We start from the raw sequence: 70858 nt of genomic DNA on the forward strand, positions 1-70858 counted from the left end.
GGGCAAATAATATAAAGAAGTTTGCCAAGACGTACCCCAGGAAAAGAGATGTGAAGCAAGATGTTCTAAGGATGTGAAGAGAAGATATGGGGCAGAATGTTCTGCTGACACTTTTGCCAATCTATGTACCTGAGCAAAGATATGATTGCTCTTTGTCCTACACATAACACTTTGTAACCAGTTATATGTATTCACCCGGTGCTGAACCCTGCATTACCATATAAATGTACCCTGAGATTTGCAATGAACTAAGCACTGATCATTACCTCCATGAAGATTGATCTCTGCCTGCGGAGGGCTCCTTTCTCTATTACCCCTCTCCTTTTCCACGTCTCTCTCCCGTATACCTTATTTCTCTATCTGGCATCCATATACTTTCTTTCTTTACAGGAATGAACCTTCAAGACTTGGATAAACACCACTGGTGTCCGTCCCCCAGAGCATGAGCAGCTCCCCAGCAAGACTTCAAGACTAAGGGACAAAGCTTCCCCCCTCAGCTCTCCACAGCAGCTCTAGGGAGTCTCTCTCCATTGCAAGATCTCCTTTGTCAGTCCACAGTGACAAGAGTTGGCTGCAGGAGGCATTTGCATTGGAGCTGTCCCCAGATGGGAGGAAGAAAAAGAAGAGGTGATTCCTGAGGAAAGAAAAAGGCAACACCATTTGGGAAGACACCAGTGTGAGTTTGCTACAACTCTAAGCCAAAAATCCCATGAAGAAAGCAACATCCATCCATGGGGCAGCGCTTTGGCTTTGATATCAATGCTGACAAAATTGCTTCCCATTCCTGCTGCCGTAGCTCCAGTTCAGTAGAAATGTGCCACCTCTGCCAAAGACAGGCAGACATGGTGAGATAAAACCAGCTAGTCTGCTGAAAAGGAGTCCAAATGAATGTTTTCTAACTCCCCCTTTGCATCCTCTCTGCAGCCAAGACAGAGCAATGTCCTTCCTCTCTGTCCCCGATGGTGACCCAGGCATGGGATGCAGTGTGGGGACAGAGCCTGTCACTGCTCGCAGTGCCCTGCCCTGCCCTTCCCTGCCTGCCTTGCCCTTCCCTGTCCTGCTGGATCCTGCTGTGCTGTGCCAAGCCGAGCCGAGCCCGGCCAGCGGTCATGCATTTTGGGAATGACCCTCCCCTGTGCCGCACGTAATGAACATACCACCTTCTAACTTTGACTAGTTAGAGAGTCTTTGTCCCTGATTTTCAGTTTTAACAATTCAGGGAGCTTTTGTTTTCCCTGACAGTACAGTTGCTGCCGAGGGAAACACACCCAAAGACCAAAAGTGACACAGCGTTCCCTTTGCTTCCCTTTTCCTTCCCTCACTGCTACACAGCGCTCTCATACCAGGACCTCAGTGCTGCCTCACCTGAGGATTTAGAGCTGCCTCCAGGCCCTTCCAGGCTAAGTGCAGGTGCTCGGGACTCTGAGGTTTCCTAGCTTCTTGGGAGAAGGTGTTTGCTTCATCTGGACTTCTGGGGGTTTCCTCGGAGGAGCAAGGCACAGGCAAATTTCATCTCCACTGTGAGCTCTTCATTCTGCTTGTTCCCATGAAGCTCAAATGCCAACCTGAGCTCATCATTCCTCTGGTTCCCGTAGACCAACACAGCCCTTCCATGGCCTCTCCAGAGAGGAGCAGCTGCACATCTTCAGAGCAGCAGTTGCCAGCCCGCATCCCATCAGGGAGGGAAAGAGTTTCTACCCTTGCTTTCCAAGCAGGTCCTGGTTAATGATCTTCAAAATGTTTTCCTGCAGTGCTGTATCATGGGTAGATCTCAAGTCAGAATCAGGTAGAAAGGGTCAAGTCACCTAGGAAGGGGGACCTTGAAAACAGAAAGATTCTCTGCCTGATTTTCGTGTCCTTACTGCAGATTTGGATGGTGTTCTGGGCATTTTGCAGACAGCCTCTCTGTAGGGGTACAAGGGCAAGGTGGAAGATATTGCCTAACAAGTGGTCAGTGTTAGGTGCACTCTCCTCTTTCTTTGAATGAAGCCAAACTAGGACTCGGATAGGATATTGCAGATGTTTAAGACTGTCTGCCCTGCAAATCAAGCCGTGCCATTTGACGCTGGCAGGGGCTATGTAGAAATCACGAGCGGGCCGGGGCTGCTGAGGAACGCGCCTCGAGCTGTTTGTTTTCCAGCATCAGTCTCATTACGTGGTTATGACAATGGGAAGATGCCAGCAGCTCACATCCCAGGCAGCAGACAAAGAAATTAATGTTAAAACTTACTTTATAGGTTTCTTGACCAATCACACAAAGCAAAAGCATATTGACAGTAGTTCTATCCAATCACTATAAGCACAGGTACCTTTGGTTAAAACAGTGCTTGTTTATTTCGAATACAATACCTACTTGTAAGCCTTAAAACACAACGCACTGAGCTCCATTATTAAGCTTCAACCTTCCCAATATCTTGCTAGAAAAACTTTTCTGTAGCTTGGAGGTTTATTCTAGACCAGCGTTAATACACAGACCATTGTTCTATTTGTCCTTGCTTTTCTACAGTTTAAAAAATTTTTCTGCTGACCTATCTCACGGCTGCTGCTTGGCTCTAATCACAGTTCTGCTCTATCTGAGACCTGCCTTTTGCAGCTTTCCCAAAACTCTCTAATTTTGTGGATTCCCTCAGAGGACTCGATGTCAGAGCCTCTGGAGAAGCGTGGAGGGCAGGGCTCAGGCAGGCTGTGCCAGTGCAGGATTTGAACTCAAGGCACCAGGAAGCACCGAGGCTGCAGACAGGAACTCAACCCTTCTCATCTCCCTCCCTGCCAGAGGCAGGCTCAGAGCAGCCATCTCACCCCTCTCTAAACCAGTGGGGGCTCTGTCCTTACCAGGCTCCTCGGGCTCCTGGGGATTGTTCCCACAGCTCTCGGTGCCAGGCAAAGCTCCCTCTGCTGCAGCTCTGTCCACAGGCTCCCCTCCTGAGGACTCAGGGGCAACATTAATATTCCCCTTGAAAGAGAAACAGAAAGGAAGAAACCCTTCTCACCACTTAGACAAAACACCTGGTCCAACAACTCCATGGCTCACACACTTAATCCCTTGTTCCTAACAAGAACTCTGGGCCCCAAAGCCCTTCAACAGTCAGAAAAAATTGACTTCTCAAACACAGTCCAAAAGCTGTCAAAGCTGACAGTGACAGTGTTGAACATGGGGGTGACACTGAACACATGGAATGGCTGCTAAGGAAATCAATTGCTGCTCTGTTCTCTAAGGTTGCATGTCTGACAGCACTAACATCAGTCCTCATGTCACTAATTGCAATGGAAGTAGCACTGTCCTCTTTCTTCAGCCAACACCCCAATCGGTGTAATGGTTTCAATGCCTCACCCAAGGCAAGTTGATGTAGAAATAAATTCAATGTACCTCATTTTGCAGGGCCCTAGGGTCTGAAATTGCTATTACAGTTTTCTTTATAATGATGGGCAAATCTTTTTTCTCTGTGTTTTCTCTTGATGGCTTTTTGAACGATAGGTGCTATCACAGTGAGTTGTCTGATGCTACATGGGCCACCTCTAATTTTTGAGGGAATGTCCTGCCAGGCTCTATCTCCACAAATGAGCCAATATTCTGTTGCTAATTGATGTGGGGACTCATCTAGGTCATCTACTCATCAGCAGTTTCACCCTTAGGGGGCACTGGGGTAGTACAATTGCACCACAAACTGGAGTATCTGTCCTCAGGATGATGGGGAGTAACATTCAACTGTGGATCTCCCTGGTACTGAAACTCAGCACAAAATTCCATCACCAATGAACCAAGAATTCCAATTCTTGAGGTTCAGAAGGTGCTTTAAGAAGATCAGGGGCCCAGTGATGTCAGCTGGTTATGGGATTGGTCTCGTTGGCAGCCTCACACCAATATTTGTCACGATTGGGTATTGGCTGCTCCTTGGCTGGCACAGGCACACCAACCAGACGGGTTGCAAAGGATTTGTGTGGGCTGAAATGGGTCAAACACACGGTGTCTGAGCCTGCTGACTTGGCTAAAGCAAGGCAAACATTCATTTTTGGTTGATCTACAGGCACGTATGCATGCAAAAGCAAGCAAGCAAAACCAACAAGTGCCAGTATATCATTTGATCAAGCTCCATGTTCCTGTTCAGCTGTTTTTTGGCAAAAACAGCTTCTCCATCTATTTCAGTTCTCAAGCAAAACTTTTAGCACTTGTTCAGGGACTGGCCAACTATAGGGCACTAAACTGTCCCTCTAACCTTCAATTTTTACAAATTTGGATATCTTAGAATTCTTTGGAACACAATGGACACCACACTTTTGCTGAAAGAGCTCTATGATACAAACCATTTTCCCAGTCCAAAAATCAACATCAAACTCCAGAATTGTAGCTTTCATAGGTTGAATGGGGAACGTCTGGCATGCACCGTAGCTTCTCCGTGCGGCTCACGTCTGCGTGCTCATTTCCCTGCTGGTGGAATTGTCGGTGTGCTCTTGTGTATGAGACGGTTTCACATCCTTCACCAGGACCCTTCACTTACGTCCGGCACCTGTGCAAATACAAGCATACCCTTTGCCCCAAGTGATTAGTGAAAATGGTCCTTCAGCTTGTCCTAACTCAAGGTTTCTGATCAAAACTGAAGGATTTTCTTTCAATTTTTCCTGTGTGCTGTTTGAAAAGTGCCTAAAAATTGGAGGATTAGTTCCTGCAAATGAGCTTTTAAAAACATAAAGACATATAAAGCTTTGCTCAACCTCATCTGGGGTGTTGCTTGGGCCACTCCCCGTTTTCTTGTTGTAGAATGGTTTTAGAGTGTGGTGCGTCCTTTCAACAATTGCCTGACCTGTGTAGGAATAGGGAATTCCAAAATGTGGCGAACATTCCAGTCCATCAAAAATGTGGCAAATTTTTGAGCTGTGTATATGGGACCATTTGTCAGTTTTCATCTCGTGGGGGATCAGTTTGGCGAGCTCTGGGCCCAGTGACACTGACAAGGACAAAAGCAAAAGACGAGAGGCGCTCTCTCTTCCCAGGACCAAAGTCCCACAGCTTTAATGGAGAACAGCTCCAGGAGAGAAAGGGAGTGTCCAGGAAAGGAAAGAGGATGTCCAGGGGAGGAAAGAGAGTGTCCTCCTCGTGGCAGAAGACTGTAAATGCTCGGAGAGGGGGGCAGTAGAAAGGAACTGCCATAGTTCAGCATAATAAATCACCACACTGCAGTTTTCTGCATAAATTGCTGCACTTGTTGAAAACAAAATCCTGAAATCTCCCCAAACACAACCGTGCAGTCCCAAATGACCACAGTGTGGGAGAAAAACCACTCAACCCCCCTGTATACCCAAGCACCAGGTGTCACAGGGAGTACCAGTCCCTGAAACTAGAAAGTCCACACACACAGGCTCACTGGGAAGGGAATATCTCTTTATGAGGGGACAGAGAGCTCACTCTTCTCAACACAACACACACCATACACCACATCGGCATCCACCCACATCATCTTCCTCAAACATTCACACACTGAAAATACAACCACAATTACACCACACAGGAAAAACAGCAGCAATAAAACAGGATTTGCTCAATTCACCCCCAGAATTCCTAGCAGGTCCTTATTGACACAGCAAATCCCTTCTGCCATCAGCCAGACCCAAACCCAAACTGCACAGGCGTACGTTGTGCACAGGACATCTCTGTGTGCCTTGTGAACAGCCCTTCCCCTGCATACACCTTACGGGTCACTTTATACAGAGTTAAACGTTCCTTTCTCCACAGTGCCAGCAGTCTTGTCTGTCCCCCACGAGGAGCAGCCGAGAGCGGAGGTGCCTCCAGGAAAGGAATGTCTTGGCAGCGCCCAGAGACATCCAGAGCCCGGATGTTCTTGCTGGAGCAGGGAAGCGTTCCTGCCACGGTCAGCAAATGAGGTGTGGAATAGAACTCCCCACAGTTAAAGGTAGGAGGTGGTGTGTTTATTACAGCCAGGCACAGGAGGAGTTGTCTCCTAAAGACATGTGTGAGGAATCACTGCCACTCTACTTATCTAAAAAAGTCTTACATATTGATATAATTCCCAAAATGACTATTACATATTCATTAGGTAACCCAAAAACCCCCTTTGTATTAAAATGTGTTATAATTGAATCCAAAGTTCCTTTACATTTGTGGATTCTTTCACATCACATGGGTTGGTGGGTTTTAGAGTGGGGAATGGTCTCCTTCTGATGAAGGCCAAGACGTCTTCCTCAATTTGACCTCTTTCCTTATGATCTGTTGGCAGGCTTTCACACCCCTTGGCTGTAGTTGTAGTTTCGGGGCCCAGGTGCAGGCTACGGTCCTCTTCTTTGTCACAAAGAAATCCGCATCCCATCCCGCTTCTTTAAACATAGTAAAGACAGGCAAGTGATATATTACCCTAGCCTACCTTATCTGATAAAAATTAATTATCCCTTATTATTTCTACTCTTCTTGCTATACTCTTTCCCCCTAACTAAATCTTGCTAAAATTTTAACTCTTCCAGTTCTTTTAAATCCTGGATTCATGGCCTCATCTCACACACCAGCCATGGGTGAGCCGATGCTGTAACTGGGAAATTCCACTCCTGAGCAGGAGATCCCAGGCCTGGTTCTGAGCTGGAAGGGTGAGAAGGATGAGATGCACGTGGTTTTGCTCCAGGGGATGTCCTGAAAGTGCACTGCCCACCTGCCCCTGCTGCCGAGCACCACGCTCCACCTCCTTCTCCTGCTCAGCAGATTTTTAGGAATCCAGGGCTTGGTATGTATTATTTGCTACTGCAACAAATAGAATGAATTTGCTTTGCAAGCCCAGTTTTGTCCTGGCTTATTTTCTGCATGGGTCTCCTCCTGAACCTGGGGCAATGACCAGTAGGGACCTACAGGACACTCCTGTTCTCTTGTCAGTAACTTCGGAGAAGTGATTTAAGTATCAAGAAGTCAATAAGTATCAATCAGTAGATCAAATCATTTGGGGGAATATTGAGCCTGTGAGTTTCAGCAAAGTATTGAATATGTCTTAGATCCATGGATACAAACTAGTAAGTGAGATTGCTGGGTGTGCACGTGTTAGGGAAGTGATTCCCCACACACCCAGTGCTGAGATCAAGGATTGCCTCTCTTCTAACCCTGAGCTGGCAGCAGGAATTGGGCCCTGCTTGGTAACGTTCATTTTGAAGACTTCTGTTGAGCAGGTAAGAATGGTGAAAATGTAATCTTTTCCAGCTGTTTTCCTTTGGTTTACCAGTTTGAGGGTTAAAATTGTGTGCTGCGGGTGTGCTGGGTGTGTGCAGAGCAGTGCAGCCCCAGAAACCCCTTGGCTTGCGCACAGGTTGTCATGCCTTGTTGCCAGGTGTGCCCAGCTGTGGCAGGAGAAGGAGCCCGCAGCGCAGTGGGCACCGTGCCCTGCCCAGCCGGGGCTCTCTGGCTCAGAGCAGCAGCAGCGCCAGCACCGTTCAACCCGCTCCTGCCTTGGCTTCCCCTGGCACACAGAAGCCTCTGGAAATCAGCGCCGCCAGTGGCGTTCCCAGCTGGAAGCAGCTGCTGCTGGCGGGCAGATGCTGCCAGTTCGACTGCTGCCAAAGGGGAAGAGAGGCAGAGATGTACACGCACCGGAGCCCTGGGCATGTCCAATAAAGGTGCAAATAGGTGGGGAGATTTGTTAGGAAGCATTTCAGCTGTGATGCCAACAGTGGCTTCTCTCCTGGTTCTGTGTGTTCTGGAGCAGTAATGCAATGGTTGGGTCTGACAATTAAGAAGCAGATGTTATGTGGATGTTCAAATGAGTAGTGATTATATTGTAATATATCCTCCCATAGTCCTCTTTCCCGTCCCCCTTGTAACAGCCTGGGCAGTCAGGGCATTTGGGGAGGGCTGGCTTGTGACCAGCAGGCAGGGTGTAACAACACCTGACCTCCAGTCGGGATGAAGGAAAGCAATCTCCACCAATGGGCAGCAGAGAAAGAGTTGACTGACAAACTTTTGGAGGGGCTGAGGGTATAAAAGGCAGAGCATCCTTTTTGCAGATGAGCACATGGCTGCTAATCACAGAGACTCCCAACGATGCGACTTTTCCTTATTCAGTCCTTTTTTAAGGTTTACTAAACCTTTAAAATTTTAAAAGTGAGAGTCATTTCTCACACGTGCAAAGCTGTGCGCCATTATCTTGTTCTGGGTTCCTTTGCTTGTGTCCCATCTGAGTGCTCAGTTGGGGTACAGGCTGTAGGTGCTTGGGGCACTCCTGGAGTTCCTCTTGGATCCCCTGAACAACAGGGTTTGGCCCTTGAGGGGAATTTTTGCTGCTTTGTAACAGATGAGAATTTCCCAGGCTCTTTTGTGTTTTCTGTAGGGAAGGTTGGTTATTGCTTTGCATAAAGACCAACACAGAGCTGTCCTTTTGTGATGTCAGGGCATGGTTGCCACGTCGTCATAGTGGCATCAGAAGGTTGCCTTGGTGCACGGAAGGCCTGAGTGTCAGAGCAGCCCTAGGCCTTGCTCAGATCAGGAGAACCTTCCTGGTCAAAGCATCTGTCAGTAGGCAGCTGCCCACTGACACGAGGCTTGTTTGTTTAGCGTTTAGAAAAATTGCAGATATGCCAATAATTAACCATCTGGCCACTGCAGCTTTTGCTGCATATGGCATTACTTATTCCATTTATTATTTCACGAATTTTGCACGTAAGTAGAGGCTTCCCTTCTGCTTAGGTTAGGGTGTATCCTAACCTGGCTTTTGTATGTCTTCCTGCTCTTTCTTGGGGGCTGAGTTCCTGATTTTGAAACAGAAAGAGCATTAGGATGCCTCTGCTTTGGTAAAGCTCCTGTCAAGAGGTTCAGCTAAAAAGGGGGTGTCTGTAGCCACAGGGGCAGCATTTGCAGGGGAACCTGCAGGGCTTTCGGTTCCCTGCACGGGAGAATCTGTGGCAGCAGAGTCTGTCATTTCCTCAGGTTGCTGGGAGAAGCAAGACACCTTTGAAAATGTAGACTGGCAGACCTTCTTTAAGGCTTTCCAAAAACTCTGCAGTTGTTCCCAGAATTCAGAGAAAGCTTCTTTCTTTTTAAATTTTGTCATGAAAGGATTTGACTAACTTGACCTTTTACTAAATGCTAAAATAGTTGTTCCCTTTGAAAGGAAGGGCTGCTGTGCTTTTCCACAATAGAACGGCGCCACCTCTGGGGGATTTGGGGGAAGCTTTTCTGGGCAACGGTTTCCTGCAAGTTAATCAGAATTAGTGCATGACACTGAGTGAAAAAAAAAAAGAGTACCTGAAGGAGAAGATTTCAGAAGCTGTCTTATGTGTTTGGTAGAACAGGAGCATTGAGTGTTAAAAACACTTTGCATTTGCTTGATCATATTTGTATTCATTTCCTGGCTAAACTGGCTGCAGTGTAGGCACAACCAAGAATATTGTCCTGATCTCTTGCTGGCTGTGTGAATGAGATGTGTCTCCTGGAGGGATGTTGTGAAATGGGAAATCATCTCTGTTTGGGTTGACTTGTTCTGTGGGATTCAGCAGCCCAGGCAGTTTTCTGACAGCATCTGGTTCATTTTCCCTTCCCACTACAGGACACCTGAAGCATGTATTCAGCAGCGCTGAAGATCCTGAGGTGAGTGAGAAAGGAACATTTCATGTTCCTGGTGTTTAAGACTTGTAGAGCAAGCTGAGAGCTTGGCCAGTAGCAGTAGACTGTAGAGGGCCAGCTAGGAAGGCCGAAAGAAAAACCATATTCATGCCTGTAACAAAAATAATAAAGGCAGAGATAGCTATTTTTAAAGTTCCTTCTCAGAGTTTGAAGAACTAAGAAACTAGTTTTGAAAAGAGAACGATGCTTGCAGACAGCAGATAGGAAAAATGTAATTAAGAGCAATTTCCTGTACAGTTGAATTAGATCATTCTAATTTAAAGAGAGGGACTTAGAATCCTATTCCTATCAAACTTGATGATATCTACTTGGAACATGAGGTGGTAGAACAGGAAGGCCATCTTGCAATGGTGCGTGCTGTATCTGAAGTGCAGTGGGCACCTTTGTGGCTGGGGAGCTGCGTGGGCCCAAAGGACGCAGGGCTGGCGGCCGTGAGCAGCTGAAGAGGAGGCAGCGTGGGGCCAGGGGGCCCAGAAGGCCAAGGGCACGGTGGCTGTGCCAGCAGCAGTGGGGCAGCAGGAGCAGGGCAGGGAGCGTGGCCTGTGCTGGGCAGCGCTGCGGCCACAGCTGGAGTGCTGTGTGCAGCTGTGGGCCCTGGGAAGCAGAAAGTCATGGAGGGGCTGCAGCGTGGGCACAGAGGGACAGGGGAGCTGGGCAAGGGGTGCAGCACAAGGCCAGGGAGGAGGTGCTGAGGGAGCTTTAGCCTGGACAATGGGGGCTCATGAGGGACCTTCAGGCAGACTGCCATTGATCCCTGCCTTGGATCCATAGAGCCAATGCTCAGCGCGAGGGCTGTGTCCCTGCCAAACATCCCTTCACTGCATCCAAGTGCTTTAGACACTGGTGTGGGTAACACTTCCATATTTTGTTGATTTGTTTATTTGCTAGAAGGAGAAGCCTTGTGCAATTTCTCCTTCTCCAGGGAGCAAGGGAGCTTTTTTCTCAGTCTTTCCTACCCTTTTACAGCACTGGCAGAAATTCTGCTAGAATTTTAGTTTTCAAGGGGGCAGTTCTGGACAATGCAGTATTTTTGCACAAGAACACATCGTTTGGGGCAGGGATGTTGGTGCAGAACGAGCTGTTCTGGTGCCAGACCAGCCAGTAGGGCTATCCCATCCTTTTCAAGTTAACGGCTCCCATGTCTTTTGGCTGCCCAGGGAATCAGTGTGTGTTGTGTTTGGGAACTGAGTAGGAAATCAATGCCCTTGCATTCCAGCTGGTGCTCAGAGATTAGAGGAGCTGGGAGGGGCTGGGCTGCACTTCTGATTCCAGCCACTTCAGCACCATCAGTGTGGGCGAGTCCAAGCGAAGAACTTGCCCGAGCACAGATGCACAAAGAGAGCCGTTCCCAGTGCAATGCTCTGGGTCTGATTGCATTCCATAAGGACCGACATGCTCCAGATTCCCCAAGAGTGTGGGTTACTGAAGCAACAGGAGAGCAAGTTCAGGATGGCTGCTGGTTGGGGCACTGCTGCCGAGTGCTGATGTGTGTAGCGACAGAAAGGACAGGATTGATTCAGGGTGACCCCCACGTGGCAAAAAATGTGCTTTCACTCTATGATTCAGAAGTTTAAACAAATGCTTTATTAAGCTATGTTATATTACACTAGTACTATATTAAAACTATACTAAAGAGATATTATACTAAAAACATACGAAAGGAAAACTCGTGACTGTCTCCACACAGCCTTTTATCTAATTATCTAATCAGTCTAAACAACTATCTCTAAAATCCAATTAACAAATCACTTTCAGTAAACAATCACTATAACACATTCTTCATGTACTAAAAATCAAGAACAGCAAGTAGAGATAATAATTGTTTTCTCTCCTTCTATGAGTTTCTCACTACCTTCCCTTAAAAAAAACCTAGGAGAGAGAATTATATCTCTCTCCATTCAAAGAATGTAAATTCTACAGCACAGTAAAGAGAGATGATAAAAGTGAGATCTGTCTATCTATCCATTTTAATCTTCCTGGCTCTGCTCCAAAGCAGTGGAAGATGGAAAGCTCACCTAAATGCATCCCTTCAGGAGAGAATTAGAGACAAGTTCCATTGACTGATCCTGAGTAGGCAGAGATGTTTCCCCTCCAGAGATGGTTGTTTTTTCCCCTCATGTTTTCCTACCCCAGCCTTTTCTGACCTGAAGCCTTCATTTGTCCTTTAAATTTTTGCATGTCTTAAGGGAATGGAACTATCCCATGCTGTAGCTGGGGTCTGGTGACTCTGGTCATACATGCCATGCCATACATGACACATGGTTTCCTTCACTGGCATCCCCAGGGCTGTGTAAGTGCATTCGTTAATGGGGCCTTATGAGAAACTCTGTTACTGCTGGTCAGAATTCTCCGTTGACAAAAGAGGGAGAAGAAACACCTTGGTCCTCCTCCATATACTGGGGTGGCCATAGAGGTTCTCTGACTTCCATCAGAGATCTTTGCATGCATCCTTATCTCCTGAATGACCCGGTTTTCTAACAAGAGTGTGGATGTCAGGAAGGAGGAATGCTGGTGCAGGCCTGAAGAGAAGGTGAACTCCAGAAGTGTCTCTCACAAGGAGTGAGCTCACCCAGGAAGCCCCTGCAGAGCCAGGATGGAGCTGTGGGACAGGGCGGGGAGTCAGTCACTACTGAAAGACAAACAGGACACGGCGGAAGCAGAGGGAGGCCCTCACCAGACCCTTGAGAAATGCCACCCCTTCCCTGTCAGCTGCCTGAGAGGCTGCTGGAGCTTCAGTCTCAGATGGCCCCTGATTGTAGGGCCAGGGTCACTTTGGAATCTGTGCCTCCCCTCGGGCAGAGAACGACCCAGGAGAGCAGCAGCACAGTGCTTTGGGAACGTGTGAGCCCAGCAGCCTGTGAGTCTTGGCCCACAAAGGGCGTATGGGAAGTTGAAACCCATCTTCTCTTGCTTTCTGTGCAGGTGCTTCTAGAGAAAGAGCAGGAGCACACTGCCTCATCTGAGCTGCCATGCCAGACTCAGGGAGAGCTGTTCCCAGCCCGAGAGCAGGAAGAGCAGCTCAGGCAGCAGGTGGAAGAGCCACAGGAGAATGGCCAGGTAAGCCTGACTGGCCAGGGCACTGAGGGAAGGGCAGGGAGAGGGGCATAAACCAGAGCTCTTGGGACTGAGGAGGCCAGGAGTCCCACAGGCAATGGAAGCACAGAGCCTTGCAATCTGTAGAGATCAGCCCTGGGACAGGAGGTTTGCAATGGAGGCAGATGTGGGGAGGGAAGCAGAAAGAAGGGGCTGAATAAATGTGATTTTGAGGCTGCAAGAGGAAAAAAGCTGAGCCTGATGGCAGCTCTCAGTCCCTTGCCCTGCTTTTGTGTGTACAGAACATCAAGGCAGAGCCACAAGCAGAGCTGCCCGAAGCTCAGAGTGACATCATGGCAGTGAAGAGAAAGAACAAGGAAGACATGGGAAGAATTCAAGAGGAGAATCTCCATCAGCAGAGGGGCGATCATCAAAACCAGGTGAATGAAAGAGTGGCAGCCACTCCACTCATGAAATGTCCTCTCTTTTGTTTATTAGAGAACATGAAGGAACAGCTGGATGCAGAGCTTCAGACAGCTCACAGTATGATCAAGGCAAGGCATAAGCAGCTGGAGGAAGAAATGAAAATCATCCGAGAGAAACTTAATCGCTTCCGTCAGTCTCTGCAAAACCAAGTGAGTGAAAGAGGGATGCAGCCACTGCAGTCACCAATCTGGTGGTTTCTGCCCTTCTTGCCTTTCCAGTGCAGAGCAGCAGGGAGTGGGGCCATGCCTCTGAGTGCCATGCTGCTGTAGTGTGTGTATCACAGTCACTCTGAAGGACATTTCCCGGTGTGCTGAATCTCAGCATCTGCCCTGGACAGTGAAACTTGTCCTTTGGCCTTTTGGCCAGCAGTCATCCAAATTGATTCCTGCTGGCCTGTTCCTGCTCTCCTTTTTTCTTGAGGTGTTTTTACAGTGGAACTTGGTGACCCAGATGGAGGATTGAAACAAGCTGTTGTATCCCCTGTCAATCTGTTCTTTGCTTTCCTCACAGTCGATGACTCCTGGCTGACAGGGACAAGCTGTAGTGTCTGACTGCTTTGTTCTGTTTGACTTGAGGTGCAAGTGTTGACATCTCACCGGGCAGCCTGCGAAGACTTGCAGGGAATGTGTGGCAATGAAGAATCCCAAGTTAGGAGTGAGGCACAGGAACAGTGCCCACCAGAAATGCTCCAGGTCCAGCACATCATGGGCTCTGAACCTGCTGCTGCAGCAGCATCACCTCGAGGAAGCCCTTCTGTGAAACCTGGGAACTCAGGCTCGGGCACATCCCGGGAACAGGAGATTGAGGAGGAGTACCTGGAGCTGCTGGGTACGTCTGGGGTGTTTCTTATCTGAGGGACAGTGTGTTGTGTGCAGGTGTCAGCAGAGCTGTAACAAATGCTCCTCCTGAGCTCGGTGTCACAGGGCCATTTAGGACTCCCCAGAGGCAGTGCTGTGCTCCGAGGCAGCGAGAGAGCTCTGGGTGTTCCTACTGCCTCTGAGGGCACCTGGGACTGGCTTGGGTTTGCCTGAGCTTCCCTCTCTGCTAAAGGCTGAAGCAGGGATTGTTCTTGGATCAGCAGAAGGCTGTGACCTAGCAAATGATCTAGGCAAGTCCTGTCTGCTAGTGGCCAAACTGAACAGAATTTTTAACTTCCTAAATTCTCCTTAGACTCCTGACTTGCAACCAGTCATCACAGCAAAAAAACTTTACAGAAATGGACTGACTTTGGAGTTTTGTCTTTTGGGTTGGGGATTTTTTTTTGTGGGGGGTGGGGTGGGATTGCTTTTCTGTTGTTCATTTTTGGTGGGGGTTTTTTGTTGTGTTTTTCTCCATCCTGAAGGAGCCCTTCTACCCCACGTTTTACTGATGTCATTTTTATGACTGTTACTGTTACCACTACTACATCTGCAGTTTATTTTCATGAGAATGCTATATTTTTGTCAATAAGAGAATGCTATCTTTTTGTCAATAAGAACTACTTTGAAAGAACATCAGGTTACAGGACAAATAGAGAGGACAAGGTATTTTCCATGTGCTGCCAAAGGAAAAACAGAGACTTTGATAACAAATTTTATTTAATCTTCTAGTTTTATGCTTATCAAGATGTGTCCAGGAGACACATCCAAGTGGCGTGATCAGATAAAACTGTACTGCAGGCATTTCTCAGGAGAGAGCCTCCAGCCCAGCCATGGTATATCCCTCAGATCCATGGCACTTTTCCATACCTGATTCCCACTCTTTCCCATGACTGTTAGAATCCTACCCATTGGCCCAGGCCCTGCTCAGATCAGTCTCTAGGAAAACACATCAAGCCCTTTGTGATTCTGCAGCACAACCCAATGAATCTGCTTCTTGCCCGTAACAGCTGCCAGTGCTGTGCTCTCAGATAAGAGACCTGGTGGGGCTGAGACCAGAGCCCAGTGGATTCTGTGTCTGCCATCACCTGTTGGGACAAAAAGGGCACTGATCTGTGCCTCGGATCTCAAAGCCCATCCTGTTGTGTCCTGAATGGGGGCAACAGCTTGTCTGGGGCTCAGGCTCACTCTGGCTTCTTCCCATCAGTGCCTGTCAGTGCTCATGCTGGGGCTTTGCCAGCCTTGTTGTGGTTGCTGCCCTGTCCCTGAGGGCTGGAGGGACTGCAGAGGCTGGAGCCTTCCTTAGCTGGGAGAGGGGCATCTTTGAGCTCAGCCTGCTCACAAACAGGTCAGGGTCCTGATGCTGCAAGCCCCGTCAGGATCGGTTACAGCTGGAGCTGCTCTGGTTTACAAATGGGAAGGCATTCCTTTGGCAAACTGCTGAAAGGTGGGGAAGATGTCCTCCTCTCCTGGGATTGTATGTCCGTGTGCTTTGTTTCCTGTCAAGAGAACTCTTCAAAAGACTGTACAAATCAGTCTCTGTGCTGGCCACCTGTGCTGCAGGGCTGTCTGCCTGGTTGTGGTTGTTGTTACTCAGCCGACCACAAAGGGCTCAGAGCTCCAGGCGCTGGGGCTGCCTTTTGTATCTCCTGGAAGCTGGGATCTCTGCTTTAAAGTCAGCATCTTGCATTTTGTTTCCCTCAGGGAGAACGGTGAACACCACTGAAAATCCCCTGATGAAATACACGCATCTGAATTATATTGGCAGCGGGTGAGTCCAACAGCAGTTACTCCTGCACAACCGTGGGCCAGGTGTTTTTGGGGTGGAATGTCTATCCAGCGTGAAGTCAGGACAGCTGCAAAGATGATCACACACTGGGGATAGGTCGTCCCATCTCTCAATGCTGCTCAGAATTTGTGAGTGGGCTCAGAAGGCATTGTCAGAGATGCCTTGCTACCGAGGTCTTGCCTGCATCAAGGAACAGGACCTGGAAGGTCTCCTTGTCTCTCAAGTGTGGGACAGCTCTGTGTTAATTTCTTTAGCATTTTTTGTGTGTCTCAAAATCGTACTGGCACACTAATGAAAAAAGAAGAAACTTGTTTGCCTGAAAGAGCAACCTATGCCCTATCAAAGCTGTGAGATAACAGTTCCCAGGAACAATTCTTTCCCCTGCTTTAAAGAGGGAAACACTCTGTGGTCAGGATAGGAACCACACTGTTTAGACAGTGAAACCCAAGAGGAAAGACTAAACTCCCTTTAGAAATTGGAGCCCAGTGCTTCAGGAACAGGCCCAGTGCCCATGCACTTGAGAGGGAAATGCATCATCTCCCTTCTGGCAGAGCCCGCCTGCATCCTGCAGGTTTTGACACTTCCAGCAGAGATCTCCTGTGTGGGCTGCCTTTCACTGCAAGATCTAAACAGCTTCTCCTTTCTCTGCTTCTGGTTTTTTTCTAGGACTTTTGGAGATGTTTACCGAGCACTCGACAGTGCCACAGGAGGAGAGGTAAATGTCAACAGCCCCTGCAGGCTCTGCTGCACTCGAGGGCTTTCCCCTCTGGTGTGAGCTGTGGCTGGAGCTTTGGGCAGAGCTGTGCTGAAAAGGCACAAGAAGCACAGACTGGTGCCAGCCCACAGAACACATTTGGGACTTTGTCCTCCTCAGCTGCCGGAAGGAAGGCACGGAGGGCAGCGGTTCCTTTCAGAGAAGGACGCGCTCACTCGCTCTCCATTGCTAAAACAAAGGTGGTGCCTGCGAGCACCTCACTGCTCTTTGGGGCTACAGCTTCAGAGTCCTGAATTCTCATTTCTGGCTGCCAGCAAATCCATCTGAAAGTTACTGGTAGTTCCTTAGCCACCTGCAGGGCTGCACTTGGGAACTGCACGTAGGGAGAGATCTGCAAGGCGTCCTTGAAAGCCCTAAGCCCTGCCCATATCACAAGATGTATCCACAGAGTATTAAGGCATGGATTCCTTCTTCTGAGTCACATACAAAGCGGCAGAGAGTGCGGTCAGAGGTTTGTGGGTGATAACTGAGACACCGTTGATACCAAGTGGTCAAGGCAAAATGTCAGTGGCCCCACGTGTCCTATAACTGGCTCCCAAGGCTGTTGAAATGTCAGTTCCTGATTACTGCAGTGCCTAATCACAAGGCAGTTTGGCACGGCTCAGCTGTGTCATTGCAAAACCACTCGCTCCACATGCCTTGTGGTCTCGTGCCACCAACCCCTCAAGTTACTGATTTTCAATGTCATTTTAGGTGGCAATAAAAAAAATAAATCTTCAAGGAGTGAGGAGGAAGGAGCTAACCTTTAATGAAATAATGATTATGAAGACGTATAGGAGTCCCAATATTGTGAATTATTTAGACAGGTGAGAGGTCATGGTCTTATCCCATGGATGTGTGTTTACATAAAGCAAACATGAGAGGTTAAAAACCCACTTTGGTCAGTGGCAGCAAGTAAAGCTGGTAATTTTTATTTATTCATATTTCTCTACTCATCTCCAATGGATGAGAAGAGAGTGCATCTTGTCTGCATGAGTCTTCCCTGGCACACCTAGTTTGATAATTACTCCAAAATTATTCAAAACCTGGATCAGCTGTATCTTCCTAACTCAATAGCCTCAAGGTTCACTGCCTCCACATTTATTTGGGATTGATTTTTTAAAGTTTCTTAAGTGCAGATGAACCATCCTAAAGTGGATTTCCCTTGGATTGTTGCCTCTCTTTGCCATTGCTATGCATGCCAGGAAGACTAGGTGCTTATTTCCAGAAACACCATGCCTGGCATGTTTTATGTCTGGGCTGTTTCTAAACTGCACGTTTCATTTGCTGCCCATCTAAGACATCTCCTTTTTCACAGATGTGTCTTTCTCTATGAGACTGCACAGATTGCAAATAATGCACAGCCAAGAGGGAATGTCTATTCCTTTGATTCTGTCCTTGTCACAAAGGCATCTGGAAATAAGAAACCTGGAAGCAAAAAATCAACGTAGCCATGCATGTTCATCTCTACCCCCTTGTTTCCTTCTTTCAGCTACCTTCTGGGCGAGGAACTCTTGCTGGTTATAGAGTACATGGATGGAGGTGTCCTGAGCGACATCGTCAGCCAGACCTGCCTGTCTGAAGATGAGATGGCAGCCATCAGTCGGGAGGTCAGCAATCCCATCTGTGTTTCCAAGGGCTTGGGCAGGATTGTCTGGGAAAGAGGGGCTCAGAACAGGAGAGGTTTCCTGTGCCGAGCTTTGTTTCTGTGTTGCTGGTATGCTATGGGCAAGTAAAAGCATCTCAAGGGAAAGGCCTGCCAGTGCCCCTGCACTCCCTGTACTCAGTGCCAGTACTCTTATCCCCTGCTGTTGTATTCTCGCTCTGTCTCTTGTATTTGTAGTTGCTGTTCTCCACCTTGCCTCTCTAAATGTTTGCCTGGAGTCTGTCTTCACTGCATTCCTTGCCTGTAAAAGCAAAGGTGCTGGTGGCAGGATTTGAAACAAACAGCAAAGAAAGAAGAGAGAGACTCGTTTCTCTCAGTGCTCAGCTAAAAAGGATAGGAGTGCAGCCAGAATGCTCTTTGCTTCTGAGCACATGCGCTGCAGCAGGAGTCATCCTGGCTGGTTGGCAGGGGACAGCCTACAACAGCAGGTGCTGTTGCTCTTTCAAAAGCTGACGTGCCTTTCCTCAGAAAGGTCCTGCTCTGCAAGTGTTGGAGCAGCAAGCTCTTCCTCTCAGTGGCCATGACTGTTCTGCCATTACTCCCCATTCCCCTGGAGAGGGAATCTTTTAGATTCTTTGTTTCCTTTCTTGTGTGATGAAATCACACCACTCATTTTTGCCCTTCTGTTTCTGTTTTCTCGCTCAGTGCCTGCAAGGACTGGATTTTCTTCATGCAAACGATGTGATCCATCGAGACGTGAAGAGTGACAACATCCTTCTCAGAACGGACGGTTCTGTCAAACTGGGTCAGTATATTCTCGGTCAGGTGCAGCGTTCCAGGGATGTGGGTGTGGGGCTGCTTGGCGTGACTGCCAGCTCCCCAAAAATGGTGCTGGTGGCAGTGCAGGGACCCCTGCTGCGAGCTGAGGGCACAGTTGCAACATGCACAGAGGTGGAAGGAGCCACAAGCAGTCAAGAGTGGCCTTGCTCTGTATGGGTCCCTTCCAGAGGGAGGGAGTTACAAGTCTAAAGTTTCCAAAGAACAAAAGCCACTGCTAGAGGCAGTGTAAAACATGGGGGGATTTTTAAAGTCGCCAATGCCAGGAGATTCAACAGAGCAATTTCAAACTTCTACCGGGGAATTCTTTTGCTTGCTTTCCTAATTGCACAGAATTCAGATAAAACCAGTATTTTGTTTTCTCCTCAGCTGATTTTGGCCTCGCTACTCAGCTCACCCCTGAGCAGAGCAGACGGTGCTCGGTAACCGGGACTCCTTGGTGGATGGCGCCTGAAGTGGTGACAGGTCAACCATATGGCCCCAAAGTGGACATATGGTCTTTTGGAATTGTGGGAATTGAAATGATAGAACAAGAACCTCCTTACTTGGGCGAAAGTTCTGGCACGGTAAGGAGCAAATACTCACTGATCCCACAGTCTTTCTCACCTGTCCCATGTCCTGTGTGCCACTGGACAAAATCCCATTGCCATCTGCTGGAACGACTTCCACCAAGGTCCCCTCCTACAAATGTCCCTGCAACACATCAGCATCTGCTGTACTTTTGCTTGCATCAGTGGGGGAACTCAAGCCTTACCACATGCAAACAAACTCCAAACAAACTCCATTTTCACTCAACGCTTTCCTTTGGGTTAGTGGTTCCAGTTCTTTTGTCTGTGTAGATGGCCTTAATAACAGGGAAAAAGCATCTTACAAGTGTTGTTATCTTTCCAGAAATGAAGGAAGGAAACCCAAACCCAACAAAGTTTCTAAAACCGTGGTCTTTAGAGAGGAACCTAACCCTGTGTGCAGTTTCTTCTCACTGGAAAACATGGGCATGAGGGTGTAATGCACAGAGTCTCTTCTGCTTCTTGTGCAGTGCTGCTGAAACACTCAGTGACCGTGTTTCTCTCCCAGCCCAAGCAACATTCTGCACGCCACCAAGCCAGAGCCTGGTGATGTGGAGAGCCTGCCAAAACCTCCTGTTTGTTTCCTGGCACTTTCTGGCATGGGCCTACCATTAATGCATTGACTTGAGCAGCCAAATGACTAGAGGGTGTCCATAGGGATGGAACCTCTCCTTCTTCTGACCTAGACAATTTTTCTTTGGCTGCAAAAATGGGAAGCTGAAATTTTCAGACTGCTGAGAGACAGAGCTGCAAGTGGCTCCTGTGTGCCCAAGCAGGCATTTTCATCCCAATACATTTGTGCAGGCATCTTAATGTGTCTGTGTTGAAGAGGAGATTGTAAATGTTTGTTTCCCTACCTGGGTATTAACTGATGGATTTCCTTTCTTTTCTTCCAATTCCCATTGTTTTCAAGAACAGCACAAAAACCTTGATGAGTTTTGTTCTAGGGCACATGCACTTAAAGGACCAACAAGCACCGCAGAGATGCCTTTCATGTACTAACCCTTGAAATTAGTTAGTATAGCAAAGTCCCTCTTCCAAAACCCATCTCAAGCTGGCATGAATCCTCAGAGAAGCAAATGTCCTTTTGCTGATGTAGTTCCCACTAACTAGGTCAGGCAATGAAATCAGCTGCCAAGGCAAGATCTGCAGGATGGTGGAAAAGCTGTGGCTGCATCGGCATTTGGGTTTTTGGTTGGTAAAGGAAAGTCATCTCTGGGTCTGTGCCAGGGCAGAAACTGCCACTGAAGAACAGAGGTTAAACAAAGGGATCTGGGAGAGCCTTAGAGATGTGAAAGGAGGAGGTGGAGCCTGGTGTCTCCTTTCTCTCCAGGCTACATACCTGATAGCCACAGTAGGGACTCCACAGCTGCGGCAGCCCAAGCTCCTCTCGGCTTTGCTGCGTGACTTCCTGAGCTGCTGCCTGCAGACAGACGAGGAGCAGCGTTGGTCTGCCAAGGAGCTCCTGCAGGTAAAATGTGAAGGGGCTGCAGGTGAAACAGGCTCTGAGGGATGGGCTCCTCCTCCACTCAAGCCCAAGGCAGCAGATGAGCCCCCTTCCTCCTCACCTCCACTCTTGCTGCTCTTCAAATGAAAATGGTGAGGAATCCTAGACTGGGCTGGGCTGGCAGGGCCCTGTAAATGTCCTCTGGTGCAAGTGTCCTGCAATGAGCAGGGACATCTTTAAAGAGATCAGGTTGCTCAGAGCCCGTTGCCACCGGAGCCGGAATGGTTGCAGGGATGGGGCACCTACAAGCTCTTGGGGCAAGCTGTGCCAGTGTGGCACCATGCTCTGAGTACACAAGTTCTTCCTTAGACCTACTCTCATTAGATGCCCTTAGTGTTTAAAAATATTTGTCCATATCCTATTGTAACTGGCCCTGTTAAAAAAGATGTGCCGCACTTTCTTCAAAGCCACTGTGAAGTCTTGGAAAGTGGCAATAAAGTCTCCCTGGGGCCTGTCCTTCACAAAACTGAATAACTCCAGCTCCCTCTGCATTTCCTGTGAGGAGAGGTGCTCTGTCCTCTGAGTGTTTCTGTTGCCCTCTTTTGTGATTTTGTGGAGTGTTCAGCTTTATCTAATGGCAAAAGAATTGAAGTAGAGCAATGCAGGGTACAGAGACATGAAATGGTGGTGGAGGAACCCAAGGAAGCCAGTCCCAGCCTAGGGGTCAGAGATTTGGCTGTGGGCAGGAGGGGCTGTGGGGGGCTCACTGTGAGCCTCTGAGGGGCCCTGGTTGGTGCCCCCCAGCCCACCCTCAGAGGTTTCTGCCATGCAAACAGGGACAGCTGGGAGGGACTTGTCCCAGCCCCATCTGCTGCCTGGCACGCTCAAGCAGACGGGAACTGTGCCAGGGTTACTGGCAGGTTGTGTGGCAGAGAGGGAACTGCAGGGCCCAGTGCCACTGGGCTGGCCCTGCTGGGAAGGAAGGTGCCATCCAGCACACGAGGGGCAGGGCATGGAAAGGCAGGCACTGCTTTCTGTCCCTGTGGGAATCAGCACAGTGCCTGTCTTTCAAAGGCAGGGACCTATGTGAGTCATTGGAGTTTCCTGAAAGGAAGAAAACCCCGGGACAGAAAGCGCCATTTCTAGAGCGCTGGCAGGGCAAAAATCCCAGCATGATGAAGACATCGCAATAAACAGATGAGTGGGATTCTGGGCCAGGTTTGCCTGTGATGGCAAGGTCTTGCACATTGGGGATGACTGGGGAGCAGATGGTCCCATTGCTCCTCTTTCTGGGTCTTTCCAGGAACTTGATGTATCCTGATTGAGTCCCTGAAGCAATGAGCTTGGAAAGTAATGGTTCACTGTTCTTTGTTTTTTTTTTGTTTTTTTTTTTTTTTCCGGTGGACAGCATCCATTTGTAACTTCAGCCAAGCCACCATTCATCCTGGCACAAGTCATCAACTCAGTGAAGAAGACGAATAACCCTAAACTCTAAACCTAAAACCTAACCCTAACCTTAAATGCTAACCCAAACCCTAACCCTATCCCTATCTCTATCCCTTACCCTTTCCCTAACCCCAACACTAAGCCTAAGCCAAAGCCTAGGCCTAAGCCTAAGCCTAAACCTAAGTCTAAGCCTAAGCCTAAGCCTAAGCCTAAACCTAAGCCTAAGCCTAAGCCTAAACCTAAGCCTAAACCTAAGCCTAACCCTAACCCTAGGAGACGAGAACATAGCAATCACGTCAAGATGTTATCTCTGTTACCAATTTAGAGTAGGATTGTAGAGTAGGGTTGCTAAAGAGATTTGTAGCATAGAATTATAGATTAGAGTGTTAATTAATAAAGTTTCTGAAACATCAACTCACTTGGAAGATCCTCCTCCTTCTGACCCCTTCAGAAAATTCAACATTTTTTTCTGAATTACCAATTGTTTTTTTTTATTGGCACTAAGTCACACATATGGCTTTTTTTGTATGGTTTCATAAGTGAGGAGGGCTCTTCTTCATTCATCCTCTCCAGACCGCACTGCCTTTGGAATATGACCCACTGGCTGGTTTTGGCGCAGCTGTGGTATTTCTAGTTGAGGCAGAAAGGGCAATGGCATTTGAAGGCAAAACCAAAGGAAGAATGAGGCAGCCCAAACACCCTGTGCCGATGCAGGCCTTCAGCTGTGACTGGAGAGCAATGGGGTTCCTGCCACTTGCATTTGTATCCCTAAATGCAATAATCTCTTCGGCTGGAGGAGAGCCTTGCTCAAGTGAGAAAGCAGAAAGATCAGAGAGGGTGCTCGGGAAGGTCTCCTGTGGCGCAGAGCTGTCAGCGCCTGTGAGGTGAGAGCGGGCCCGGCCTTGCCCGGGCTGGAGCCCCAGCAGAGCCCCGGCAGAGGCGGGAGCAGCCTGAGCCCCGGCAGAGGCAGGCTGGAAGGAGGCCCTTGGAGCTGCAAGAGGCAGCAGCCGGGCCCTGGGTGCCTCTTGCTGGGAGCGGGCGAATCCTCTGCTCTCAGAGCCCAGGTGGCAGCTGGCTGCTGCCGAGGGGAAGCGCAGCCGTGCTGGGCACAGCTCGGCCTGGGGGCCATGGCCGTCTGGAGTGTGCCCAGGAGCAGAGAAAGGCCAAGGACAGCCGCGGGCCGCTGGGCTGCCTGAGGATTCCTCCTCTTCTGCCGGCTGCCCTGCAACTCCTGGCAAAGGCCAGCAGTGTGTGCAGCACTCTGGGCACCGGGGCAGGGAGCCGGGCTGCTCGGCAGGCTGGAGCACAGGGCAGCTCCTTCAGGCCCGGCACTTGTGCCAGGGAAGCGAGGCCAGCGTGAGGCAGGGACAGCTTGGCAGGGCCCATCTGCAGGAGCCAGCGCCTCACGCAGCTCTGGGAGGAAGCGCCTGCAACCCTGCAGTTCTGCACTGAGCCAGAGCAAAGGTGTGAGATGCAGAGTGTTTGGCAGAAATATTCAGGCCCAGCAGGCCAGCCTGCTTTGTGCTCTGTGGCGCACAGCAAGCGCTGTGCAATGCAGCTCTGAGCTGCTGGGAGAGAGGCAGTCGGGGATGTGCCTGAGGTGAGTCAAGGGCTTAGCTGAAAATGTAATGAGGAAAATTGAAAAGTGCAGATGGGTTGAGGGCCCAGCTGGGAATAGAATTGAGATAGTAGAAGATTGCATATTTTAGTTAAGATTTTAAAATGAGGTAAGAAGCTAAGTTAGTAATACAGGTAGCAGAAATCATGTGCCTTAGTTAAAGAGTACCAAATATATTAGGAACATAAAGCTAGGAGTGACAGGGATAGAGGAAGCAATTGTGAAGAAGCTGAGACCATAGAAAGACCTTGCCTTAAGAATAATTGAACAGTTAGGAGAGGCTTGGACCATGAGCAGCAGGTCAAAAGGTCTTGCCAACTGGCCGTGGGAGGAGAGTTCACCATGAGGAAGACTGCTTTCTTCCTCCCATACAACCACTCCCTCATTTCAAAATCCCACCAATCCACTTAAGGGAATACAATTGCGCAGCTGTAATAGATATTCAGCTGATAAAAATGCGAAGCAGGCAGGTAATAATTATGTATTATGGGTCCTTAGAAACTTAATGTAAATCCTTTTCTGTAGAAATAGAGAGCAGGAGTCTGCAACTCCTTGCACATGTCTTTGGAAACTAGTTCACATGTGACCACGGCTGCAATAAATACCCTTCTTTTCTACTATCATTAGTTGAAGAGTCATCTGTCCGGGCTTCAAGGGTTATGCTGGAGTAGTGAACTGATTAGGATGGGAGCAGAAGAGTTTCAGCAGGCAATTTTTGGAAGAGATGGAAGGCTCTTGTGACTGAAGGGAAAGCCATTTGGAATGGAGAAATGATCCCAAAGTCCATCCAATTGTATCTTTGTGTCTGAATTGAAATCAGAATGATTATAGATAGCTTCATGCAATTTGTCTACAAATTTATCAAAGTCTTCATTCTTTCTTTGACAAATCTGTGTAAAAGACATAGTGTGTATCTTATCTGGAAGTGCAAGAAATGCATTACATGCTAGTTGTTGGCTCATCTGTTAGACTTGCTCAATGCTCCTAGCCTGGGCAGTGGCAGTAGCCCCGGGCCCTTTGCCAAGTAACTGTTGTGCTGTTAAACCATACAGAGGATCACCCTGCACTCTAGCTCTTGCAGCTTCTTGAGCACACTTTTCCTCCCAGCTTTTATGAAACATCACCTGCTGATAGGGTGGCATTCTAAGTCTTATTAGGGTATGCACATCAGCTGGAATTAATGCGTTAGATGGAAAAATATACTGCAGAAGTGACTGTGCAAGTTGGCATTTTCAACCAAATTGTGAAAATGCAGCTCTCATCTTTTCTAAAATCTTCCAATCGAAAGGTTCTCAAACTCTACTTGCAGCATTAGTTACTACAAGAAAAGCTTCTACATCATTGGAGAGAAAAGTCCCTTCTACAATAGCTTCTGCAATAACTTTTTTCTACTTTTGTTTCTCTTTGGTGGAGATAAAGCTTGGCCTGCAATTCCTCAGAAAGGATTAGGAGGACCATGCTACTTTGGGAAATTGACACTGTTTGCCCCTAGTATTCAACAGATGCTTGACATCAGGCACAAATTCCAACGTCCAAAATGTAGTGAGCATCTATTAGGCTCAGACTGCAAGGATAATGTAGAATTGTGGAATTGGCCTTCGGTTATCCTGGCATCACTTTTTACACCAGGATCAGCTTCATCACAGGCCCTTACATCATTCAAACGATTGGCTTGTTGGACAGGAAAACAAATTAACATTACATCTGCAATCCGGAATGAGCTTTCCACTGATGTAGGTAGCATACACCACGCTGTGTTACAGGATAGGACTGCTATAAATTTTTTGTTGCTAGCACAAGGAGATGAGCGTGAAGATTTTGAAGGGATGTGTTGCATGAATCTCTCTGACCACTCTGGATCTATTGACAAGAAATTGTCATTGCTTAAGGAGAATATGAAAAAGCTCACAGTGGTTGAGAATTCTTTTGATGAGTGGCTAAAATCCTGGGGAATAACAGGCTGGCTCAAGGATTTAGTACCCTTTGGCATGATGATACTTTGTCTTCTTTTTTCAATTCTGCTTGTAGTGCCTTGCTGTGCAGAAAATATTGAGCATGCTTTTAAATCAGTCTGGCTTGTGCAAAAACAAAACCGGGGAACTGTTGAGAGTTTTTTGCAGATTGAGGAGTTCTTGCTAGACAAGGGCCATATTCAGCCGATGCACAATCCAACCTGCTTGTACTAATGGACAATGGACACATTCACAAACAATGGATAATGGACATATTCAGAAATGGGGTTGGTATATCCTTGAGAAAAATACAAGAAGAGTCATCAGGACTCAGCAAGTTTGACAGCAAGCTTGGGAAAGAAGGAAAAAATTGAACCATGAGTGGGCCAGAAGACGACAGCAAGACGCGTGAAAAATTAGGTGATCCAATCAGCATTCTAATTTAGATGTGTAAACAACTAGGATTAACCAATCATGTATTAGCTAGAGACACGTGGACAGTAGAGATTTATTATAAATACAGTCTTTTTAGGGATAATAAATTTGGCTTCACTGGATCATATTGGTTGTGGTGTGATATCCCTGAACCTCCGCACCCCGCACAAGGGCAGCTGGGGAGGCCCAGCCTGGGCAGCAGCAGAAAGGAATTTCCCTGGCAGGGCAGGGCTGTGGTGCAGCACGTCCCCAGCAGGAGCCTGGAGCAGCCCAAGGCTCTGTGTGGGCAGGCAGGGGCAGGCAGGAGGCAGAGCTGTCAGCAAAGGAAGGGCCCAGCCAGGTGGGGCAGCCGGGGGATGCCGACAGCCTGCAGGGACAGAGGCGCAGGGCAGGGACACCGTGGGACAGCCTGGGCTGCACAGGGCACAGGGATGGGCAGCAGCTGTGAGACAGCCCTGCCAGAGCCAACATGGGCAGCACTTCGGCCATGGCTGCTGGGCCTGGGCCTGAGGCCACGATGGGACAAGTGACCCTGGCAGGCCTGGGGCCTCATTGCCTCCTTGTCCCTGTGCAGCAGCCTGGCAGGGGCCGCCCCATGCTCGTGTCCCTGGCATTGCACATGCCCACATGCCAGTGCCCATCCCGGGAAGAGCCCTGAGCAAGGAGGGCGGGACAGGATCTGCCTGGCCAGGGGCTGGGGCTCAGGCCTTGGCCCTTTGAATTCCTGAAACACATCCAGGTGTGCTCAGCACAGAGATATCTTTGCCTTGCTTGTCCCCAGCTGTCATCACTGCGTCCAGTGTTCTGCTCTCCCTGGAACCCGGGGACACTTTCTCAGTCCTGTCCCTTACAGGGATCTATTTAAAGTACAAGAAACTTCAGTGTTTCAATCTCACTTTGAGCTCTTGAGAAGTTCTTTTAGCCCACTCTGAGGGACTGGGTCTGATGCAAAGAGCACCAAAGCCCCAGAGGGTCATTAAGTCCCTGTGCTGTGTCTGTGCTGCTGAGCTGGGCCGGGCTCCTGGCCCAGAGGCAGCTCCTGGCAAGGGCAGCGCTGCAGAGAGACAGCTCTGGCCAGGAGCAGCTCCTGAGCACAGCCCAGCAGGGCTGGCACGCTGCCAGGGCCCCTCAGGGACACCAGCAGGGCACAGAGAGAGCTCACAGGGGCTCAGCACTGGCAGGGGCTGTGGCATGTCCCCGAGGGGGCTGTGTCACAGCAGCACCTCTGGGGCTGTGTCACAGAGGCACAGAGCAGCTGGGATGTCAGCAAGGGGCTGTGTGACTGCACAGAGTGGGCTGTGTGACAACACTGAGGGGGGAGTGACATCACAGAGCCAGCTGTGACATCCTAGAAGGTGGTTCTTTGACATCACATTGTGGGTTGTGACATAGAGTATGATATCATAGGGCAGCGTTGTGATGCCACAAAGAAGGCTGTGACATCACAGACAAGGCTGTGACATCACAGGGAAACTGTGACATCACAAATCTGCTCTGTGACATCACATATCAGCTGAATGGCATCATATGGAATCTGTGTGACATAACAGAGTGGTTGTGTGACATCATAGGAGGCTGTGTGTCATCACTGATAGCCTGTGACATCACAGGGGCTGTGTGACCTCACAAGGATGCTGTGTGGCATCACAGGGGCAGTATGACATCACAGGGGCAGTGTGACATCTCAGGGGCTGTGTGACATCTCAGGAGCTGTGCGACATCACAGGGGCTGTGTGAGGGCACTGGGGAGGTCACTCTGCCCCGGCCCCCCTCACAGTTCCCCCCAGAGCAGTCCAACCCTGCTCGTGCACAGCGGGGTCCCCTGTCCCCCCGGGTCCCCCTGCCCCCGGCCCCGCAGCCTCCCCCAGAGGATGTTCCACGAGATCGACCCCAGAGCCTGACATGGGGACGGGGGGACAGGGCCCTGGGGGTGGCACAGGGGGACAGGGACCCCCCGGCAGCGTCCCCGTGTCCCCCAGGGCCAGAGCCTGGGCCAGGGCTCCTTCACCCTGTTACAAACGAGGCCTTGAGAGCGCTGAAAAACCCCTGGCAAGGGATCAGCCAAAACCAGATTTAATATTAAGGGACAGAAGCACAAAGTTCCTTGGCAAAAGTCACTCTGTTCCTGACTGGGCACTTCAGGCACACCAAGGAAACAAAGCAACAACAAAACCAAACAGAATCCAGGCAATAAAACCAGAAGTGAACCATGAACTCTCCGTGTGTGTGTGCGTGCATGTGTGTGTGACTAAAGGACCGTGTGGGCAAGGATAAAAGGAATGCAGCCAAAAAGCTAAGCCGAGCTCAAACTTAACAGACCTTGATTGATACCTTAGACTTCAGCATTTAGCAAAAGAACAGCACTTGACAGTATTTAACCTTACTTATAACCTAGGACTTAATGATTTCACAGTGGAATAACTCTTAACAATATTCAACTTATCTTACAACTTATACTAAACTTCATTACTTACTAAAAGAACAACCCTTAGGAGCATTTAACACAGTTTAGAGCTTGTGACTCACCCTTCCTTGCAGGCCTGACTGACTCAGCTATCCAAGGCACTCAAGCCCCTCGGAGTGCAGCATTTCTGCCACATTTCCTCAGCATAGGCACTCCTGTGTGCACACAGAAACAAAGAGTCAGTGCAAGGCACCTGTAAGAAATTCCCCTGAGGGCAGGAAATGCTCACTGTGGATCCTTTGGCATCTCCCCAGCGGATGAAGGGTTGAGCCTGGAGGAGTGGGGGGATCGGCCCAGGCTCCGTCGTTGTTCAGGATCCCCGAGTGCAGCAAACGGGAGAGTTCCCGGCTGGGAGAGGCCCCACTCAGAGGGAGTGGCTGGCCCAGGAGAGCTCCAAGGGCTCCTTTTGGAGCGCTGTTTGCAGGGCCCCAAGAGAGGGGCTTCAGTCCCAGCAATGGTTCATCCTGGCCGCACTTGGCATCAGCAGCTTTCTTTGGCAGAGTGAGAACAGGGATGTTGTGCCACTCAGGGAACACAAACAGCTCCCAGGGCTGCTCCTACAGGAACCAGGAGCTGGTTGGGCAGCAGCAGTTCCTGGAGCAGACAGTGTTTGTGATGAGCTGCAGAGGAGCTGAGCCCAGGGGCTGTTGGCCAAGGCTAAGGCCCAGGGAGCATTTCTCAGCTGGCAGGGGGGCCTGAGAAGGGGAGGGGGGAATGTAGCAGCACAGGGCCCATGGAACCAAGGGACCATTGTGACACTGTGGGGCCCTGTGAGACCAAGGGACCATTGTGACAATGTGGGGCCCTGTGAGACCAAGAGACCATTGTGACAATGTGGGGCCCTGTGAGACCAAGGGACCACTGTGACACTGTGGGGCCCTGTGAGACCAAGGGAGCATTGTGACACTGTGGGGCCCTGTGAGACCAAGGGACCACTGTGACACTGTGGGGCCCTGTGAGACCAAGGGACCACTGTGACACTGTGCACCCTGTGAGACCAAGGGACCACTGTGACACTGTGGGGCCCTGTGAGACCAAGGGACCATTGTGACACTGTGGGGCCTCATGGAATCCTGGAGAGCACTGTGACATTGCTGGGCCTCATGGAACCCTGGAGACCATTATGGCACTTGGGGGTGTCATGGAACCAAAGGGCCATTGTGACACTGTGAGATTCCATGGAACCAAAGGTCCAGTGTGCCATTGCAAGGCCTCATGGATCCATGGAAAGACCATTAACTCACTTCACAGCCTCATGGAACCAGGCAGCCATTGTGACACTGAGGGGACTCATGGAATCATGGAGACCATTGTGACACTGTGGGGCCTTGTGAGACCCAGGGACCATTGTGACACTGTGGGGCACCATGGAACCAAGAGGCCTTTGTGACACTGCAGGGCTGCATGGAACTAAGGGGCCTTTGTGACATTGCGAGGCCTTCTGTCCGCAGTGGTCCATTGTGACACTAAGAAACCAAGCAGGACCATTGTGACATGGCAGGGCTGCATGGAACCAAAGCTCCAGGGTGACACAGAGTGGCCTCCTGTCATCAGTGGTCCATTGTGACACTGTGGAGCCAAAGGAGACCATTGGGACACCACAAACCCCCATGGTCCAAAGGTCCATTGTGACAGTGCAGGCCTCACTGAACCGAGGAGTGACATGACATTGTGGGGCCTGTGGACCCACAGAGACAATTGTGACACTGCAAGGCCCCATGGAATCCTTGGGACCATTGAGACACTGCGGGACCTTCAGGAACCTGGGGGCCATTGTGACACTGTGGGACCCCATGGAACCAAGACACCCTTGTGACACGTCAGGGCCCCACAAAACCAAGGGAAGACAGAACAGGTCTGGCTGGTTTGGCCTCCCGTGGGCCACCTGACTGGTCCAGCTGACCTTGGCATGTTGAGGGTCTCTTCTCATCTGCTGCTGAAACACTGGGGCTCTGTGCTTTCCTTCCTATGGGAAAGAACTGTCCTTCTCCTCCAGGCGCCCATGGCCAGAACTGGCATTTCATCTCCAAATTTCCTTATATCCAGGGATTGTTCCCACAGCAATATTGCCAGGACAAATCTGTCTGGCAGTGGTTTCACAAGGGTCACCTCTCACCTGTCCCCAAAACCCTGGGGAAGGCTCTGTGCTTTCCTTCCTGTGGAAAGGAACTGTCCTTCTCAGCCAGGAGCCCATGGCCAAATTTGGGTTCCATCTCCAACACTGCCTATTGTGACAAACTGGAGGAGATTGTTGGCTTGAATCATTTTATGTGTGGGGAGGAAGGGGCAGGTCCAGCCTTGCCCTGCCCTGGAACCCCAGCCCTGCCCTGCCCTGCAACCCCAATCCCCCCCAGAGCCTCTATCCCAGCCCAGCAGTGTCTGCCAGTGCCTGGCACAGCACAGGCAATGCTCCACAGCCACCTCTGCAGCCCCCAGCCCAGCTCCTGAGGGACCAAATGACCCCAAGGCCCACCTGGGGGCAGGGCCCAGGAAGACCAAGGGGTATTTAAGGCTAATCACAAGGCAAGCACATATTTTGACCCTACCTCCTCTTGGAATTTCCGTCTGAACAACACTGGAATCTGGGCGTGGGTGCTTCTCTGTATCTTATTTTTCTTTCTCTCTTTCTGTGTCTACTTCTATTTCTTTCCCCTTGCAAATTTTGATTAACTTAAAATTGAAAAGGCTTGGGTTCCTGAAGTTGAATGGGCCAAGTTAATGCTTTGAGAAGTGTTTGTTGATTGACTGTCATATTAAATCTTTTGCCAAAGTTTCACTGATTTTCTAAATTTCTCAGTAAAGGCTGTTTGGTTGTTTTGAGCTCCTGAGAATGTCTTGTTGGTATTTCTGCAGTACATCCAACTCAGAGGACACAACAGGTAATAAAACCTGTGCTCCTTTCCAGGCAGACATCAGTTGTTCTGATGTTCTGTTCATCCAGGCAGTTCTACTTGTAGGGCCGATGTGCCCTGAGGTGCCAAGCTAAGATTGGCCCCTTGCAAGCTGATGAGTCGGCTGGAATTCCATCCTGTCCCATCCCTCAGCATCCCTGCATTTCCCACCTGTGGCCCTGGTCTCCAGCACAGCCATGGAGGCTCTTTGGGCTCTGGACTGTTCCTGCAGCCCCCAAGGACAGCTGAGCTCTGCCTTTGGCACAGTCAGGCCTGGCCAGCGCAGGCCATGCTCAGCAATTGCTTCTGTGTGCCTGGCCTTGCTGTCAGCCCTGGTAGCGGCTGTATGGCCCCTTTGTGGCCCTGTGCTGGCCCAGCCATGGTGGCCCAGCCCCTGTGCAGGCCCAGCCCAGGCCAGGAGCATTGCGGCTGGGAATGGCCCCCGTGCCGTGGTGCCCACAGCAGCCTTGGGGCTCTGTGCCCCATGGCCTCCCTGCTGGGCAGCCTCTGCCAGCTCCTGCAGAGCCCGTGGCACCTGTGGGGCTGCACAGACCGCCCTGCCCCGGGCTCTGCCGGCCCCTGGGCCAGCAGAGAGGCAGCCAGGGCTGGCCATGGCCGGGAACAGGCCCTGAGCCCCGCAGGAGGATGGAGCTGGGCCACAGCCAAACTCAGCCCAGGCCAAAGCTGGGCTCATCAGCCAGGGCTGCCAAGGGCTGGGCACAGAGGCTGGGGCTGACAAATGTCCTGGGCCCCCTCCCTGCTCTGTCCATGCCACCAAGGGCACAGAGCAGCCTCCTCTCTGGGCCACTTGCCTGTTTGCAATGCCTTGCACAGGCGCTGGCCCTGCCCCACAAGGCCTGGCCTGAGTCCTGCCCCTGCACGCTCAGCCAGGCTGAGATGGACACTGATGGTTTCTGGGCCAGGCTCTCTGAGTCCAGCCCAGCTCTCTGCAAGCTCTGCCAGCTGCCCTGAGCTCTGGGCAGCACCAAGGGCCTCTCCCCAGCCCAGCCCAGCCGGCTCTGGCCCCACAGCTCTGCTCAGGCCAGGCTGCTCTGGGCACTGCCCCACGGCCTCAGCCCCTGGCAAGGGCACAGCAGCAGCTGCAGCTGCCACAGGACTCAGCCCCAGCCATGGGGGAAGGTGCTTGGCCAAGGTCAAAGGAGGCTCCCTGGCTGCCCTGCTCCCCTTGGGTTGAGGTGCTGAGAGCTCTGCAGCCCCTGCTGCCATCCCATCTGCCCAGGGCAGCACAAGAGCTCCGGCCTTGGGGCCCTCATGCTCCAGGCCCAGGGCCCATGCCAAAGCTGGGGCAGCCACAAAGCTGTGCCCATTTCTGTTCATTGCTGCTCTGATGAGGATGGATCCTCAGCCACTTGGAGGTTGCTGATGAATTTAATTACTCCAGTGGCCTCTTCTTTCTTGAGCTCTTAAGTTCAGGAATTCAGTGAGAAAAGCACATAAATATTTGTTCAAAACACCTGAACATGAAAAGTCCCTAGGAATAATTTGTTTTCAATTCTCTTATGGTTAATTATGCACATTCCAGAAGTATATTGAAAGTCAATATATGGTATTGAAAACAAGACGGAAAAAATTGTTTTGTCCTGTTTTCTTTTCCTGTTTAGAGATAGATTTTCAGCAATGCGCAATTGATTTTGACCCCCTGCACCTTCTAATGCAATTTGAACATATATGAAAATCAAGACCCTTCATGCCTGACAATCAATTAGACCTTATCCCCACTCCCTCCCCACCATTTCTCTCATCAGACCCCTGGCACTCCTATGGATCAGGAATGGTGTGGCCAGCAGGAGCAGGGCAGTGATTCTTCCCCTGTGCTCAGCACTGCTTGGGCAGCACCTTGAGTGCTGTTTGCAGTTCTGGGCCCCCAGTTTAGGAAGGACATTGAGGGGCTGGAGTGTGTCAAGAGAAGGGCAACAAGGCTGGTGAGGGGTCTGCAACACAAGTCCTGTGAGGAGTGGCTGAGGGAGCTCAGGTTGTTTATCCTGGAGAAGAGGAGGCTCAGGGGACACAAGGTGGTATCAGGGCACAGATTGGACTTGATGATCTCCAAGGTCTTTTAAGACCTTGTTGATTCTGCGATTCTCTGAAACCACCCTTGGAGCAGTAGTAGGAGGAGCCCTGGGCCTCCTCTTCAGGAGCTCCAGCAGCCCAGGTCCCTCAGCTTCTCCTGCCAGCCCCAAAGCCCATCCTGTCAGTCCTGCAGAGCCTCTGCAGCTCCTCCTCGTTGCCCAGAACAGGGAGCCCCAGAGCCAGACACAGCAGCCCAGATGTGCCCCCCTGGCCTGGGGTGCCTCTGGCAAGGGAGCAGCACCAGGCACTGCAGGAGCCTGCAGACAATTCCTGCAGCATTTGTAGGATGATCCTGCTGCCCAAGGGACGTTCCCATGGGGCCAAGTCAGGAACTGCAATGGGGAGTGGGGCCAGAGGGGAAAGGGCAAACAGGGATGGGCTGTTTGCAGGGGAGGGAACAGGGGTGGGCAAGAGGAAGAAATCTGGATCAGGAAAAAAGAACGAAAGCACAGTTGAAGGAAAGGAAATGCTTGGGGCAGTCTGGGGTGGCTGCCAGACAGCCTTGGCTCTGAGCAACAGCATCTGCAGTGGGACAGAAAACTCCCAGCTGATGGGAGCAAACTTTCTGGCTGACTGCAGAGGCCAAGAGAAACCTGAGTGGTTTCCCTGGTGTCCCCCAGACCTTGCTGGCCCCAGGGGCTGATGGCATTTGTGCTCCCTCAGGTTCATGTCCCCATACCAACAGCATGGGGGTGCTCCCCCTGCTCTGTGCAATGCAAACAGGGGCTGCTGAGCCAGTGCTGCCGTGTCTGTGCCTGCAAGGATGGGGCACCTGTGTGAGCTGGGGAGAGGCCAGGGCTGCAGAGGGGGGATGTTGTTGGCAGCTCCATGAGGACGCTCTGGGACGCTGCCCTGGGCTGTGCAGCGCACTGGGGATGGATCAGCCCCTGCTCTGCTGCTCCTTTCCGTCTGCCCCAGGGCCCTTGCAGAGCCCCAGCCATGCTGTTTGCCCCCAGCCTGCCCACGGCCAGCCTGGGGCTGCTCACAGGGCTCTTTCTGTGCTGAGCATTGGCCTGGGTGTGTTCTTGAGAGAGCCTGGGCAAAGAGCCTGGAGCCCCCAGGCCCTGGGCTGAGCCGTCAGCACTGCCCCAGCAGTGCCCATGGCCTGTCCCTGCTGCAGCCCCGGCACTGCCACCCCCAGCGCTGCGCCCGGCCCCGAGAGCACTCAGGCCCTGCAGCAACACCAGGGCCACCAGGGCAGTGGGGCAGGGCCACGGCAGCAGCACTGGCAACACCAAGTGCTGCTGCTACTGGGCACAGCTGCTGTGCCAGCACCGATCTGCCCCCAGCTCTGCACACAGACATTGCTGCTGCAGCTCCAGAGAAGGAAAAAAAGGGGATCTCCCTTGAAAACTGCTGGGAGATACTTTAGTTCATTTGAAGCCACCGAGAGTGCAGCACCTCATTTACACAGTCTGTGACTACAGCAAAGGTGGAAAGAAACAAATATAGAAATGGCACAAACAATGGCATTTATTTCTGGACAATCTTAAAAAAACTAAAACAAAAGAAAAAGACAACACATAAAGCACCAAACCTAACTACTATCAAAGACAACTTGAATTGCAAGCATATTGCAGAACATGACCAGCAGTTTAGGGTTTCTTAAACCATCCAGTCATCAGTGTCCACACTGCAGCCTTGACCTCCTGGTTCCTCAGGCTGTAGATGAGGGGGTTAAGGGCTGGAGGCACCACCGAGTACAGAACTGACAGGGCAAGATCCGGGGAAGGAGAGGAGATGGAGGGCGGCTTCAAGTAGGCAAATGTGCCTGTACTGAAAAACAGGGAGACCACAGACAGGTGAGGGAGGCAGGTAGAAAAGGCTTTGTGCCGTCCTTGCTCAGAGGGGATGCTCAGCACAGCTCTGAAGATCTGAACATAGGAGAAAACCATGAACACAAAACAACACAATGATAAACTGGCAGTAACCACAATGAGCCCAATTTTCCTGAGGTAAGACTTGGAGCAGGAGAGCTTGAGGATGTGGGGCATTTCACAGAAGAACTGGCCCAGGGCATTGCCATGGCACAGGGGCAGGGAAAATGTATTGGCTGTGTGCAGCAGAGCACTGAGAAAGGCACTGGCCCAGGCAGCTGCTGCCATGTGGGCACAAGCTCTGCTGCCCAGGAGGGTCCCGTAGCGGTCGTAGCACATGACGGTCAGGAGGGAAACCTCTGCTGAAAAGAAAAAGACAAACAGAAACACCTGAGCAGCACATCCTGACTAGGAGATGTCCCTGGTGTCCCAGAGGGAATTGTGCATGGCTTTGGGGACAGTGGTGCAGATGGAGCCCAGGTCGCTGAGGGCCAGGTTGAGCAGGAAGAAGAACATGGGCGTGTGCAGGTGGTGGCCGCAGGCTACGGCGCTGATGATGAGGCCGTTGCCCAGGAGGGCAGCCAGGGAGATGCCCAGCAAGAGGCAGAAGTGCAGGAGCTGCAGCTGCGGTGTGTCTGCCAATGCCAGCAGGAGGAAGTGGCTGATGGAGCTGCTGTTGGACATTTGCTGTCTCCAGACATTGGAACCTTTTGAAGAAGGAATTAGAGCGGTAATTGAGGGGAGATTTCTCACAGAAAATCAAAGTTGTTTCTCATAGACCCTTTCCTGCCACTTGACACCTCCCCCTGTCCATGTCTAGGAGACATTCCTTCACCTTTGTTGCTGGAGCCCCGATTGCTGCTGGCCAATATTGTGTGAGGAGCTGGACCTTGACCTGCAGGACACCTGGGAATCAGCCCTGACTCCCAGTCAGTGCAGGAGAACAGTGAGGGCAGAGGCCAGTCCTAGTGTTAGGACTTGGATAAAGAATATTCTCCTGTGGCAGAGGAGCTGCCTGGGTGATGGGACGGGGAATGCAAGACGCAGAAGGCGAGATTCTGCGGCACTGTGGAAGAACAGAGTCCAGAGAGGCAGGAGGATTGTCTGAGGCTTAGTGCAGAATGAGGGGAGCTGCTCTGTCCCTCTCTCCTGTTCCAGCTGCCCTGGACTTGCACCTTTCTGAGATCCACTCCTCTGTTACCCTGGACAGCCAGGAGATACAGCTGAGAGCAGAGGGATCCCTGGCACACAAAGTGGCTCCTGCCTTCCCAGAGTCAGGAGAGTGGGCTCATTGCCAGCCTCCCAGGCTGCCCTGCCCAGAGCTCCCTGGGCGCAGGGAGCTGGGACACCCCATTGCTGTGCTCAGCCTGCACAGGAGGAGCCCAAGGGCTGGACCTGGACCTGCAGCTGGAACTGCCATTGCAGAGAGCCCCTCAGCAATGCCAGCAGCACCCCGGCAAGGCAAGGAGAGAGAGAGAGCCAGGCCTGAGGAAAAGCCGTTCCCTGGCCAGCCACAAAAACCAACAGCGCTGAGTGGAAGGGAAAGTTCTGGGTTTGTGTTGTTTGTTCTGTTCTGGTTTATAAATTTCTTAGTAAAGAGCTGATATTCTTTTTCCTACACTTTTGCCTGGAAGCCACATAATTTTCCAAATTTAAAAATGTAAGAGATGGGTCTTCTTTCCATTCCAGGAATGTTCTTACTTTCCTTGGCTGACATTTCTAATTTAAATGTCAATTAAAGAGTTGCCAACTTCTGGGTTCCAGAGTTGATGGGACAGAGACCTCAAGAGGAGACAGGGTCAAGGACTTGGCCATCTCATGCTCTTCCTTTTAAGCCAGTTGGGACACTAAGGGCCCTCTCCTCCTCAGACGGCACTTCTGCTCATGTGGTCGCACAGGAGCTGACTTTGGTAGAATGTCACACTGTCCCCAGTGTGCCATGGCTGACAGACTGATGGACAGATGGGGCCCTGTCTCTCACCACAAGCAAGGCCTGACCCACCCCTGCCACACACAGGTGTTCCAAAATATCTCCAGACATCAAACATTTCCGTCTCTGACACCCCACCCTGTGCCATGCCCTAATCCCGACTGCCTTGGTAAAGAGCGACGCTCTGGAACTCTCACAGGGCCTTTGTGAGATCATCATCTTGGGTACAGGGCAGAGGAGGGGTTTGGAACAGGGGACAAGAGAGTCCAGAGCCACCTGAAGGCCGCTGTGGCCATCAGAGCAGTGAAAGTCCAGGGCTCTGCCAGGTTCCTCTGGTGGAGGAAACATGCTGGGGACAGCGTTTGGGGTTTATTCCTTTTGTGGCTTTCCCTGGAAATTGTTCCTTTTTTGACCATTTGGACTCTGAACCTTGTTCCTGTTTCTGTTGGTTTTATTCTCTCTCATTGCTGTTTCTGGAAATTGTTCTTCTCTCAGCCCTTTGGGATCCTTGTGCCCCCATGGGGATGGAGAGGGGCAGTTTTTAGTGGCGGCACACACACGAGTGGGTGCCGATGGGTGGGCACCCCCAGTACCCCCCAGTTCCCCCCAGTGTCACAGCACATTCTCATAGATGTCACCGAGTTCCTGCAGTTGCCCCTGGGGTCCCCGCAGCTCCGCGTAGGTCACCTGGGGATCCTGAAGGGTGGTGGCACGGGGGGACACTGCGAGACACACGGGCTGGGGTTCTGGGTGGGGTAAAACTCATGGGTAACGTGTCCCCCTGCGTGTGTCCTCCCCGTACTCACCCCCTGCCCTCTTGGTGGACAATGTTGGGTTCCCAGGGGAATGGGGGTGCCAGGGATAGGCAGTGGCTGGGTGGGAACAGGGGTCAAAGCTCCTTCCTGGAGTGCCTCAGATTTTGGGGTGACCCAAGGCCCAGCACAGCCCCCACCCTGGGGCACCCCAGGGCTGTCCTGAGAGTTTCTGTTTCCCTGCTCCACACATCCCTGGGTCAGGTCCCCCCATTTGGCCTTCCATCCCAGGCAACACCTGATGCCAAATTGCTTGAGACAAACTTATACATCTATAGAATAAAAGCAAAAGCATTATTTTCCCAAGAAAGAACAAACTCATCAAAAATCAATCTGACAAGGTATATAATGGTCTGGTTTATAGAACCCATTGCTTTTCCAACAAATCCCTCACAATAAAAACACAAACAAATCACAATGAAATGAGAAGTTTTGGTTCTCTTGCTGCATCCCACAGCAGCTTTATCTCCCTGAGTGTCCAACAGCTCCATGGGATTATTCCCTGCCTGCTGGGCAGCAACCCAGCCCATAAGGAAACCTTTTCTTGACCCATATTTAGGAACTCTCCCTGTGTTTCTCATTTCTACCCTGAAACCTGATTGACTTCCCATTGAAGAAGGGGAGAAGCTCTGTCTATCCTTGGGACAGTGCACAGGAATCTGTGGAAATGCCTGTGTGTGCCTCAGGGTCTGATTCCCTGGTAAATCCACTCCAGCCTGCCCTGAATTCCCCTGCATGGACACTCCCTGCTCCTGCTGTGACACCCCTGTTCCCCAGGGCCTCGTGTGCCACCCCTGCTCAATATTTTCACACTTTCCCCTCTCTTCTGGTGTACACATCCAGAACACACACATTCTTTCCATGAGGTTCCAAAGGGCTGCAGGTTTTGTTCAAGAAGGAGGGTCCAGGTCAGGTTGTTGAGCAGATTGTGTTGTCCTTGCAGTAGTTTTGTGGTTTTTCTCAGTCCCTTGGGCAAAGGGACAAAGAGATCAATTGTTGCATTTCTGGACTGGTTCCCTCTCAGCTGCCCCTGCAGGGGGAGTTTCCAGCCAGCCCTGCTCTGAAAACCATCAAAGGCCCTCTCAGAGCCACTGCTTGGCCTATCTTTGGGTCTTGTGCTTCTTGCAGGGCTGAGGAAACCACAGGCAGGCCTTTTTCCACCCACAGAATTCTCACCTCTGCAGCAGCTCTAAAAGTGCCAGAATAAAAGCCAAGGGGGCAGGGAAGACCCTCAGGTGCTGGCTGTCACCTGGGGCTGGCCAGAGCAGGGCTGGGCAATGGCCATCCCTGTGCAGTGGGACTGGGCCATGGCTGGGCCCCACCCTTGCATTGACAGGGGTCCCCAGGATGTGCCACCCCTGGGACAGGCACCCGGCCAGGAACGTGCAGGGACATTTCTGGAACTGCCACCCTCTGGGACAGGACCCCCCATGCCAGGATACGTCACCCCCTGGGACAGGATTCTCTCAGGACAGGACCCCCCTTGATGTGTCCCCCAGGACAGAACCCCGCCCCTTTCCCATCTGAAACTGAGCACAAATGGCCTCTTCCTTCTTGTCTAGGAAAAAGAAAGTGAAAGTGTTGAGGGGACACAGCCCAACACCCCCATCCCCCACAGCCTGCCCACCCTTTCCTGCGTCCCCCACTCCCCATCTTCCCTCTCTCCGGGGTGCCCCCAACCTGTTCTTTGCCCAGGTGTTTCCCAGGATTGCTGCGTCAGGAACTGGGGATGGGGGTACATTGCACAAAAGTGAGGAAAATAGGGAAATAAGAGAAATAAAGAGAGGAAAAAGTCAAGGGCGGGGGTGGGCACAGAGGCACAGCAACCCAGGACCCCCATGTGATACCTCCCCAGGAAATGAGCACCCCAGGGAGGCAGCGCTGGGCCCTGGGTCACCCCAATTTCTGAAGCACCCTGGGAAGGAGCTGTGACCCCTGTGCCCACCCAGCCACTGCGCATCCCGGGCACCCCCATTCCCCTGGGAACCCAACCATGGGACCCCCATTGCCTTGGTCTCTCCTCCCTGGGGACTTCTATCCCAGAACTGCCATTGCCCAGCACCACCATTGCCTTGAGCCCATCCCATGGGCTGCTTCTTCCCCCAGAACCCCTATTCCTAAGGGTCCCATTTTTCCCCCTGCACCCCCAACTCCGGCACCCACATGCCACGACACCAAATCCCTGGGGACCCTGTTTCCACAGCACTTCCATCCCTGAATCCCCCTAGGCATGGAGACCTCAATTCCCCTGGACACCCACCCTTGGTTCCCCACATCCCCTGAGCCCCCCACTCCTGGCAACACCATCGCCAACCATGTCCCCAGACTATCCCAGAATGTCCCTGGCCTGTGCCCAGCTTGTGGCCACCATGCCCCCACCAAGGGCCACCTACACGTGGGGACGGACGTGACCTCGCTTCCTTCCCCTTCATCCAAGAGTCACCAGCCAGGGGAGCGGTGGCCACAGCAATGAGTGACAGCAAGTGCACATGGCTGGGGACACCGGGATGGCTGGGAAGGTGGCGCTGCTCCTGTGGGGTGAGTCCCCTGGGCACGGGCCTGACACCCCGGGCATGGGGAGAGGACAGGGCACAGGGGAGCTGTGGGGTCCCCTGAGGTCCCCAGGGTCAGCAGGGCATTGAGCCCAGTGTGACCAGAGTCCTGGGGTGGCTTTTGGGGACAGGAACAGGGCTCAGGAATAGGGGAACTGGGATGTGGGGACAGGGGATAGAGATGTTGGCACAAGGATGTTGAAGAAGGAACCTTGGGGCTGGGGCAGCTGTGGGGACAGGGACGCAGTGATGCAGGGACAGGGACAAGAGGACAAGCACCATGCTGATGGGCCATGGGGACAGGTGCCAATGGAATGGGACCATGGGTGCAGGGCCATGGGGATGTGGCTGTGGGGCTGCTGATGTTGACCAGTGTCAGCACAGGGTCCCCATTCCTGAGCATGGGTTGGCCACTGTGTCCCTGCCCTTGAGACATCTGTGCCACACCAATGCCCCCATGGAGACCTTTTGGGGACAGCCCCAACACCCCATATTCCCTGTGCTGCTGTCCCTGCAGTGCCATCCCCCATCCAGCCCTGTCCCTTCTCCCTTTCAGCCCAGACCCTCGGCCTCGCTGGTGAGTCCTCAGGGGATGCCATGACCTGACCCTGCTGTCCTCAGCCCTGCACTGGCCCTGGTAGTCTGGTGTCCCCTGTCACCCACAGGTGCCCAGACCACCCAGCTCGTTGTGGAGTCCCCATGGAGGCCAGCAGTGCTGTAGGACAGGGTGACACTGACCTGCCAGGGCTCGGGGACTGCCAGTGCTACCACCTGGTACAAGGACAGGGAGCGCTGGGTGCAGGACGGACAGGAAAACATCACTGTCACCAAGAAAGACACCTACCGGTGTGTCAGACCTGGCACCAGGCGCAGTTTCCCCCTGAGAATCTCAAATGATGAGAGATGTTTAGGTGTCCCCAGCCTGGGACCCACGAGATCCCTGAGGGCCCCTGGTGGTCTTTGCTCCATAGGTCACCTCCTGTGTTACCAGAGCTTGTCCCCTGCTCTGGGACATCCCAGAGCATCCCAGAGTGAGAGGATCCTGTTGATGGAATTGATGACCTCTGGTGTATTGGAAAAAAAGGCTCCCAATATTACCACTTAGATTGTGCCTGGGCCGGTCTGACCCTCGCTGCTGGGCCAAGGGCAGCAACTGCGGTGTGTCACCCCAGAGATACCTTGGCTTGCTGGAGATTGCAGCTGGGCACTGAACAAGTCCAGGCTTGTTAGGAACCCCGTTTACCTCAGGAGGAATAGCTTCAGGCGATGGTGAAGAGAAAAAGGAGAGGATTCTGCTGGAGGGTTTAATGTCCAGAGGTTTATTCCATGGTTACAGAGGTCTGAACGTGAGGAACTGCTCCAACAGAACTTCGGCCGCATGGTCTCATTCACCTTTTAAGCTCAGGGACAGGGGGAGGGGAGGTACAGGTGAGCCACCAACCAGGTGAGAGGGGCAGGGTCTCAGGGGAAGATGACACCCAGAAAGGCCAATGACCTCTGGGCATAGGGGCATCCTTTGAACTTGACCAACCACACGACGCCTTGCTGGAATGTTAAGCCTGATGGACAGGACTCACTCAGCATGGGGGCAAGGGGGAAGGGAGAGATGTATAGGCACACCTGGGAAAGTGACCTGGAAGGCCAAAATGGGACATTACAGCACACCACAACACTGGTGCACTGAGTGCGACCCAGTGGGGGTCCTGATTTCACCAGGACCCTCCAGATCCCTGTCATGTGATGTGATGAATCCTCTCTGTCTCCGAGACTTGCTGGTACTGCAGGCACTGGGGCAGGCGCTACTGGAGGGGGACACAGTGACACTGTGCTGCCAGGGCTGGTGGAACAACACGGTCACCTCGGTGTCCTTCTACCAAAAGGAGACAGATCTGGAGGTGTTCTCCAATAGCACCGAGCTGTCCCTGTCCCCTCTGCAGCTGAACCACAGTGGCCACTACAGCTGCAAAGGCCAGGTGGAATACTGGGTGTGGAAGGAGTCTGCGCTGGTGACACTGACAGTGCATGGTGAGCATCCCAGAGCTGCCACCCTGACACCTCCAGCCCCTTCCAGGGAACTTGGGGTCACAAATCTCCCTCCCCTCTCCTTCCCTGAGCTCTTCATGGTGCAAGTGCTGGAAGGTCCCCGTGATCTCACCGTAGGTTCCCCCCTCACTCTCAGCTGCCTCAGCACCCCCGGGCCCCTGCAACCCTGAGCCCCCCTCCTGCACGTGTTCTACCAGGACGGGCAAGTGGTGGGGGGCCTGCAGGGGTCTTCACCCGCTGTGGGGGTCTCCCACTCGGGGAATTACAGCTGCCAGGTGCTCTCCAAGGGGAGGCCATGTGGAAGAGCAGTGCCCGGCTCTGCGTCACGGTGCGCAATGAGTGCTAGGATGGGTACAGGGAGCCCCAAGAGACCCCTTGGGTCTCCTGCCTGGGCACCTCCATGACCCCCGGACACCTTGCTTGTGTCCCCCCACATCTGCCCTGTGTCCTCTCACCCCTCCATGGTGTGACCTCATCCCCGACATCCCCTATCACACCCATCCGCCCCTGTCCGTACCCACCCACACCGGCTGCCAGCCCCTCCCTGTGCCCTCAGCCCTGTCTGTGTCCCCACAGTGCCCGTGGCCAATGCCACCATCATCCCCAGTCCCCTGTCACACCAGGTGCGTGCAGGTGACCCCATGACCCTGCGCTGCTAGGTGCAGGTGGGTTCAGCCCCTGTCACCTTCACCTGGCTTCACAATGGGCAGGAGGTTGCCTGGGGTCCCCTCCTGGAGCTCAGAGCCACCAATGTGGGACATATGGAGCTCAGAGCCATCAATGTGGGCCACCTACCAGTAAGTGGCCACCAACCAGCTGGGACAGGACGGCACCGTGTGTTCTGGGCACTCAGCCCTGAGCTGGCACTGACAGTGAAAACATGGGGACACAGGGACACAGGTGGCGACACACAGGGCCACTAGGGAGTGCAGGACCCCTGGAATGATGGGTGACACCCTGACACCGTGTCCCCCTCTGTTTCTTGCAGTGGCTGCAGGGGTCGGTTGGGCCCTTTTGTTCCTGCACCTGCTTGTGGGTGTCATTGTGACCTGGCATCAGTGGCACCATATGGGTGGATGACAATGGGGAGACAGGGGTCCCAGGGAGCTGTAGAGGTCCCCAGAGTTGGGGAGCAATTAGACAGCACCCACAGCCCCAGAATTGTGACCTTGTCTGGGGGTCCTTTAGGGTTTGGGGAGGTGCTGGAGGGTCCTGCAGGGATGTTGGGGTTCCCTTGGGGGTGTTTGGGTGTCTCTGTCTCTGCCAGGCTTTGGGTTCTTGAGACTGAGTTGGTCGGGGGCACTGGGGATGTTCATGAATTCTGGGGGACCTCAGGGATGCTTGGGGATCCTGTGGGAAATTGAGGGCCCCTTGGCTGTTCAGGATTCCTGAGAGGGGTCATAGCCCTCGGATCCCACAGTCACCCCTCCCCTCTTTCCTCTGCAACTGCAAGAAAGCAGCAGGAAAGGTGAGTGGGGGCTCAAACCACACTCTCTCCTTTTACCCCGACCACCACGACCTCCCATTTCTTCCCCCACATCCCCTTTGCTCCTTCAGGGTCCCCCCGGATCCCCCGGCCCCCCCAGAGGAGGGGGAGGTGCTGTACACCCACGCCATGGTCACCAAGAGGGCAGGGGGTGAGTGCGGTGGGGACACACACAGAGGGACACCTCACCCACGAGTGTCACCCCATCCAGATCCCACAGCCCATGTGTCTCGCAGCGTCCCCCCATGCCACCACACTCCAGGATCCCCAGGTGACCTACGCGGAGCTGCGGGGACCCCAGGGGCGACCACGGGAACCCTGTGACATCTACGGGAATGTGCTGTGACACTGGGGGGCACTGGGGGTGCCCACCCATCGGCACCCACTCTTGTGTGTGCTGCCACTAAAAAATTGCTCCTCAACCTCCTTGTGAAGGGAGAAAGATCCCAAAGGACTGAGAGAAGAACAATTTCCTGAAACAGCAACAAGAGAGAATGAAACCACCAGCAACAGCAACACGTTTCAGAGTCCAAAGAGTCACAAAAAGAACAATTTCCTAGGAGAGACCCCAACAAGTAACAAACCCTGAACACTCCTCCCAGCATGTTTCCCACCCCAGAGTAACCTGGCATGGCCTTGGATCTTCCTCGCTCTGATGGCAAAAGCGGCCTTCAGAAGGCTCGGGATTCTCTTCTCCCCTCCTCTTCTCCCCTCCCAAACCCCTCCTCTCCCGTGATCATCCCACAACGATGCCACGAAGGCCCTGTGAGGGTTCTGGAGCCTGCCCCTTTGCCAGAGCAGTTGGGATCAGACCATGGCACATGGTGGGGTGTCAGAGACAGGAAAAGTGTGATGTCTGGAGACATTTTGGAACACCTGTGTGTGGCAGGGGTGGGTCAGGCCTTGCTTTTGGTGAGACAGGGCCCCGTCTGTCCATCAGTCTGTCAGCCAGCCATGGAACACTGGGGACAGTGTGACACTCTGCCAAAGCCAGCTCCTGAGTGGTCGAGGGACCAGAAGTGCCATCTGGGGAGAGGGCCCTTGGTGGCCCAACTGGCTTAAAGGGCAGAGCATGAGGTGGCCAAGTCCCTGATCCTGTCTTCCCTTTAGGTGTCTGTCCCATCCACACTGCAGCTCAGGAGCTGAAATCTCGTTTATAAGCAATATGTGCCAAGAAAGTGGGAATGTTCCTGGAATAGAATGAAGACCCATGTCAAAAATGTTTTCTAATTTCAAAAATGGTGGGGCTTCCAGGCCAAAGTGTAGGAAAAGGAATAACAGGTCTTTACTGGGAAATTTATAAACCAGAACAGAACAAACAACAGAAACCCAGAACTTTCCCTCCCGCTCAGCACAGTTGGTTTTTGTGGCAGTTCTAACTGCGGCCAGCAGGGGGCGCTGCAGAGAGCACTCCCGGCCAGCAGGGGGCGCCCCGGTCCAGCTCCATCCCCTCAGGGGCCATGGCAGCCTCGGACGGGAGGGAGGAGGGGAAATCGCTCCTTTTGCAAACTCACGGGCACCAATCGCTCCCGGCACCACCACCGGCAGCGGGCAGAAGCCACCAAGGCAGCAGGTTGGATCCCAGTGCCCACTGGCAGCATAGCAGTGTCCCAGGGCCAGGCACACGCCCTGTGCAACACCTGCAACTGCTCTCCCTGATCCTGAATGGAAGGAAGGCAGCACCTGACCCCAGGCAGGTCTTGAGTCCACAGCAGCCCCTCTAGTGGCTTTACACCGCAATTCCTGCAAACCCTCAGCCTTTCACTCCGTTTTCTTCCTTCAGCCCTGGCACAGCCACTCTGGAAATGTTGAATTGCCCTGGCATGTTGAGGAAAGCTGGTACTCGGTGCTGACTCTGCCAGGGCTCCTCAGGGGGCTCCAGAGCACGTTTGGAGTTCCTGCTCTTCTTGGGCCACTGCTGGTCCCTACACAGAAGCCACAGGGGGAGGAGGAGAAGGAGAACAGAGCCGCAGCTCTGAGGGCTCTACAGCTGCAGCTGGAGCACAGGGACAGCCCAGGCTGGAAGCAGTGCCTTGGGAGGGCAAAATGGGGCAAAATTGGAGCTGATTGGGCCAATGCCCCAGTTCTGCTCTGGGTGCTGCAGACCGTTAAGGAGGCATTGTAATTAGGGCCGGGGTTCCTAAATTTCAGCCATGGTCCTAAAGCATCCCGGTGCACAAACATCCAGTGCCTCTACTGGCGATTTTGGGCTACACAAGGCAGCACTGGACACAATTTGGGGGTCCGATGCTGCCAGCTCTGCCCACAAGGAGCTTTTTTGGCTGTCTGTGTTATGTTTGCCCAATATTCCCATCATAAAAAAAACCCAAACAATATTTGAGATAGCAGCAATTTTATTTGAATAGTTGAGAAAATATATAAATAAGGGATAATTTGGTTCAAATAATAGCGCATAAGCAAAAAAAAATGTGGGGTACAGAGTGAAGGGCTCTTGGACCCATGCCACCTCACATATGAGCTTGCCAAGTGAAAATTACCCCCTTACATGCCATGTGTTAATATCATCTCCTCCCATTTTCAGTTTGTCATATTTCTATCTCCACCCTCATTACCACCTTTACCGCCACTGAGTTTGGTGGTCGCACAAGTCTTTTGGAGGTCGTCTGATGAAGATTTCGTAGTCTTCCTGTGTGTCTTTTAATTCACCTTTGGGTTACACATGCGCCACCAAGCCAGTACAATGTAAGCCAAGACTAACATATCACTACATCTACATATCAAGGCAATAAATCCCTTATAATTAACATTTTTCTGGGACCCAACCAGAGTGTCCCTTCTGTGTTAATTTTTAGCAACTGTTATCTCTTGCTTTCCTCCTGTTCCTGAACATCTGCAGGGAGGGGGGTGGAGCCCCTCTTCTCCCTTTCTTCTTTGGCATTACAATTTTTAACTGTTTTATTATCCACAAATTTTAATTATTGTATTAATATTGATTCCTGTTTCAATTTTTATCAGCATGAATCATACCTATTTACCACAAATCCCCCATTTCTCTTCTTGATCATTATGTTCCGTGCTTTATTAAAAATCTATGCCCTGATATCCTTTATATTTCTCAGAATTTTGATTTTCTTGTTGTCTCTTCAGCTTCAAATTTCTCCAGCATTTCTGTTGCTGCCTCTAATTTTCCAGACTTTTTTCAAATTTGGTTAGCATTTCCTGGGCTATTTCAATCTGTTTAGGTCCTTATTATTTAACACGGGTTGATTCAGCTGTTAGTACCATCACAGATTTTGGTTTTCCTCTTTCTACTGATTCTGAATCTAGAGATATTATTGTAATCTGCATCTCCTGAATCACTGAGCAAATTAGCCTAATAAAACATGGAATCATACAAGGCAGAAACAAAGGTCTCAAAATTGAACAAAACAACATGAACTCTAACTTTTTCTACCAAACACCTCCAAAGAGGTTATCTCACCAATCTGCTTTCTAGATTGAATTCCACTTTTGTACTGGCTCATGAGCCACCCTTTTAATTTCCTCCACAGGTTCGGTGATAGCTTCTCCATAATCTTCAATTTCTATACAGCAGTGAAATTTGTTATATCTCCCACAAACTCTTCCTTCTTCTGCTAACAGATTGTCTAGGGCAATCCTGTTTTGGTACACAAATGCCCTCATTTGTGTGTATTGCCTGGCCAACATTTTTAAGGCACCGGTGGTGTGATTTGACACCACTTCCACTCCTACTTGGGGCCCTATCACTCGATTCAACAGGCAAATTAGGGTCCTATATCCCCATGACCAATCCTGAGCCATTGATAGATTGGTAGGGGTTAGCTCCAGGACTTCTGTACCAGCATAAATCAATCTGTTCATCCCATTCACAGTTTATTTTTTATTGGTCTCTAATATCCAACAGGGGTTTCAGGTCACCAAACTTTTGAACGATTATCCATATTGACCACCAATGTGGATTTACAAGGAGTATGCCCCACTACTTTATTAAATTTTCTTCCTTCTTGAGTTATACAAATGATTTCAATTACTTGATAGCTTAGAATCTATCTTTCAAGTCTCTTCAATGTTCTAGAAATTTGGGTATGGTTCCATTTTAAAAACTGTTCTGGAGCTAAGCTCTCACTTTTCCACGGCCATCTTTTCAGCTATTTTTAGACCTCCACAAATCCAACATTTGGATAATCCCAATTCTGTAGCAATATCTTGCATCAACCTCACAAACAGATTCTTATTCGATTGGCAGGTTCCAATCTTTGTAGTGCTGTTTAAGTTATTTATACAATTCAGCCAATTCTTTTGACTCTTTTCTCTTGTTCTTTCCTCTATTCTCTTCTTTTATTTTCTCTTTCAATTTTTCTCTTAGTGCCTGGTTTCCCATGCTTATACTTGGATCATTTCAATTATCATCTCTTTCAAAACAAAAGAACTTTTCATACTGGGGGCAAATCTGATTACCATGGGGATGAGGAGCTCGTCCATTATAGTTCAAATTTTTCCCTACCCAATGCATCTTTCTTTCTTTAACACAAACATCTATAAAGTGGTTGCGATTGTAGCAAGCAGAACTAACATATGGGTGTGTCACAAACACAGATCCCATCTTGTCCTTAATCTTCATAGGGTGATTGCAATAGTCACAAATATTGAAATTGCTGGGACTTGGTTTTTGCCCTGTTTGCTTTTTTATTGATGAAACTCTGTCCAGTGTGGCTCTCTGGCTTTGGCCAACCATCCAGGGTACCAGAATGATCACAGTGAAAATAATATAATAGATTTCTTTAGGAAATCTACTTTTCTACCTTTCTCAAGGCCTCTTGGGTTGCAACCAAGGGCCGAGATGCTAGTCTTCTCAGTAGCAAAGGTAATATCTAGGGATCTAGTCACTGGTGTTTTTAGTTTCTTTGGTACCCATAGCCCCACAGAGTTTGCTTGTCCCCTCTTAAATACCATTTCTCAGTTCTGGCTGGTTAAGAAGAAATAATTAAAACGACAAGAACAGGGGAAAGGTTAGGCTGGACTCCCATAAATCTGTATTTTCCAAAATTTCAGGGATGTGTCAACCACAATAAGATTTCACTAAATATTTTCTACTTCAAGTGCAAGAAGTGCGTTAAATCGCAGCCTCCAATAGGCACACTCGCCAGGCCAATATGCCCCTGGAATGCCATTATGATGTGATATATAGACTTCTTCTCCACAACAACTATTGATTATGAGACACTGGTCTATAATATTATAAATTCCTCGTTCTCTTATTTGTGCTATAGCCAATATGGCAAGAACCAATTGATCTAAGTTCTCTATTAATCCAATTGCTCCTGGAAGGGTCCCGTCTCCCAGTCTCATTGGTATCTAAAAAAAATCACTAGCAATGCGTTCTATAGTTAGCTGTCTAAATACATAACTATAGCAAAGCAAGCAAATCAATTGTTTCTCCTTCTCTTCCCTCTTAGTTACTCTCCACCATGAGTTAAAGCAAAGTGTGCAAACAATACATATCCAGGGATGACACCCTAAACCATGTTTACTGCACTCCCAATGTTTTAGTTGTCTCTGGACTCTTTCAACAACAGGTGCTATCAATCTCAATTTCTGGAATTGCAGTTTTGTAATAAATTCTAATAATGTTGCTGGTGGGTAATTTTGGAGGAGATCTTTGATCCTTTTAGGCTGTTCCCACTGATTCAGAAAGTCTTTTATTCTTTTCCACCAGCGTTCTTCTGCCTCTGAGCTCAAGGGAATTGTGTTCGGCAGCCACTCCAGGATGCTTAGTTCATTCTTACTAAATCAGGGTTAATATAAATCCACTTAAATCCCACCATATTATCACATTCTTGGAATTACATATTCCAACAATATTTTAGCCTCCGTTTGAACTGTAGCCCGAGCTGCTGGAAATGCTTCAACTCACTGAGTTAATTGATCTATTATAACTAACAAATATTTCCACCGACTCACTTTAGGCAATTCTGTAAAATCAACCTGGATCGTTTCAAACAGCCTGTAGGCTGTTTTGCATCCTCCAGAGGGAGGGCTTCTTAATGCCTTCTTAGTTACTTTTTGACAGGTGAGACACCCCTGGGTGATTTGCTTTCCAATTTCAAATATCCTTATACACCCATAAAATTTTAAAAAGTGATCACAAAGGGCTCTTATTCCCCAGTGTGTCCATCTATGCAAGTTATCTAAGACCTAATGTGCCACTGGTTTTGGCATCATAATCTTGCTATAAAGAAAAACCCACTTTCCCTCCTTAAATGTTTTTCCTAATTTCCTTATAGCTGCCAGTTCTGCTAGCGAAAGTGTCCCCTGCTGAATTCTGTTTCTTGTAAGGTCATGATTTCAGTATTTTTGCTTTGGGTTTTTTTTTCCTTAAGGTCGCTCTTTTTGCTTCTTCGTCAGCCAAATTATTCTCTCTGACTCTAATATCCCTCTCTCTCTGGTGTCCCTTTGCATGAACTACTGCTATTTTCTTTGAGCTTTTTAAAGCTTTAAGTATCTGAATTATCAATTCCCCGTGTACTAACCCTTTCTCTTGAGTGTTTATAAGTCCCCTTTCCTTCCAAATTTTTCTAAAAGTATGTACTACACTAAAAGCATATTTGGAGTCTTTATAAATAGTCCCTTCTTGCTCTTTTAGTATGAATAATGCACGGAGTAATGCATAAAGTTCACAGGCTTGTGCTGACCAGGAGGGACTAAGGGGACCAGATTCCTTTACCCAAAGCTCTTCCCCACTTCACTCAAATGCCAACCCATATCATTAATTTCCAGATTATCTTCTTCAGTTAAAGAATAATTTTTTAGTTTTCCTTCCCAGGGTTTTATCTGTAAATTTAAGGCTAATATTAGATCTCTGCTTAATAAATTATTCTCCGCTTCTGGTATCAACAATAAATCATTTACTCCAAATTTGTCGCCTGTTTAAATTTGCACCCCTTTAATTACAGGAACTGGAAAAGCCTCTCTTGTAATTCTAACTACTGGAACTCGCTCACAACTTATCTCACATCCCTGGGGTAATTTTGTCATTGTCAACTGAGAAACTCCTGTATTGACTAAGAATATAACTTATCAACACACTTCTGGTGGTGTTTTTCAGTCCCCTTCATTAAACAGAGCCCCTGACCTCCATTAAAAGTTTCCTCATCTTGCTCTTTCTTCCTGCAACTTTTTTTGTCTGTGCCCCTTTTTATAATAGTAAAAACAGGTAGGACCTGCACCCTTTAAGGTAGGGCAAGAATTTTTTTAGGTGCTCTTTCTTGTGGTCGGAAAAACACACAGGTCTTGTGTTCCTAAAGATAGATCTTGACATCTGCTCTTTGTTTTTCTCTGTGGATTTTTCTGTATTCAAAGCTGCCTGCATTTCTTTAACTGCTGCTACCAAAATTCTGGCATCTGCTTTCTGCTTTTTCTTATCTCTGTTCACATACACCCTTTGTGCTCCTCTCAGTAACTCCTGAAGTGCCCTGTCCTGCCTCTGAACAACAGACCTACTTCTCCCCTCAGGACTCCAAAAGGCAGCATTTTCACTCTCCTCCTGATTAACAGGGTCTTTTGAATTCACATATATATTTAGAGCCTGGCAAATATAATCCTCAAATGATCCGAACTTGGACCAATAAAAATTATCTTTCCGGATCATTTCCTTTTTCCATTTAAACATGTAATACTTAATTATTTTCCGTTTACTTTTTCTCCTTTGGGATTCCCATTCATCCCCAAACTGTATTATCATCCCCAGTGGGCTGTCCTGAGGAATGCTCTCCCCCTGAGAACCCGCCTCACAGTTCCTAGATACCTCAAACTGCTGTGAATTATTCACACAATCTGAGCCCCTGGGTCAAGGAACTTACTTTTCCCCTGACCCATTTCTGGTGACAACGAACTAAGAAATCCCTGGTGTCACAGACATCTTTTGTGAAAAATCCTTTCTTTAGGATTTTTTCCCTTTCTGAGAAGCTGTGGCCTCAGTAACAAAATGGAAGCAATGGTTTGCTGCTGTGAAATGCAACAGGTGCACCTGTGATTGGCCCATGACGGATGTTTACAATTAATGGCCACTCAAGGACCGAGCTCGCTGTTGGGACCAGTGACAGGACTCGAGGAAAGGCCAGGGAGCTGGGATGGGGCAGGTTTAATTTCCGTATTAGGAAAACGCTTTTCACCCAGAGCAGGGTCAGCAACTGGGACGGGTTCCCCATGGATGCAGCCCAGCGGAGCCTGGGATGGCTCTTGGGAAAACGTTAAAATGGATAGAGAAAACCCTAGCAAAGTAGCAAAGAGATTGTAGTTCGTAGTCAAGAGTCAAGAGCCAGGCTGAGGTGATCCTGATTTCATGTTGACAGAGCTAACCAAAGCAGCAAAAGAGTTGGCGATCAAGGCAGCCAGAGCACGTGTGCAGGGACAAATTGCTAGTGGAGCCTTACAAGGCACAGTAGACAAGCTGTGTCCTATCGTAAGCCCTTTGTGGGACGCGAACGATGCCGGCTGCTGTGCAATGTTCACCAGATACCAGGAATGACCGAGACTGGCAGTTCTTACCCTAGCAGGTTACCGGTTAAAATATAGGTAAAGAATAATAAAGAAGTTGAATTTTTAACTAAATGTGGAGACACATTTTCACGCGTGAATCAAGCACTGATACCCAAAAGTGAAAACTATCTGCCAGCAACAGGAGCCAGAAAAGGCATTCTTCCTGCAACCACTTCAATGTAAAATCAAGAAGAAAATGGGAATACATCAGTTTCTTTATTTACCAAACTCACTCAAATCTGTCCTAGGCATGGATTTGCTTGAAAATTTAGAAGCAAGAGTTCCGTTTAGAGAAAGAAAACTAACATGGAAGGTACCTGAAGACAAATGAGCAGTTTTAGCAGTAGGACTGACAATTGACACAAGACCAACAAACAAGAAGAACTATTTAGAGCAAGTATTGAATCAGGTATACCCCAGAGTATGGGATACTGATAGCCCAGGAAAATCAAAACGAGCAGACCCTGTGAAAACTGAGCTACACACAAGAGTTGAGCCAGTAATCAGAAAGCAATACCCTTGAGGATTAGAAGCTAGGAAAGAAATAGAACCAACAATCAATAAATTCCTGACATCAGGATTATTAAAGGAATAAAAGTCAAAATTGAATACTGCTAGATTAGCAATAAAGAAACCTAATGGCACTTAGAGAGTAGTGCCAGATTTCCAGGCAATTAATGGTTTATACCTTACTAGCTTACTAGCTAAGCTTGGAGATGATTTTATTTGGTGCGGGGAAGGTCCATGGGCAGGTGCTGTGGAGAGCCGCTCCCTCTTGGTCTGAGAGACCAGCTCTCCCAGGCCACCTTGCTCCCAGGCCCGGAGGGTGTAACGTGCGCTCGACCGGCAGCCGAAGGAGGGCTCTTGACACCGTGTCTGATGCAACAGGGTTTACTGAAGGTAGGTCAGAGGGTGCAGGTTGGGTGAGGGTGAGAAGAGGGACAGGAAGAGGCAGGAGCACAAGCACTGTAACATGACACATAAGGCACCTGCAAGCTGCTGGGGAAGCCTCAAGTCTGCTCAGTGAGCCACGTGTGCCCTCAGCATTGGGACAGCCACCTTTCCCTCAGTGAGCCTCACATCCCAGGGTCAGCAAATCAAGAGGCACCAGGCATGCTGTAGGTGACTCAGAGCGGGTGCAGTGAGTCATGGTGGCCAGGGGCCAGAAGCAGGCAGAAAGCCACCGGGGCTTAGGAGCCCCTGGGGTGGCAGTGAGCAAAATCGGGCTCTGCTCACTGCTGCTGGCATTTTCTATTGACCCATCTCCAAGGACTTCTGTTGTGCTCTGTGTTCCTAAGGGTTTCCCCCTTGGTTTTTTTTGGTGGTCTCCTGCACCTTTTTTTCTCCAAATTTTCCTACCCTGGCAGCAGCAGGTCTTGTCCAGAACTGGCTCTAAAATATCAGCAAAGTAGCTAGGAACAACAATGGGTGGAATCCTGCGGCTCAGGAGTTCGTATGCCAGAGCCCTGCCTGTGCCTGTGCCTTATGTCAGGACCTCCTTCTCTGTGCAAAAACTAGGGATTAGTGGAGTTTTTTTGCCACAGAGCTCCTGAGAGGCAAATGTTGTGCTAGGTTTCTCAGGAGTATATCCGTTAAGTTCATGGCTGGCAAACAGAAAGTAAGGCCAGGGTAGTAGAGCAGCTGGGAGCTGGTCACTCCCTGCAAAGGGCTGGTGCATGATGTGAGAACACCACGTTCCAGGAGGGGCGAGCAGGGTAAATGTGTTCAAGGTGCTGCCAATGAGGTTTGGGTCACTTAGAGAGTAGTCAGGAGCGGTGAGCACCGGAAGATCCAGCTGCAGTCCCCATCCATGTCCCTTTCAGTGCTGGCTTAAGTGTGTCTGCAGCCTGGATCCAGAGCGCCCTGGGGGGCTCCTGAGGCTGCCTTTGCACTCAGGGTGAGGATGCCCAGGAGCCCCTGAGGCCGCAGTGGGCACCAGGGCTGGGGCTAGTGGCCTGGCAGGTGTGGCTCTGGGGGCTGTGACATGCCAGGGCATGGGTCACTGTCACTGCCCTCCACAGCCCTGGCTAGCTCTGTGATGCTCCAGGGACAATGGCAAGAGTGGGGAACTGGCTAGGTTAGGGTTTTGCCTGAGCCAGAACCTCTAGGCCAAATGCCCAGCAGTAGAGACCCCTGGAGGGCCGAGTGAAGGAAGCAGAGAAGGCTCTTCTGTGGTGTAAAGTGCAGCAAATTCATCAGGAGAGGCGGGGCAAAGGTTCACAGGTGAGAATGCCCAATGGGAACAGATGTTGAAAGAACCCCCAGCACTCCTCTGCATGGGTTTTTAAAATCTTTCAAAACACGGGGTGGACACCATATAGTAACCAATAAGCGACTCTTGGGGTCGGTTTTGAGGGCTACAACAAATCAGAACAAGGGGAAGAGAGAGCTTTGGGATAGGGATTGGATCTTAGGGTGAGGGACAGGGAACTTTCTGGAACAAAGGGTAGGGTTTGGGCTGATGGATGGGGCAAAGGGGCCGGGTTGTCTTGACAGACAGGGAAAATCTGGTGAGGTGGGAGGGGATTCCTTGAGGGACACTTGGGTAGGAGGGCACAACATAGGGGAGAAGCTAACTGTAGTAACTCGGGGAACACTTGAACATACCACTATATAACAGAACATTTGACTCAATAAACTAACGCACTGCAACACAGAAATTCAGGCTTTCAGCAGCTGAGAGGTGGCAGTGTTAGAACCCGCAGCAGCTGGTGAAAGCCATCTCTGTCCTTCAGGTTCTTGCTGTGTGCGAAGGTGCTGCGAGTTGTGGTGGCTGCACTCCCCCTTTGCTGGGAGGATGATCTGTACCAGGGGAGAGCAGAAAGCTGCCATGGTGAGCAGAACATGCTCAGAGCATTACAGTTCAGAGAATGGCACTGCCATTTCCCACTGAAGGGAAAAAAGCTTGAAAGCATAGAATTCTGTGCAGAACCATTGCACAGATTTTCTCTTCTAGAACATGCCCATTTTTGTCTACTGTAGATGAATACTCTGGGCTTTATAGAATACATGGGGTTTTTTCCTTAAGGTTTTTGGGAGAACTCTCAAGTTAATTTCTGTTTGTATTTTACATCCAGATTTACATGCATGCAGGTTTTATTTAATTATTATTTTTCTTTAGTAAATACTAAGGGAAAAAATACCTAAGCATTTTTTTAATCCTTTGGGATGTTGTGATTAATATTCTAGGAAAGAAAACCTTGTTGAACAAGTGTGAAAACACAGAAAGAGGGAAAATAGCATAGACATCTTTTAGAACAGGGCATGTAATAAGGACTGCAGAACTGAGTAATTCCTCCAAGGGCAGAATTAGCAAGATATACCACCAAGAGTAACTGCCAAGATACTTCCTTAAATCAAGGGAAATGTGACCTGCAGCCATACGAAGCACAGCCAAAGCAAATGAAAACCTTTGGAAAAGAGGGAATTTTGCCAGTGACATCAGTCTGTCTGGGTAACTGAGGGATGCCCATCAATATTGCACTACATTCCTCAATATTTGCAATGTCTTTTCTCCCAATTTCTGTGAAATTAATAAGCTGCAGTTGTTTACCATTAACTTAAGCTCTTAGGGGAATTACCAAGCACCATGTATGTTTTTCTGTAGCTGAGCAGGACTTGAGTTTCCCAAATCTTCTACAAAGCAGAAGGGAATCACACAGTTACTTGTGCTAATGTTAATGAAGGGTTTCATGAAAGCAGGTGAATGAGAGCATTGCATTGTAAAACTTCCACATGCAAGAAAACAGGAGTCCACTTAGAATAAAACATACAAGGCTAGCATAACATCAGAACAGGATAAAATGAAATTGCTAGACAGGAACTGATGCATCAGAAATTAGATGTGTCATTTCTGATACATCTGCATGCATTTGCAAGCTAAAACAGAAAAGGAAGGGCAGAGATTATAAGGAACGAAGATTTTAAAATTGCGCTGTGCAGAAGAGACACACGAACCACCAGTGTGAACACAGCTGGGAGATTCAGCTTGGAGATGGATTAGAGTGGAATCCATTCACTGAGGGTTTCTGGTGGACATGAGTGCAAAGACTGAGGAAAAAAGGAAAAGAGTTTAATTTCTGAAAGCTATTTAGATTCCTGGAAGCATTGTCTAGAGATCTAAAAATCTAAAGCCTCAGAGAATCTGAACCTAAAACATCCCCAAATGGATTGATAAGGTATGATGTGCACATCTCTGCTGCTTTCAGAGTCAATGAAATTGACAATGAGTGTCTGGAAATTAGGAATGCCCACCCAGATTTTATCTCCATTACTTTCAGAACACCTTAAAAAGGCACTTCCAGAGCTGAACACTGACATTCTCACCCTGCTCTATTTACTTTACATTTGAATACAGGCTGGTAGAAGGAGAAATTGGTCTGTAATTTCTCCCCAAATGACCTGTTGCACTTTCAGGTTAGGGGTAGATGTAGATTCAGCTAATCACTCTCTCTGTCCATGAATATTCCACTAGTGAACTGACATAAAGAACATCCTTGTTCTCTTTTGTACCTTCCTAAATGGTGCCCAATGAACAGAACACTTGCATAAATCTCACAGAAAATCACCAAAATTGCTGAAATTGACACTGAATTCCATGATAAAAGCTTCTGAGGAAAGGCTTGACAGAATCACTGAAGAAACTGAATCTTGGAAGAGAAACACATTTCAGCACAGATCAAGGGGAAAGAAAAAGAAATGCTGTAAAAATTCCAAGTGGAAGGTAAGGAGAAACACAGGAAGCACAGAAAGAACAAGGCCCTGTCAGATGACCTGTGCAAGGTAACTTTGTGCCCCAGCACTGTTAGAGGACATTCCCTGTCATTGGTGCAAGCAGCTGGAGACATAAATGCTGATTGATTTGGGGGCCACAGTCTTGGTAAGTGCAGAGGTGGTTCAATAACGTGACATGAGGGAGTTCCCTCAGAGCAACTGGGATGCCAGAAAGAAGCGAACAGCTCCCCACAGCCTGGCCCGCTCGGCTGCTTTTCCTTCTGACCCTCCTGGGGAGGCTCTGACATTTCCTCTGCCCTGATGGAAGTGCAGCTGCTGCCAAGGGAAACGTCCCCACACTCACTCAGTGTTCCCTGTGCTTGCCAGATGTCCCATCTGCTGTCCCTGTCCAGGAGAGCTGCTCTGCTCGGGAGGAGGAGACCGAGCGAGAGCCTGGGAACATCGGCGGCTGCAATCCCTCCTGATCTAGCGCTGTTTATGGATGTGTAGCTGTAGGTACAAGTATAGGGATATTTACATACACTGACTGATATTTGTATAGGGATATTATGTGTGTATATTGTTATATTGATGCGTGTATATTCATCTGTTTACACAGTTGTACAGCTCTGTAGCTGTGCATTTCTATTGCTGGAGTTGTATGGATTTTTTTATTGGTCCATTGATATTTGTGTATTTATAGACAGGTTTGTTATATTTGTATTATATTGTCATGTTATATGTCATGAAATATGTAATGCATGTTTACATCTCTATATTGTCATGCCCATATATGTATTTACTTCTATTTATTATGTATGGAGTTGTATAGTTCTAAAATTCTATTTATTTAGTTCTGGATCTGAGATTCTTTAGAGAGGGATATTGATGTTTCTGTATTTGTATATGGGCTGTACAGTTGTAGTAATATGTAATAAATTTGATTGTTAAACTTCAATTCAGTAACTTCAACATTTGTGTACAGTGAGTTGTTGCAGACGGTTGCAATAAAGTAATTTTTTTTCACTCAAGTTGATATCTGTATATATTTACATAGTACAATTCTCAGAATAAATTAGATTTTATTCATAAATTGATATTTCTGTGTTTCCATATTGGTAGCTAGCACAGATGTTGTAATTTAAAATAAATTTCATTTTTAAACATAAGTTAATGTTTGTGTATTTGTACATTAGTAGTGCGGGTGTAACAATCTGCAATAAATGCAATGTTTCAACTGAAGTAAGTGTAGATTTGTGCTACCCGAAGCCATGGGCAGATGTAAATGCTGGAGGATTTTGGCCGTGCCAATCTCCGGCCATGCCCGGCACATGCCCCACCTGCACTCAGGCTGGGCAGGGGAAGGGCAGATTTGGGCTGGCAGCAGAGCCCCACGTTGGCTCAGAACTCGCTGCAGAGGCTGCTGAGAAAACTCCGGGGCTCCATGGGCACAGAATCCAAGCAGGAGCCACCCGGGGAGGACAAATCCCTCATCCCACGGGCAGCTCTTTAGGAAAGGGCTCCAAGTGTCCCCCTGAAGCTCATCCCAGAGAGCAGAAGCCAGCAGGGATCCTGAGCCAGCTCTGCTGCCTTTGGCAGCACTTTGGCAAAAGAGCTGCAGCAAGGGGGAGGCAGCAGCGACTGTGACTGCTGCAGGCTGGGGATGAAGGGAGGGCCATGGACACAAGTGCTGAGATGCCCCAAAATCCAAAAGGAGGCTGAAGAGCTGGGAATCAACTTGGCATTTCAGTGCCAAGCTCTCACAGGCACTGAAATGATGGAATCCCTTTGTGTGAAGTGACCTGGAAGAACTGACAGGGAGTTGCTGCTAGGATCAGCAGTAGCAGAAAGCAAAAATGTACAAACACTAGGAGATCATCTAATATCCCCCACAAGCAAAGGCTTCAAAAATGATCTCATATATTTAGAATAGAATAGAATAGAATAGAATAGAATAGAATAGAATAGAATAGAATAGAATAGAATAGAATAGAAAAGAAATCAAAATATATAATATATAATATTCATGAAATTTAATGTACATGTATTTTTGGACAAATTTATTTTTTGATATATATTTTCATTTAAGATATATATTTGAAATAGTCTTTCAGCTTGGGAGAGTGAAGATTTACAACAGTGCAAAACCATCTGCCCACAGAGCAGTCAGCCCCCGGGTGTGTGCATGCACACCCACCCACTGTGCCTGCTCTTCTCAGCATCTCGGGGCTGCTGTTTGCACACAATTGGGATGAATTTAACTCGACAGAGCCACGAGTGGGGTGTCCAGCTTGTCATGAACACTCATGTAGCAACGAACAACACAGAGCTCTCAAATCACATTATCACAGGTCATTTCATTCCTGCTGGGCACTGCGGAACTCTTAAAAGACACAGAAAAGGGGTGGAAAACATTGGCATCATGCTACTGCTGGTGTCCTCCTGGAGAAAAATCTCTTGGGTTTCTTCAGGTGGTAGCTTTCCAAAAACTAGGAAAACTGCTGAGCACTGGTAGCCCAATTGTGAATGGTTTTCTTGACTTGGCAAAGCTGGGGTGTTAACAATGGACTCCATCCTTGGTCCAAATCACCTGCCCTCACCTGCAGACAAAAGCACCACCACCACCACCAGCAGCAGCTACATCAGTCAGTTTTCTCAGAAAGCTGTGTTAAATTTGGGAGAGGAAAGGAAAACACATCAGACACTGTGGATTAATGACAAGACTCTGAGGAGCAGTTCCAAAGCAAAGGGCAGCAGCTTCTCTCTGGGGCACTCCTTGTGCTCCAAGGCGGCCGGGCTGCCCTGGCTGCCCAGGGCCCTGCGCCCCGCGGGCTCTGCAGAGCTGCACAGCGGGGAGGCAGCTTCGGGCACCTCAGCCCCTGGGCAGGAGGGGCTGCTTGCTCTGCAGGGCTGCCTGTGGGCAAAAGCAGGGTGCTGGCCTTGTGCTCTTGGCCCCAGCCTGGCCTTGCAGGGCTAATCCTGTTCCCTGTCTCAAATGTGCTAAGGACAGACTTGTTTGTTTCCAGCTCTGCACAGGTGTGATTTGCACCACAAAATACTGAAGGGCTAAGGCCTGAACAACAGACCTTGACTGAAGCCTCAACAACAGGACCTGAGCCAAAGCTGCCCTCTAGATGACCTTCCCAACCCAATCTTCTATGTACCTGCTCCTTAACCAAGTGTTACTATCAAAAGGATTGTTACATGCATTCACTGGTGAAACACGTCTTCACCTTTCTGCATGAGGAAAATGGACAAGGCCACACCTGGCCTTGGTTCCTCCTTGAGCCCTGGGCAGGCTCAGGGAGAAAACCAAGAGGAGAATGACACCAGCTGTGCCCCAGCAGAAGCTCTGGCACATTGCTCGCCCAGCACTGTCGGAGCCGGGCTACTCTCACAGCGCACTCGGGAGCCTCGTGGCCGCCAAAGGTGGAGGCACTGCAGGATTTCCCGGTTCCCGGCCGTGGCTCTGCAGGGCTGGGCTGGGACAGCTTCCCCCAGCTGATGTGCAGCTCTGCATGAAGGGGAAACCATTGGGGTACCTGCTGATGGATCTTCCTTAATCACCAGAGGCACCCTTTTGTAATAATGCTGAGGTGCATTGCTTAGCTTATCCTTTCCTGACTCTTTTTTGCGCTTTTGCATTACAGTAAATTACACTGTTCCTTCAGCTGGTGTCGGTGTCTGCATCTCTGACCCTCTCCACCATCAAAACAAACACACAGCCAGTTTAGCATGAGATCTGCCTCTCTGCCAGCCCATCTCTTGGCAAACACCGCTGGTGGCCATCTCCACAAATGAAATTGCCACTTTGCAATTTCCTTTTCTGCAGGCAGGTGAGAAAAGGAGCCACTCCCAGCTCTGGACACCTCCAGAAACCAGCTGCTTTCAGCAGTCAATACCCTGAAATATCAACCTCCTTCCCTATCCTGCCACAGGGAGCTCCGACCAAGAGGCCTTTTGTCCGAGGATACCCACATAAGAGCTGGAGAAGGGAGCAGTTTGAAACACAGCTGCTTCAGAGTATAAATCTGTCTTTATCAAATGAGCACACACCAACCTGTCCCAAAGGAAAAGGAGGCAGGAAAGAGAAGCTCCTCTCCCACATCAGCAAACTCTGTGCTTCCTTCTGTTCCAGCTGGAGAGTGGAGGCCATGGGCTGCCCCTCACTTTGGGAAGGCGCCCTGGGAATTGGCCTGATCTGGGAGGGGAGCAAAGGAATTCCCCAAAAAGTAGGAAAAGATTCTTTGGAAGCATTAGATTATGACAATATTTCTGGAGGAAAGCAAAAAAAAAAAAAAAACAAAGGTAATTGCAGTAATTCAAGAAGTTCCCAGAATGAAATTTGTTCGCCAATGCACCAACCCCAAAGTCTCTGTGGTGTGTCAGGAAGATCAGGAATGTAGAGAGCATTTTGAGCAGACACTAGATAGAAGCAAGCTGCACAACCTTGCATACGTGCCTTAGAGCAGAAACATGCTGTCCTTGGGCAAATAATATAAAGAAGTTTGCCAAGACGTACCCCAGGAAAAGAGATGTGAAGCAAGATGTTCTAAGGATGTGAAGAGAAGATATGGGGCAGAATGTTCTGCTGACACTTTTGCCAATCTATGTAGCTGAGCAAAGATATGTTAGCTCTTTGTCCTACACATAACACTTTGTAACCAGTTATATGTATTCACCCGGTGCTGAACCCTGCATTACCATATAAATGTACCCTGAGATTTGCAATGAACTAAGCACTGATCATTACCTCCATGAAGATTGATCTCTGCCTGCGGAGGGCTCCTTTCTCTATTACCCCTCTCCTTTTCCACGTCTCTCTCCCGTATACCTTATTTCTCTATCTGGCATCCATATACTTTCTTTCTTTACAGGAATGAACCTTCAAGACTTGGATAAACACCACTGGTGTCCGTCCCCCAGAGCACGAGCAGCTCCCCAGCAAGACTTCAAGACTAAGGGACAAAGCTTCCCCCCTCAGCTCTCCACAGCAGCTCTAGGGAGTCTCTCTCCATTGCAAGATCTCCTTTGTCAGTCTACAGTGACAAGAGTTGGCTGCAGGAGGCATTTGCATTGGAGCTGTCCCCAGATGGGAGGAAGAAAAAGAAGAGGTGATTCCTGAGGAAAGAAAAAGGCAACACCATTTGGGAAGACACCAGTGTGAGTTTGCTACAACTCTAAGCCAAAAATCCCATGAAGAAAGCAACATCCATCCATGGGGCAGCGCTTTGGCTTTGATATCAATGCTGACAAAATTGCTTCCCATTCCTGCTGCCGTAGCTCCAGTTCAGTAGAAATGTGCCACCTCTGCCAAAGACAGGCAGACATGGTGAGATAAAACCAGCTAGTCTGCTGAAAAGGAGTCCAAATGAATGTTTTCTAACTCCCCCTTTGCATCCTCTCTGCAGCCAAGACAGAGCAATGTCCTTCCTCTCTGTCCCCGATGGTGACCCAGGCATGGGATGCAGTGTGGGGACAGAGCCTGTCACTGCTCGCAGTGCCCTGCCCTGCCCTTCCCTGCCTGCCTTGCCCTTCCCTGTCCTGCTGGATCCCGCTGTGCTGTGCCAAGCCGAGCCGAGCCCGGCCAGCGGTCATGCATTTTGGGAATGACCCTCCCCTGTGCTGCACGTAATGAACATACCACCTTCTAGCTTTGACTAGTTAGAGAGTCTTTGTCCCTGATTTTCAGTTTTAACAATTCAGGGAGCTTTTGTTTTCCCTGACAGTACAGTTGCTGCCAAGGGAAACACACCCAAAGACCAAAAGTGACACAGCCTTCCCTTTGCTTCCCTTTTCCTTCCCTCACTGCTACACAGCGCTCTCATACCAGGACCTCAGTGCTGCCTCACCTGAGGATTTAGAGCTGCCTCCAGGCCCTTCCAGGCTAAGTGCAGGTGCTCGGGACTCTGAGGTTTCCTAGCTTCTTGGGAGAAGGTGTTTGCTTCATCTGGACTTCTGGGGGTTTCCTCGGAGGAGCAAGGCACAGGCAAATTTCATCTCCACTGTGAGCTCTTCATTCTGCTTGTTCCCATGAAGCTCAAATGCCAACCTGAGCTCATCATTCCTCTGGTTCCCGTAGACCAACACAGCCCTTCCATGGCCTCTCCAGAGAGGAGCAGCTGCACATCTTCAGAGCAGCAGTTGCCAGCCCGCATCCCATCAGGGAGGGAAAGAGTTTCTACCCTTGCTTTCCAAGCAGGTCCTGGTTAATGATCTTCAAAATGTTTTCCTGCAGTGCTGTATCATGGGTAGATCTCAAGTGAGAATCAGGTAGAAAGGGTCAAGTCACCTAGGAAGGGGGACCTTGAAAACAGAAAGATTCTCTGCCTGATTTTCGTGTCCTTACTGCAGATTTGGATGGTGTTCTGGGCATTTTGCAGACAGCCTCTCTGTAGGGGTACAAGGGCAAGGTGGAAGATATTGCCTAACAAGTGGTCAGTGTTAGGTGCACTCTCCTCTTTCTTTGAATGAAGCCAAACTAGGACTCTGATAGGATATTGCAGATGTTTAAGACTGTCTGCCCTGCAGATCAAGCCGTGCCATTTGACGCTGGCAGGGGCTATGTAGAAATCACGAGCGGGCCGGGGCTGCTGAGGAACGCGCCTCGAGCTGTTTGTTTTCCAGCATCAGTCTCATTACGTGGTTATGACAATGGGAAGATGCCAGCAGCTCACATCCCAGGCAGCAGACAAAGAAATTAATGTTAAAACTTACTTTATAGGTTTCTTGACCAATCACACAAAGCAAAAGCATATTGACAGTAGTTCTATCCAATCACTATAAGCACAGGTACCTTTGGTTAAAACAGTGCTTGTTTATTTCGATTACAATACCTACTTGTAAGCCTTAAAACACAACGCACTGAGCTCCATTATTAAGCTTCAACCTTCCCAATATCTTGCTAGAAAAACTTTTCTGTAGCTTGGAGGTTTATTCTAGACCAGCGTTAATACACAGACCATTGTTCTATTTGTCCTTGCTTTTCTGCAGTTTAAATAATTTTTCTGCTGACCTATCTCACGGCTGCTGCTTGGCTCTAATCACAGTTCTGCTGTATCTGAGACCTGCCTTTTGCAGCTTTCCCAAAACTCTCTAATTTTGTGGATTCCCTCAGAGGACTCAGTGTCAGAGCCTCTGGAGAAGCGTGGAGGGCAGGGCTCAGGCAGGCTGTGCCAGTGCAGGATTTGAACTCAAGGCACCAGGAAGCACCAAGGCTGCAGACAGGAACTCCACCCTTCTCATCTCCCTCCCTGCCAGAGGCAGGCTCAGAGCAGCCATCTCACCCCTCTCTAAACCAGTGGGGGCTCTGTCCTTACCAGGCTCCTCGGGCTCCTGGGGATTGTTCCCACAACTCTCGGTGCCAGGCAAAGCTCCCTGTGCTGCAGCTCTGTCCACAGGCTCCCCTCCTGAGGACTCAGGGGCAACATTAATATTCCCCTTGAAAGAGAAACAGAAAGGAAGAAACCCTTCTCACCACTTAGACAAAACACCTGGTCCAACAACTCCATGGCTCACACACTTAATCCCTTGTTCCTAACAAGAACTCTGGGCCCCAAAGCCCTTCAACAGTCAGAAAAAATTGACTTCTCAAACACAGTCCAAAAGCTGTCAAAGCTGACAGTGACAGTGTCGAACATGGGGGTGACACTGAACACATGGAATGGCTGCTAAGGAAATCAATTGCTGCTCTGTTCTCTAAGGTTGCATGTCTGACAGCACTAACATCAGTCCTCATGTCACTAATTGCAATGGAAGTAGCACTGTCTTCTTTCTTCAGCCAACACCCCAATCGGTGTAATGGTTTCAATGCCTCACCCAAGGCAAGTTGATGTAGAAATAAATTCAATGTACCTCATTTTGCAGGGCCCTAGGGTCTGAAATTGCTATTACAGTTTTCTTTATAATGATGGGCAAATCTTTTTTCTCTGTGTTTTCTCTTGATGGCTTTTTGAACGATAGGTGCTATCACAGTGAGTTGTCTGATGCTACATGGGCCACCTCTAATTTTTGAGGGAATGTCCTGCCAGGCTCTATCTCCACAAATGAGCCAATATTCTGTTGCTAATTGATGTGGGGACTCATCTAGGTCATCTACTCATCAGCAGTTTCACCCTTAGGGGGCACTGGGGTAGTACAATTGCACCACAAACTGGAGTATCTGTCCTCAGGATGATGGGGAGTAACATTCAACTGTGGATCTCCCTGGTACTGAAACTCAGCACAAAATTCCATCACCAATGAACCAAGAATTCCAATTCTTGAGGTTCAGAAGGTGCTTTAAGAAGATCAGGGGCCCAGTGATGTCAGCTGGTTATGGGATTGGTCTCGTTGGCAGCCTCACACCAATATTTGTCACGATTGGGTATTGGCTGCTCCTTGGCTGGCACAGGCACACCGACCAGATGGGTTGCAAAGGATTTGTGTGGGCTGAAATGGGTCAAACACACGGTGTCTGAGCCTGCTGACTTGGCTAAAGCAAGGCAAACATTCATTTTTGGTTGATCTACAGGCACGTATGCATGCAAAAGCAAGCAAGCAAAACCAACAAGTGCCAGTATATCATTTGATCAAGCTCCATGTTCCTGTTCAGCTGTTTTTTGGCAAAAGCTTCCCCATCTATTTCAGTTCTCAAGCAAATCTTTTAGCGCTTGTTCAGGGTCTGGCCAACTATAGGGCACTAAACTGTCCCTCTAACCTTCAATTTTTACAAATTTGGATATCTTAGAATTCTTTGGAACACAATGGACACCACACTTTTGCTGAAAGAGCTCTATGATACAAACCATTTTCCCAGTCCAAAAATCAACATCAAACTCCAGAATTGTAGCTTTCATAGGTTGAATGGGGAACGTCTGGCATGCACCGTAGCTTCTCCGTGCGGCTCACGTCTGCGTGCTCATTTCCCTGCTGGTGGAATTGTCGGTGTGCTCTTGTGTATGAGACGGTTTCACATCCTTCACCAGGACCCACTTAGGTCCGGCACCTGTGCAAATACAAGCATACCCTTTGCCCCAAGTGATTAGTGAAAATGGTCCTTCAGCTTGTCCTAACTCAAGGTTTCTGATCAAAACTGAAGGATTTTCTTTCAATTTTTCCTGTGTGCTGTTTGAAAAGTGCCTAAAAATTGGAGGATTAGTTCCTGCAAATGAGCTTTTAAAAACATAAAGACATATAAAGCTTTGCTCAACCTCATCTGGGGTGTTGCTTGGGCCACTCCCCGTTTTCTTGTTGTAGAATGGTTTTAGAGTGTGGTGCGTCCTTTCAACAATTGCCTGACCTGTGTAGGAATAGGGAATTCCAAAAGTGCGGCGAACACCCCAGTCCATCAAAAATGTGGCCAATTTTTGAGCTGTGTATATGGGACCATTTGTCAGTTTTCATCTTGTGGGGGATCAGTTTGGCGAGCTCTGGGCCCAGTGACACTGACAAGGACAAAAGCAAAAGACGAGAGGCGCTCTCTCTTCCCAGGACCAAAGTCCCACAGCTTTAATGGAGAACAGCTCCAGGAGAGAAAGGGAGTGTCCAGGAAAGGAAAGAGGATGTCCAGGGGAGGCAAGAGAGTGTCCTCCTCGTGGCAGGAGACTGTAAATGCTCGGAGAGGGGGGCAGTAGAAAGGAACTGCCATAGTTCAGCATAATAAATCACCACATTTCAGTTTTCTGCATAAATTGCTGCACTTGTTGAAAACAAAATCCTGAAATCTCCCCAAACACAACCGTGCAGTCCCAAATGACCACAGTGTGGGAGAAAAACCTCTCAACCCCCCTGTATACCCAAGCACCAGGTGTCACAGGGAGTACCAATCCCTGCAACTAGAAAGTCCACACACACAGGCTCACTGGGAAGGGAATATCTCTTTATGAGGGGACAGAGAGCTCACTCTTCTCAACACAACACACACCATACACCACATCAGCATCCACCCACATCATCCTCAAACATTCACACACTGAAAATACAACCACAATTACACCACACAGGAAAAACAGCAGCAATAAAACAGGATTTGCTCAATTCACCCCCAGAATTCCTAGCAGGTCCTTATTGACACAGCAAATCCTTTCTGCCATCAGCCAGACCCAAACCCAAACTGCACAGGCGTACGTTGTGCACAGGACATCTCTGTGTGACTTGTGAACAGCCCTTCCCCTGCATACGCCTTACGGGTCACTTTATACAGAGTTAAACGTTCCTTTCTCCACAGTGCCAGCAGTCTTGTCTGTCCCCCACGAGGAGCAGCCGAGAGCGGAGGTGCCTCCAGGAAAGGAATGTCCTGGCAGCGCCCAGAGACGTCCAGAGCCCGGATGTTCTTGCTGGAGCAGGGAAGTGTTCCTGCCACGGTCAGCAAATGAGGTGTGGAATAGAACTCCCCACAGTTAAAGGTAGGAGGTGGTGTGTTTATTACAGCCAGGCACAGGAGGAGTTGTCTCCTAAAGACATGTGTGAAGAATCACTGGCTCTCTCTCTCATCTCTACTCATCTAAAATATCTTACGCATTCATATAAATCCCAAAAATCCTAACACATATTCATTAGATAACACTGCCTACCCTCCTTTGAATTAAAATGTATTATAATTGAGTCCAAAGTTCCTTCACATTTCTGCAGTCTTTCACTTCAAATGGGTTGGTGGGTTTTAAAGTGGGGAATGGTCTCCTTCTGATGAAGGCCAAGACGTCTTCCTCAATTTGACCTCTTTCCTTATGATCTGTTGGCAGGCTTTCACACCCCTTGGCTATAGTTGTAGTTTCGGGGCCCAGGTGCAGGCTACAGTCCTCTTCTTTGTCACAAAGAAATCCGCATCCCATCCTGCTTCTTTAAACATAGTAAAGTCAGGCAAGTGATATATTACCCTAGCCTACCTTATCTGATAAAAATTAATTATCCCTTATTATTTCTACTCTTCTTGCTATACTCTTTCCCCCTAACTAAATCTTGCTAAAATTTTAACTCTTCCAGTTCTTTTAAATCCTGGATTCATGGCCTCATCTCACACACCAGCCATGGGTGAGCCGATGCTGTAACTGGGAAATTCCACTCCTGAGCAGGAGATCCCAGGCCTGGTTCTGAGCTGGAAGGGTGAGAAGGATGAGATGCACGTGGTTTTGCTCCAGGGGATGTCCTGAAAGTGCACTGCCCACCTGCCCCTGCTGCTGAGCACACCGCTCCACCTCCTTCTCCTGCTCAGCAGATTTTTAGGAATCCAGGGCTTGGTATGTATTATTTGCTACTGCAACAAATAGAATGAATTTGCTTTGCAAGCCCAGTTTTGTCCTGGCTTATTTTCTGCATGGGTCTCCTCCTGAACCTGGGGCAATGACCAGTAGGGACCTACAGGACACTCCTGTTCTCTTGTCAGTAACTTCGGAGAAGTGATTTAAGTATCAAGAAGTCAATAAGTATCAATCAGTAGATCAAATCATTTGGGGGAATATTGAGCCTGTGAGTTTCAGCAAAGTATTGAATATGTCTTAGATCCATGGATACAAACTAGTAAGTGAGATTGCTGGGTGTGCACGTGTTAGGGAAGTGATTCCCCACACACCCAGTGCTGAGATCAAGGATTGCCTCTCTTCTAACCCTGAGCTGGCAGCAGGAATTGGGCCCTGCTTGGTAACGTTCATTTTGAAGACTTCTGTTGAGCAGGTAAGAATGGTGAAAATGTAATCTTTTCCAGCTGTTTTCCTTTGGTTTACCAGTTTGAGGGTTAAAATTGTGTGCTGCGGGTGTGCTGGGTGTGTGCAGAGCAGTGCAGCCCCAGAAACCCCTTGGCTTGCGCACAGGTTGTCATGCCTTGTTGCCAGGTGTGCCCAGCTGTGGCAGGAGAAGGAGCCCGCAGCGCAGTGGGCACCGTGCCCTGCCCAGCCGGGGCTCTCTGGCACAGAGCAGCAGCAGCGCCAGCACCGTTCAACCCGCTCCTGCCTTGGCTTCCCCTGGCACACAGAAGCCTCTGGAAATCAGCGCCGCCAGTGGCGTTCCCAGCTGGGAGCAGCTGCTGCTGGCGGGCAGATGCTGCCAGTTCGACTGCTGCCAAAGGGGAAGAGAGGCAGAGATGTACACGCACCGGAGCCCTGGGCATGTCCAATAAAGGTGCAAATATGTGGGGAGATTTGTTAGGAAGCATTTCAGCTGTGATGCCAACAGTGGCTTCTCTCCTGGTTCTGTGTGTTCTGGAGCAGTAATGCAATGGTTGGGTCTGACAATTAAGAAGCAGATGTTATGTGGATGTTCAAATGAGTAGTGATTATATTGTAATATATCCTCCCATAGTCCTCTTTCCCGTCCCCCTTGTAACAGCCTGGGTAGTCAGGGCATTTGGGGAGGGCTGGCTTGTGACCAGCAGGCAGGGTGTAACAACACCTGACCTCCAGTCGGGATGCAGGAAAGCAATCTCCACCAATGGGCAGCAGAGAAAGAGTTGACTGACAAACTTTTGGAGGGGCTGAGGGTATAAAAGGCAGAGCATCCTTTTTGCAGATGAGCACATGGCTGCTAATCACAGAGACTCCCAATGATGCCACTTTTCCTTATTCAGTCCTTTGTTAAGGTTTACTAAACCTTTAGAATTTTAAAAGTGAGAGTCATTTCTCACGTGCAAAGCTGTGGGCCATTATCTTGGTCTGGGTTCCTTTGCTTGTGTCCCATCTGAGTGCTCAGTTGGGGTACAGGCTGTAGGTGCTTGGGGCACTCCTGGAGTTCCTCTTGGATCCCCTGAACAACAGGGTTTGGCCCATGAGGGGAATTTTTGGTGCTTTGTGACAGATGAGAATTTCCCAGGCTCTTTTGTGTTTTCTGTAGGGAAGGTTGGTTATTGCTTTGCATAAAGACCAACACAGAGCTGTCCCTTTGTGATGTCAAGGCATGGTTGCCACGTCGTCATAGTGGCATCAGAAGGTTGCCTTGGTGCACGGAAGGCCTGAGTGTCAGAGCAGCCCTAGGCCTTGCTCAGATCAGGAGAACCTTCCTGGTCAAAGCATCTGTCAGTAGGCAGCTGCCCACTGACACGAGGCTTGTTTGTTTAGCGTTTAGAAAAATTGCAGATATGCCAATAATTAACCATCTGGCCACTGCAGCTTTTGCTGCATATGGCATTACTTATTCCATTT

General features: G+C 49.6%; 1 protein-coding gene across 2 annotated transcripts; it reads left to right on the plus strand.

Moving 5' to 3' along the window:
- Positions 1-18683: 18683 nt before the first annotated feature.
- On the plus strand, positions 18684-26542 carry LOC134425883 (serine/threonine-protein kinase PAK 1-like). 2 transcript variants are annotated; one of them, XM_063170899.1, is made up of 4 exons: positions 18684-18934; positions 19336-19532; positions 20866-21003; positions 24671-26542. In XM_063170899.1, exons 1-4 carry the CDS (start codon positions 18784-18786, stop codon positions 24782-24784), a joined length of 600 nt encoding a protein of 199 aa, XP_063026969.1. In that variant the 5' UTR covers positions 18684-18783; the 3' UTR covers positions 24785-26542. The 2 variants fall into 2 exon arrangements, with proteins under 2 accessions (XP_063026969.1, XP_063026970.1); XM_063170900.1 differs by lacking the exon at positions 24671-26542 and adding an exon at positions 22388-23363.
- The last annotated feature ends 44316 nt before the right edge of the window (positions 26543-70858 follow it).

Source organism: Melospiza melodia, chromosome 16 (genome assembly GCF_035770615.1).
Source record: "Melospiza melodia melodia isolate bMelMel2 chromosome 16, bMelMel2.pri, whole genome shotgun sequence".
Classification (NCBI taxonomy): Eukaryota; Metazoa; Chordata; class Aves; order Passeriformes; family Passerellidae; genus Melospiza; species Melospiza melodia.

Excerpts from the sequence above, each read along its gene's own strand:
- LOC134425883 (XM_063170899.1), top strand. The coding sequence starts at position 18,784 with ATGAAATCACACCACTCATTTTTGCCCTTCTGTTTCTGTTTTCTCGCT. Across the intron at positions 19,533-20,865 it reads TGGGCGAAAGTTCTGGCACG|GCTACATACCTGATAGCCAC; the intron begins GTAAGGAGCAAA and ends CTTTCTCTCCAG. Across the intron at positions 21,004-24,670 it reads CTGCCAAGGAGCTCCTGCAG|TTGAAGAGTCATCTGTCCGG; the intron begins GTAAAATGTGAA and ends TACTATCATTAG.